This window comes from Tenrec ecaudatus, chromosome 4 (genome assembly GCF_050624435.1).
Source record: "Tenrec ecaudatus isolate mTenEca1 chromosome 4, mTenEca1.hap1, whole genome shotgun sequence".
Taxonomy (NCBI): domain Eukaryota; kingdom Metazoa; phylum Chordata; class Mammalia; order Afrosoricida; family Tenrecidae; genus Tenrec; species Tenrec ecaudatus.
Genome location: NC_134533.1, coordinates 14527430 through 14599518, shown reverse-complemented (window position 1 = coordinate 14599518; position 72089 = coordinate 14527430). Strand labels below are relative to the sequence as shown.

At 39.5% G+C, this 72089-nt stretch overlaps 2 protein-coding genes across 3 annotated transcripts; both read left to right on the top strand.

Moving 5' to 3' along the window:
- The first annotated feature begins 29283 nt into the window (after positions 1–29283).
- Positions 29284–30231, top strand: LOC142446285 (olfactory receptor 5A1). The gene has a single exon (XM_075548051.1). The coding sequence runs from the start codon at positions 29284–29286 to the stop codon at positions 30229–30231; it is 948 nt and encodes a 315-aa protein (XP_075404166.1).
- Positions 30232–51872: 21641 nt separating this feature from the next.
- LOC142446284 (olfactory receptor 4D6) lies at positions 51873–54572 on the top strand. Of its 2 annotated transcripts, XM_075548049.1 has the most exons (2): positions 51920–52830; positions 54551–54572. In XM_075548049.1, exons 1-2 carry the CDS (start codon positions 51920–51922, stop codon positions 54570–54572), a joined length of 933 nt encoding a protein of 310 aa, XP_075404164.1. The 2 variants fall into 2 exon arrangements, with proteins under 2 accessions (XP_075404165.1, XP_075404164.1); XM_075548050.1 differs by lacking the exon at positions 54551–54572 and having other exon boundaries at positions 51873–52864.
- Positions 54573–72089: the final 17517 nt, after the last annotated feature.

Genomic DNA, 72089 nt, shown 5'->3' with positions numbered 1-72089 from the left:
GTTTCATTTACTAAGAAACAACTCAGTTTCAAGAGGGTAAATCCTAATGCCAACACATCTCTTAGATACACCCTAATATAAACAAGCATAAGCAGAATATAACGGAATGTCTGTTACAGGATTGCCAGAATAATACATATCCTAATACAGCATACGAGACATTGATGTGGTGAGACCATTTTTGTTTGCTAACCAACAAAACACCACTCTTGGTACAGCAGTCTTCTGCTTCCTCAAACAACATGTGCTTTCCAGCTTAAGTCCTCAGGTTACAAATGCATGCAGCCTACTTTTTAAAGTTTCCACTTAACTCTGTGTGATAAGTCTCATGTACTCTGGACACATAATCAGGAGGTCCCAGTTCTTGCAGAAGGACATCATGTTTAGCAACGTGTAAGGTCATTGTAAAATAACTCTCTATAAGATAGTCTAACACGCTGGCTTCAGCAATGTGCTCAAAGTAGAAGCAGTGAGTATGATGCAGGACTAGAAAGTGTTTTGTTTTCTTTTGCATGAGGCAGCTGTGGGTTGGAACCAACTCTATTGACCCTAACAAAAGTGTGGGAAAGGTTTAAGAACCAGGTGACCAAAGCTGCAGTTCAGGGAGAAGGACATGTCTGATCAGAGCACACGGGAGGAAATAAATGGAGAGGAAGAGATAGTGGAGCACATCCTGGCCCACCAAGCCTTGAGGATAATATTCCTGCTCAGAGCAGCCAATCCACAGAGAAGACCACATGGCCGGCCCCACTATGAAGCATGACATCGCTCATTGGAGACACAGTGTGGGAATTCTGCCTGATCTGATCCCGCCACACCGAGGCAAAACACTAAGGGCCTGCAACAGAACAGCAAGGGGAACAGAACAATGAAGTCCCCAGGGAATACCAAAAATAGACTTTGGGGCCAGGGCTTGTCACCTCATCAGACTCAACCAGAAAACACTCCTAAAGGCCAGCAAACAGTCCTTGAACTACAAGCTTTTCTTTCTTGTTGTGTTTTGGTGTTTTTTTTTCTCGTTGGCTTGTTTTTGTTGTTATTGTTCTTTTGTTGCTTGGTTTTGCTCTGTCTTGCTTTTGTGCATGTTATTATCTCTGCAGGTCTGTCTTCATAAGACAGGATGTATGAACAATCTGGAGGAGAAAACAATGGAACCAACAGTTCTGGTGGGACATGGGAGGGGGGAGGGGGGAAGAAGTGGTGTTAACAAACTCAGGGACGAGGAAACAGCAAGTGATGTAAATTAGTCGTGAGGAGGGTGTAGGAGGCCTGGTAGGGCATGGTCAAGGGTGATGTAACTGAGAGAAATTACTGATACTCAAATGAAGGCTGAGCATGATAATGGGACAAGAGGAAAGTAAAAGGAAATAGAGGAAAGAGCTAGGAGGCAAAGGGCATTTATAAAGCTCTAAATAAAGGCATGTACATATATAAATATATTTATATATGAGGATGGGGAAATAGATTTATGTGCATATATTTATAGGTTTAGTATTAAGGTAGTGGATTGACATTGAGTACTCCCTCAATTCAAGAATACTTTGTTCTATTGAACTGGCATTCCATGATGCTCACCTTCCCAACAAAATTCCCTGGGGACAAAGCAGGTGTATAAGCAAATGTGGTGAAGAAAGCTGATGGATCCCGGCTATCAAAAGATAACGCATCTAGGTTCTTAAAGATTTGAAGGTAAACAAGCAGCCATCTAGCTGAGAAGCAACAAAGCCCACATGGAAGAAGCATACCAGCCTGTGTGATCATGAGGTATCAAAGGGATATGGCATTGGGCATCAAAGAACAAAAAATCATATCACTGTGAATGAGAGGGAGAGTGTGGAGTGGGGACCCAAAGTCCATCTGTAGGCAACTGGACATCCCCTTATGGAAGGGTCACGGGGAAGAGACAAGCCAGTCAGGGTGCAGTGTAGCAACGATGAAACATACAACTTTCCTCTAGTTCTTAAATGCTTCCCTCACCACCACCACCACTGTCAGGATCTCAATTCTACCCTTCAAATCTGGCTAGACCAGAGGATGTACACTGGTACAGATAGGAACTGGAAACACAGGGAATCCAGGATGGATGATCCCTTACCGGGAAGGTTGAGGGAAGATGGGGTAGAAAGGGGGAACTAATTACAAAGATCTACATATAACCACCTCCCTGGGGAATGGAAACAGAAAAGGGGGTGAAGGGAGATGTCGGACTGTGTAAGATATGGAAAATAATAATTTATAAATTATCAAGGGTTCATGAGAGAGGGTGGAGCGAGGAGAGAAGGGAGAAAATGAGGAGCTGATATCAAGGGCTTAATGGAGAGCAAATGTTTTGAGAATGATTAGGGTAACAAACTTACAAATGCCCTTTATACAATTGATGTAGGTATGGATTGTGATAAGAGTTGTATGAGCCCCCAATAAAATGATTTTTTTAAAGGATACACATAAAAAGTGTTAAAGGGGAAAAAGAAGAACAATTAATTCTTATGACATGGCCCTGCTCGCTGCTTGTCATCGTGAAGATGTTGCTGAAGATATGGGTGCTATAGCAAAGTGTGATGAAGAATCTAGAGGGTGACTGGCTATCATATAGAACAGCATCTGAGGTCTTAAAGGCTTGTCTTCAAACAAGTAGCCATCTAAGTGAAGCGTCAGCTAAGTCCACATGTAAGAAGCATGCCAGGCTGTGTGATCCAAGGAATATAATCCAAATATCATCCAAATCTGAAGATGGAAATTATATCAGAGCTTAAATTGTGAACACCTGGTTTGCAGATGGCTATGGATGATAGTGGATGTCCAAAATACATGTCCACAAGTAGATTACACCCCTGATGAATCCCCTCTGATCACAGTTGAGGGCTGTGAATACCCTTATTCTCATACAGAGAGCAATTATGGCAGACATAGTTAGGTTAAACTATAATATCATTTGATCTCTCTTTTGACCCATTTTAAAGCTGTCTTAGTTTTGTTTTTTTTAAGGATAACTCTATGTGGATGAAGCCCCTGGAGAATGCCCTCTGACCATGAACCAGGGATGTGAATAGACTTGCCCTCATGCAGGATGCTTTGGAAAGTGGATTGTTGCAGGTGCCATTGTGTTAAACTTTAGCACCTTATCATTGATCTCCATTATTATCCATTTACATTTCTTCTAGTTTTTAATATTTTCTTTCTTTTCAGATGAGACTTTTTTTATGAGTGATTACATGGGACACAGAGAAGTCATGTTGTCTACAGCACATCAAAGAACACCTATTTACTTATGTATGGCCTTCCCAAGAGAGAGCACAGTTGAATAACATTTATCCCAGCTCTGTACTGCCAAATTAACAAACTTCCATTGAGTGGATTCTGACTCATTGGACCCTGTAGGGCAGAGAACTGCCCTTAGGGTTGCTGAGACTGTAAATATGGAGGAGAAAACCTCATCTTTCTCCCTCAGTGTAGCTGGTGGGTTGGTACTGCTGACTTGGCAGTTAGCAGCATAACTCATAACCAATTTTGCCACCAGGGCTCCACTGCCAATTTAAGGACACATCGAAAATGCCCGAGTTCTCCCATGAGGGTGCAGCCAAAATGTCAGCCAGAGATCAACCCGACATGTGTTACCTTGGGTAAAGTGAAAGGCTGTCTTAATAAGAGGGAGGTCAGCCTGAAAGAACAGAGTCAGAAGAAGACAATAGAAAAGAGCAAGACTTAAAAGCTACAGAGATATTGTTATGTACACAATTTTACAATAATGTTTAGAGTGAATACACAGATAGACATGCAGACTGAACAGGCGTGGGAGAGTGGAAGTATACCTACAACACCATATAGGTGCCACAATTGTTATTTCCACAGATGTATTTGCCTATGCTGTAAAAATATCATCAATTTGATGAAGCAAACATTGGGCAGAGGTGTGAAAACTTCTTAAACATAATCAAGTGCCCTGAATATTGCATCATTGGACATAGGGGCTCAGGAGACACCATGTTACGTCAATTGACATAACCTGGTCCACAAGTTGGCATAGCATCATCTACAAAGGTCATGTTCTATTCCTCCTTTGGTGACTTGCCATCGAAGGTGCGACCATTGGGTCCCCCGTCTAGAGAACAGAAGGATGAAGGCAATCAAATATGCATGGAAACAAGTAGTTCTGCAACGATGAGCCTAGAAAGCACAGCTTCTGCCTGTATATCACTGCCAACTACTCTGAAAGGGTCACATGAGAAGATCTTGGAGAAAAACATGAAACAAAATAAAAAATAAAGGCCAAGCTTACTAGTCAGGAGATACTAGTAGAACCCTGGACATTATGTCCCTTAACCAACTCTCAGGTCTGAGAATGAATTCAACCTCATAGTTCAATTTTCAGCCAAACAATTGACAAGTCTAATGTGAACAGCAACACTAGGGAAGTATGTGTACCTAAAAATAGTTATTTAAAGTCAAAAGTTCAGCATTTGCTGAGGACAAAGTTGAGAAGGACTGCAAAAGATGGTGGAAAGGAAACAGATACACAGAGAACTTGGATGATAATGTTTCATTCTAGGGGCAGCACTCAATGATATGAAACATAATGTATATGACTTGTTGAATGGAAATATGAGTTGTTCTGTAAATCTTCACCCAATCATATTTAAAATTTTAATAAGAAAAAGAGAAAACATGTAGTAGAATATATGAAGTCATCATATGAGTCTTTAAATGTTATTGTTTCATTTATACTAATACAATATAAAATATCATCAAAAGAAAACAAAGAATTATTATTCTATTGGCAAAACTGAACCAAGCAAAACAAAAACTTGAAAACACACAGATTCCAAACTGGGAAATAAGCGTTCAAATGCTGCTTCTGCCATTTTCTCAACATAGGCACTTACAAAGTTTTGTTTTGTTGTTTTTAATTTCTTACCTGTCACTTTTCTTATTTGTAAAATTGGTGAAATAATGGTCACGCCTGCCTTAAAGGGATTGGGTGATAATTAAATGAAATGTGAAGAAGGTGGCTTCAGCACAATCCCTAACAAACAGAAACAACTGGAGAAACATGATCTCATAACATTATTAACACTGTCTCTAGTACCCTGGCCAAGAGGTGTGTTTCCTTCTATCCAATTTTTTATAATGACTCGTTCGCATTGGGAAAAAGCTGAGGATTGTCTCTGTAGGATTTGGGGTGTTGTTCCCAACCTTGTCACTACCTGAGATGTCACAGGGGGCATGTCAGTTCACTTCTCCAGGCCTCAGTGAATCGAGCTCACTCTCCAGGGACCCCTCAAGGGCCAAATCTGTGCATCTGAAAGTTTAAGGAACTGATTCTCTGTTCTGAACCTTTTCCTCAAGGAGTAACATGTGTATATAAAGAAATTAATTTGTCTCAGGCAGATCAGGATTTTGAAAAGAAAACCAATTAAATGACAGAAATAGCATCTACAAGAAGGGATATCATTAGAGACTCTTAAGTCACATAGAATAAGCTGAATTTGAGGAAAGAGATTTAGCCATGGAAATAGTTGAAAAGAAAGGAAGTAAGTGATTTCCAAACTGGAATGTGAGCAAGAGAAGGCAAGGGAATTCTTTCATTTTCTTTTTTTTTTTTACTTAAAATATGTATTTATTCATTATTAATGATTTCATTGGTGGGCTCTTGTAAATCTTATAACAATCTATCATTCGATTGTATTAAGCACATTTGTACATATGTTGCCACCAACATTTCCAAAACATTTTTTTCTCCTTGAGCCCTTGGTATCAGGGAAATTCTTTTCAAGTGAAGGCTTATCATCCAATATTTGGGTGGGGAGTGGGGAAAGGAAACTAACTCGGGAGACCATGAGGGTGGAAACGTTAGGCCCAGCTACTCATACAAGACTTTTGATACCGAATTAAAATCTCCATCATCATGATATGCATTTTCCTGAGATAACAGAAGACTGACAAAACAAGATGGCAATAAATTTCATCATCCATGTCGCTGTGATCGAGTGATAATGACTGGCTCTCGAGTAAGATTGATTGATTTAAGATGAAAGAATAAAGTATCGATGTCTGCTTAGGCTGGAAAACACAAAATGGAAATATCCAATGTATTTGTCAAACCAAGATATTTTTTCACTTAATTGAGAAATTCAGATTTGCTTTTTGCATTTGAGGGTTTTTTTCGTATAAATACCACAAAAATAGCTTCTGTGAAGACAAAGGTTGTTACTCGCTGTAGCTATGATGAGAAAAATTACCCTGTCATTTCACTTCTACTCCGTTTATTCCCAGACCCCACCTTTTCACTTTTAATCTTCTTTCGTTTTGTTGGATTAGTCTTTTTAATGATGGTCTACCTTGTGCAACACCACTCTCCAACACTCATCTCTATAGTCAATACATGCTTAGTGTAGTCTTCTCTCTTGCTCGCTCTCAATATTTCACTGTATTTTAGGTAAAAAAATCGACATAGAAAATTAGGTTCCCACGTAATAATTTAATATAAGTTGCTTCATGACATTGATTACAGTGTTCACAGTGGGTCAGCATTCTCATTATTTCCATTCTTGTGGCTTCCTTTCCATACCTTGCCTTTCATTTTTGCTTTTCGGTAAATACTGATCATCTGGTTTCATATCATTGATTGTTTAAAGGAGCACCTGACTCGTGGGTGATATCGTTCACTTTACAAGCCAATCTATTATTCGCCTGAAAGAAGATCTCCAGTAGTTTCAGTGTCAAGTTCAAAGGATATCTGTAAAAAATAGAATGAAATGGGCCTCTTCTGGCTACACAATGGGGAATCAGGAGGAGAATTGCCATCATCTGTATCTGCTACCCTAGCTGATTTCTATGAGGAAGAGGTCAGGCATATCACCAACCTGCACGCTTGTTACCAATTTTGAAATCACCCCTCACGCTGTACTCAGTGGGGTTTCATAATGCATTGCAATGGCCATACAGAACTCAGACAATTCTCACGACTATGGGGTTTATTAGGAAAGTCAACAGATTACAATTTAGGTGAGAAATGTTCATGAACCAGCTTTCAATCAGGACAGACTCTTCTCTGCCATGGACACAGGCGGGACACACTCTGGCCCTCAGCTTCTTGGCCTAGCTTCTGCCTCACTCAGGTAATATTACAGAGTTATTTTAGAGCTGCCAATGAGTGCCCGGTGTGCATGCCTTTCCACTGTAAGTCTCAGTCAGAAGGCACTTGGTTCTGTGGGTCAGAAAGCTCTCCAAATTAAGTACCTGAAGACAGCCCACTCCACACCTCAGCCTCCTGCCTAAAGGTGCTCAGCTTTACTTACTCTGTAGACCGGAAACACCACAGCTCTGTCTCAAGTTCTGGTTCTTGTTCTGCTGCTACATCTCTTTTACCATTCCTCTGTAAATCAAAATTGACATGAAGGCAATGAATTTGATTTTTCTTTTTTCTTTGGTCTAGTTGCATCTCTGATGTCACCATTATCTCCTAGATCAAGGAGATTCAGCACACAGAGATTTTAGATAACACTCAACTCCTGGCTGTTCTCTCATACTGGTAGGGAACTCCCCACTTCCTGATTCTGTTATGGCTCATTTTATACCCAGCAAGACAACAATCACAGGCCTGTTAACAATCACTCACAGCTGAGTCTCTTACCCAGACCCATCAGGAAAAAGTCATTTGGTGGGAGTTACAAACACTGGGGCTAAAAGAGCCACATTAAATAATCCTTTGAACTGCAGAATGTTGGGCAATAATCTTTCTCAGGGGTTCCCAAAGACCAGTAGGTGTGGCCTTTGATGGAAATTTAAATTTTGTTTTACATTTTCTGCACTATATTGGGGTCTTTCTTCTGTGTGCCTGCCTAGAACGGTTGGTAGCTGGAGATCATCTCATCATTTCCATTCTGTTTGTGGTTCTTCTGAGCTCAGGTTAGAGGGTGCAGTGTTTCATGTGGGCTGGTAGTGCTGTAGACTAGATTCCTCTTTGAGTTTTTAGTTTTCTTCATTCTCTTTTTCTCCAGGCAAGTAGAGACCAGTAGCTGTAGGTTAGATAACTAGTTGCATGCATTCAAGATCTCATAAGCAATTCGCCAATATGGAGTGTAGCATAATCTTTACAAACTATTTTATGCCAATGGATATAGTTGTCCCATGAGGCTATGGTACCAACCAAACCAATTCCCGGAGTAATAGTGTACATGTATATGAATATGCCTTCCTATACACATATGAGGAAGCAGCGAACAGTTCATGAAGAAATGAAATGAAAAGATAATACAAGTTTTTCCATAAGCTTTTTAAGGCAACCTAATATATGCATACCTATCCACTACATTTTTGTTGTTATTAAGCATAACAATTTTAATAAAATTATGTTAACTGCTTTAAATCAAATGCCAGAGAAATGGCAGTAAAACAATATCTTGTTTCCCAAATTAGATACTGAAAAGTGATCTCTTTTTTTCTTCTTCTCATAACTAATAAAACCTAACACAATATAAATTCAAAGGTTTTTTTATCAAGTGTTTCTAACATATCCAAAACAAAGTGTATTTTCCTGTTTTAGAAGGGGTTTTGTTGTTGTTGCTGCTGCTGTTGTTTTTAATATTCATAACTAAATAAATTATTTAGGCCAGAAGCCATGAGTTCTAATTCCACTTTGGCCTGAGTTTCCATTCCCTTTCTACTGTGAGAAATTGGGTACTGAACTTCTTTGGCCTCATTTTCCTACACTGAAGCAAAACAGATGATCTGTAAGAGCACAAACAGCATAGTTACATCTAAGATAGCTATATAATTAAACCCATCATCTTGAATCTGAGGCATTGAACAAATGTCTGCTGACTTAGACGATGGAAAATTGCTGCCACCTGGTGGTAATATGCCTAAATTGTAGGGTAAGCTTTGAGAGGTGCCTCTCATGGACTAAAATGCACTTGAGACACCAGCATTGCAGTAGTGATCATGGTAGGAATAAAGGTAACAGCTGCAACATGATCAACAAAGGCTCTAAAGTTCATATCATACCCCTCCAAAAGAAAACCTCACTGCCATCCAAGCAAGACTGACTCTCAGCCATTCTAAAGGACAAGGTAGAACTGTCCCTTCTGAGTTTCTAAGGGAGTAAAAAGACCCTTCTTTCTCCTGCAGAGCTGATGGTAAGTCTTGGGTAAGTAGCCATTTTCAAAAGCAATGACCTCACATGAGATTAAAAATAGTCATCACCATACAAGTGGCCAAGAAACTACATGAAGCAATGCTTGAGACAATAAGCTGTTAGACTGAGATGTAAATTGAAAAAAACATTGAGATATCATCTCTCCCTAGCATTAAAGCAAAATTCAAAAGAACAACAAATTGTAGAGATAGTGTGAAGAGAGTGGAACTCTCTTACATTGATAAGGGGACTATAAAATGGTGCAGCCACTGTGGAAAATGGCATGGTGAAGTTTTAATACATTGAAAATAGAAACACTATATTATACAGAAGTCCCACGACTAGGTATGACTACTAGAGAAATAAGAGCCATGAAACAGCTATATGCACACTCATGTATATCACTGCATTACTCCCAAAAGCAAAATTTTGGAAACAGCCTAGGGACCTGTGGTAGTTGCATAATCTGGTATAAATTTGAGGGTTGAGAGTGAAGAGGTGGAGTCTACTCTGTCAATCGGGTCATAGTCAATGAGGCTTCTGTGGGGGCCTGGCCTTCCCCTATGGCTTCTGGGAATTCCGGCTTTTCCTCCTTGGAGGTGCGAGACACTCTCTCTGCTGACTCCCTTGAGGAATCCCTGAGGAGAAGCCACATGGACCCACCCTGATGCAGCCCTGGAAGCTGGAGCAGCTACGTGGAGATCCCTACCAGTGCCAGATCCAGAGACTTTCTACCCACTGGCCTGTGATTGTCCATGTGTTTTGTGAGTTTGAAAAGGACTTTATATATTGATATTGGGCATATGGGCTAATATCAGACTTATGGACTTGATCTGGACTGGCCTGGGATGTTTTCTCAATATTGAACTGCTCTTGTATATAAACCTCTTTCTTATACACACATGAGTTTCTATGGATTTGTTTCTTTAGTCTACCTGCCCTAACAAAGGGCCCGTCAACAGATGAATGTAAACTAATGTACATACAAACAATGGAATTCTACATCTTGAAGAATAACGATGAATCTGCAAATTACTTCATAACATGGATGAACCTGGGAACACTTTGTTGAATGAAATTAGTCAATCATAAAAGGAAAAATGTTGTATGAAACTGCTAAAAGTTAAGAAAAGATTTACACACAAGAAAAATGTTTTGAATGCTATCAGAGATGGGAGGTGAGAGGGTTAAATCATTTACTAGAGGGTATGCTCAAACTCATTGTCATCAAGTTCATTCAATTCACCCTATAGCATAGAACATAATTGCCCCTCTGGGTTTCTGAGGCTATAGATCTTTATGGGAGCAGAAAGCCTCATAGTTTTCCCCTCAGAGTGTCTGGTAGTTTCAAACTGCTGATCTTGCTGTTAGCATCCCAACACATAACCCACTACCACGAAGTAGACACATAATATCTCAGGTGAAAAACAAGAAATGGATACAAAGGGGGATGTCATTCCAAATTCTCAAGTCAAAGGAAGACACTGGGAAATACACAAAATTAAAGGCAATATATGATAGGCAAGACAAACAATCCTGAGGAGAAAACAATGGGACATGGGGTCAGAGAACCAGGAGGAGGAGTGGAGAGCCAACAAACTCAGGGTTAAGGGAAAAACAAGAGATCTAAAATTGATTAAAATGAGGGCATATAATACCTGATGGGGTTTGATCAAATGAAATGTATCCGAGAAGAATTACTGAGAGCTGAATGGAGGGTAAGCATGTTAGTGGGACAGGAGGAAGGTGAAAGGAAATAAAGGAAAGAAGTAGGAGGCAAAGGCTATTTATAGAGGTATAGATATAGACATGTATACATGTAAATATATTAATTTATAATGAAAGGGATAGGGGGCAGTGTATTTCTATATTAGGTATTAAGATAGCAGACAGACTTTGGACCTCTACTCAAGGCCTCCTTAAACAAGAACACTGCTCAAGTAACCTGGCAATCTTTGATACTCATCTTTCCAACCTGAATGCTGAAGACAAAATGGGTACATAAGCAATTGTGGTGAAAAAAAGCAGATGGTGCCTGGCTATCAAAAGATATAGTTTCCTTCTGATGAGACACACATCATTCCTCTAATTCCTCTTATTGCTTCCTCCCTCTGCACCTCCTCTGCACCCCATGACCAGTTCTATCTTATAAATTCAGCTAGACAAGAGTACTCATGTTGGTACAAACAAGAGCTTTCAATGCAAATGTATCCTCAGGAACAGTAGTATAAGTAGTGATAACTTTAGGGTAGAAGGATGGTGGGGCGGGATGGATGGGAGAAAGGGGGAACCCATCACAAGGCTGGATATATAGCCTGCCCACGCCCCAGGGGGAGAAATAACAGAAATGTGCATGAAGGGAGACAACAGACAGGATAAGACATGAAATAACAATAATCTATAATTGATCAAAGATTATCAGGAGTGGGAGGGTGGAGGAGAGAAGGGAAAAAAGAGGAACAGATACCAAGGGCTCAATTGGGAAAAAAAATGCTTTGGAAATGTTGGTGGCAACATATGTACAAGTGTGTTTAATACAATAGAATGATGTATTGTTATAAGATTTGTAAGAGGCCCCCAGTAAAATGATTAATAAAAATATAAATTTTTTATTAAAGGCAACAGAATGAACACTTTCACAGTCCTTCTATAAAAGTAATAGCAACTATCTACACACTAGCTGAACAGGTATGGGAAGGTGAATAAGACTATACCCATGAATATATATTTGAGTTTGACAAGAATATTCCTGCATACCAGGGAGCTTCCATAAGTATGTGAAGAAATCCCATTATCTTTTAGTTCCTCTTTTCCATGAACTTTTAGAAGCCCCTTCATGTATATCTATATATATATGTGCAGCAAACATATCCATAAATATAGGGGGTATACAGTGGACAATGTTATAAAACTTCTTAGCAATAATCAAATACTTTGAAGGATTGAGTGACCGGACCTGGAGTCTCAGGTGACACTTAGGCCAGTTAGTATAACATACTCCACTAAGACAATGTTTGCTTTGGTTAGTGATAACTGCATTCTTAAAAGCCCATGAGTGACCATGTAAGGTCAAACTATTGGTCCCTACTTGATATGAGTGGCATCAACCAAAGAGAACAATCAACCATGTGAGACCCAACGTGCAGCATCTGCCCAGGGATAAAATTGAGAAAACCAGAAGGAACATGGAAAAAGGGAGAATGAGACAATAAACAAATTGGAAGGGAGCTGTTCCATTGTGGGGGTTGAAATGAATGAAAAGAAACAAAGTGTACATGAATTGTTGAACAAAATGCTTCCCAGTCTTGCATGGTCCTCACAGTTGTTATGTTTGAGTTCATTGTTGCAGCCACTGAGTCAATTCATCTTCTTAAAGTTCTTCCTATTTTCCACTGACCCTCTGCTTTATCAAACATGAGATCCTTCTCCGAGAGCTGGTCTCTCTTGTCCAAAGTCTGTGACATGTGTGTGATCTTTGGCAGTGCATGGTACTTTTCTTTTTTTTTTGGGGGGGGGTGTCATATGGTATTTATATATTTTTTAATTTAATGAATCATTTTATTGGGGCTCATACAACTCTTATCACAATCCATACATACATCAATTGAGTAAAGCACCCATATACATTCGTTGCCCTCATCATTCTCAAAATTCGCTTTCCACTTGGGTTCCTGGAATCATCTCGTTGTCCTTTTTTTCCCCTCACCCTCCCTCCCAGCTCCCTCCTTCCCCATGAACCCTTAAGAGTTTATAAATTATTATTTTATCTTATCTTACGCTGCCCGGCGTCTCCCCTCACCCACTTTCCCATTAACCATCTCCCAGAGAGGAGGTTACACATAGATCCCCGAGATCGGTTCTCCCTTTCTACACCCCCTTCCCCCACGGTGTTGCCACTCTCACCGCTGGATTCCCTGTGTTTCCAGATCCCTACTGCACCGCTGTGCATCCTCTGGTCTAACCAGGTCCATAAGGCAGAATTGGGATCATGATAATTTGGGGGGGGGGGGTGTGAAGAAGTGTTCAAGAACTAGAGGAAGGTTTTGAGTTTCATTGTTGCTACACTGAACCCTGAGTGACTCATCTCCTCCCCACTACCCCTCTGCAAGGGATGTCCAGCTGTCTACACATGGGCATTGGGTCCCCATCACACACTCCCCTCATTCATGGGGATATGATATTTTTTCCCCTGCCTTTGTTGTTTGAAACCTGGTCCCCTAGGTCCTTCATGATCACACATGTTGGTGTGCTGCTTCCATGTGGGCTTTGTTGTTTCTGGGCTAGATAGCCGCTTGTTTACTTTCAAGTCTTTAAGTCTCTGGACGCTATATCTCTCAATAGCCGGGCACCATCAGCCTTCTTCACCACATTCGTCTACAGCGTTTATGTGAGGAAGGTGATCACACAATGATGGTTTTTGGTACTTGGTGTCTGCTACCTGGTCCGTTCAACACCTTGTACTCACTTAGGCTGTGTGCTTCTCTGTGGACTTTGTTGCTTCTGAGCTAGATGGCTGATTGTTTGCCTTCAAGCCTTTAAGACCCCAGATGCTATAGCTTTTTGATAGCCGGGCACCATCAGCTTTCTTCACCACATTTGCTTATACACACGTCTGTCTTCAGTGATAATGTCAGGAAGGTGGGTATCATGGAATGACTGTTTAGCTGGACAAGGTGCTATTGTATTGAGGAAGTGTGCATGAGGAGGCCCAATGTCCACCTGCTTCCCTACTACTGAACCTATAAATATATGCACCTAGGTCTATTGCCCCCATAATCATAAATATATTTACATATGTACATGTCTGTATTTAGGCTTTTATGTATGCCCTTTGCTTCCTACTCCTTTCCTCTATTTCCTTATGCTTTCCTCCTGTCCCACTACCATGTTCAGCCTTCATTCTGGTTTCAGTAATTCCTCTCAGTTACCTCACCCTTGGCCACTCCCTACCAGTCCTCCCTTCCCCTCCCTGGTACTGGTTTTGAATCACTCGCTTTTACCTTGTCCCTGTGTTGGCCAACACCTCCTCCCTTCCCCTACCCCCCACACTCTCATGTCCCTCTGAGATCATTGGTCCCATTTTTCTCTTCTATCATTGTTTGTCCAGCCTATCTTATCTAGGTGGACCTGCTGATATAGTAATATGTGCATACAAATGCAGATGGCTTTGACAGCACCCAAGTGGACACATAGAACATGGCATCGACAGCAGCAATACCGACATGCTGATAGACAAAAAAGCCACTGACATCCAAAATTTACAAGATAAAAAACAAAACAAAAAGCAGCAAAAAAGAAAAAAAAATTCTGTTAGTAGTTCGAGGTCTGTTTGTTGGCCTTTAGGAGTGTTTTCCAGATGAAACTTGTGTGGTGCCACGTCCTGGCCCCAAAGTCCATCCTTTATTTGCTCTGCTTCCCCCGCTGCTCCATTGCACGCCCCCAGTGTTTGCCCTAGTGTGTGGGGTCAGCTCAGTCGCACATCCCCCACTGTGTCTCAAATGCTGTCCTTTGTAGGGCCATGGGTCGGTGCAGGATGTCACATCTCGCAGTGTGGCCAGCTGTATGGTCCTCTCTGTATGATGGGCCCTTCGAGCTGGGCTATCGTCCTCTGAGCTTGGTGGGCTCAGGTGTACTCCACTCCGTTCTTCCTCCTTCCTTTGTTTCAGCTTCCTTCCAGACGATCTATTTTCATTTTCTGTGGTACTCCCTTCATTGTGGGGGTCGGGCTAATTCTGGATGGGCCAGCGTATGGTCCAGTGCATGGTACTTCTCATATTCTTCACCGACACTTTAATTCAAATGTACTAATTCCTCTTCAGTCTTGCTTATTCAATGTCCAACTTTCACGTGCACATGAAGTGACTGAAAATGCCCTGACTTGGGTCAGATTCATCATAGACAGGTTCATCTTAGTCCTCCAAGACATCCTTGCTTTTCAACACTTCCAAGAGGTCTTGTGCACAAAGGGTATTTATAGAGGTCTAAATACATGCATTTACATATGTAAATATATTTATATAGAGAGGTGGGGAAATAGATCTACATGCATATATTTATAGGTTTAGTATTAAGGCAGCAGATGGACATTGGACCTCCATTCAAGTACTTACTCAATACAAGAACACTTTGTTCTATTAAATTGGCATTCCATGATGCACACCTTCCCCACACAATCACTGAAGGCAAATCTGTGTGTAAAAAAATGTGGTGAAGAAAGCTGATGGTGCCAGGCTGTCAAAAGATATAGCATCGGATGTCTTAAAGGCTTGCAGGTAAACAAGCAGCCATCGAGCTCGGAAGCAACAAAGCTCACATGGAAGAAACACGCCAACCTGTGTGATTACGAGGTGTCAAAGGGACCAGGTATCAGTCATCAAAGAATAAAAAAATTGTATCAGTGGGTGTGCACCTTCCCTATATGATCACTGAAGACACATGTGTGCATAAGAAAATGTGGTGAAGAAAGCTGATGGTGCACGGCTATCAAAAGATATAGCATCTGGAGTCTTAAAAGCTTGAAGGTAAACAATCAGCCATCTAGCTCAGAAGCAACAAAGCCCACATGGAAGAAGCACACCAAGCTGTGTGACCACAAGGTGTCGAAGCGATCAGGGATGAGGCATCAAAGAACAAAGAATCATTTCATTGTAAATTAGGGTAAGTGCAGAGTGGAGACCCAAAGCCCATCTGTAGGGAACTGGACACCCCTTTACTGAAGGGTCGTGGGGAGGAAATGAGCCAATCAGGATGCAGGGTAGCAACCATGAAACATACAACTTTCCTCTAGTTCTTAAATACTTCCTCACCCCTCCACCCCACCCCTGCCACCACCACCACTATCATGATCCCAATTCTACCTTACAAATCTGGCTAAACCAGAGGATGTAAATTGGTACAGATAGGAACTGGAAACACAAGGAATCCAGGACAGATAATCCTTCAGAACCAGTGGTAAGAGTGGCGATCCTGGAGGTTGGAGGGAAGGTGGGGTAGAAAGGGGGAACAGATTACAAGGATCTACATATAACCTCTTCCCTGGGGTATGGACAACATAAAAGTGGGTGAAGGGAGACATCAGACACTGTAAGATATGGCAAAATAATAATAATTTATAAATTATCAAGGGTTCATGAGGGAGGGGATAACAGGGATGGAGGGGGGGAATGAGGAGCTGATACCAAGGGCTCAAGTAGAAAGCAAATGTTTTGAGAATGATGATGGCAACAAATGTACAAATGTGCTTGACACAATGGATGTACATATGGATTTTGAAAAGAATTGTACTATCCCCCAATAAAATAATATTTATAAATAAATAAATAAGGTCTTGCATCACACATCTGCCCAATGCAGTACTTCATTTGATTTCTTGACTGCTGCTTCCATGAACATTGATGGTCGATCTGATCAAAATCCTTGACAACTTCAATCTTTTCTCCATTTATCATTAAATTGTTTACTGGTCCCATTGTAAGAATTTTCATCAGCAAGTGCTTCAACTCTGCCTCACTCTCAGAAAGCTAATTTGTGTCATCTGTGTTCACAGATAATTAAAAAGTCTTCCTCCAAGCCTACTGCTGTATTCTTCTTCATGTATAGTCCACCTTCTCAGATTATTTGCTGAGCATACAGACTGAATAAATATGATGAAAGACAGAAGACCAAGCTCTACTGAAAGCATTAGTGAAAAACAAGGCTTGAGAAACTGACAAGATACAAATAAAATGTTTTAACAAGCTGAGGCAGTCCTGGAATTGCTCATTAAGAAATTAATGAGAAGACAATCATTGCCAAGAAATTTGGAAGACAATTCACTGGGAGAGATCCATATTTGTGCCCATTCCAAAGAAAGGTGACTCAACAGGATGCAGAAATTACTGAACTATATCATGCACTTAATAAATCATGCATTAAATATCTCATGCATGTAAAACTTTGCTGAAGATGATTCAAAAACTATTGCAGCAGTACATCAATAAGTATTTATGAGAAATTGAAGCTGGCTTCAGAAGAGGCAAGGTACAGTGATATTGATGCTGACGTCAGATGGATCTTGGCTGAAAGCTTAGAAGACCAGAAAGATGTTTACTTGTGTTTTGTTTGTTTTCTTCACTATGCAAAGGTATTCAACTCTATGGATCATAAGAAGCTATGAAGTAGCACCGAGAAGAATGGGAATTCAAGAACACTTCCTTGTGCTCCTGTAGAACTTGTACATGAACCCAGCTACAGTTAGTCAAACAGAACCGTGGAATACTACATCGTTTAAAATCAGTAAATAGCCTCTGAGACCTAAATGATTAAACTTGGAGTTGACTTTCAAGTTTTACCAACCCAGAACTTTTTTTAAAGTTCTGCTTTAGAACCTCTATAGTCTCTCTCTAGTTGTCTCATTATGTAGTGAGTTTAAAATTCCATGATTCTAGTTGTTTTCGGTAAGGTCTCCAGTGGAGTCACAAAGAGCCAAGCTATGCAATTGTTATTGTAGTCATCACTACCATAACAGTGAGGTGCAGCTGTCGTCTGACTCACCAGCGTTTGTCTTCAATAGGATCATTATTCCAAGCAACCAAGTTACGCTGGGAGCAGAGATTTTGCTTGTGTGTTTGGCGCATCTTTGGTAATGCAGGGAAAGGCACAAAACAATCATTAATGGGATGACTAAATAAATCCATAGTTTTCCCTTGAATTGTATATCGGTAATCTATCCAAGATGTTTCTCCCTCCATTTCTTTATCAAAATTTGTCAAGGAATTGGGATCAATTTACCTCTCCTTATTGTAGCTATTTAAAAGAGATCAAAGTTTATTGTTCTCACTTTAACAATCAAATTTTATGTTACTTTCTCTATTCCTGAATACATGAATTTTAGCTTGCTTTTTGGTGAGCATGTAGCCCAGTACACTTTTCTGTAGGTGATACTTAACGGAGTATACATTCTAAAGTGGGTGAAGGGAAACGTCGGTCAATGTAAGACATGAAATAATAAGAAGAATGTATAAATTATCAAGGGTTCATGAGGGATAGAGAGGGAGGGAGGGCAGAGGGAAAAGGAGAAGCTGATACCAAGGGCTCAAGTAGAAAGAAAATGTTTTGAAAATGATGATGGCAACAAATGTGCTTGACACAATGGATGGATGGATGGATGGATTGTGATAAGAGTTGTACAAGCCCCCAATAAAATGATTAAAAAGGAATATACATTCTACACTTTGATATTATTATATCACACTACATAAGATTTTTTTTAACTCACTGCCATCAATTCTGACTTATAGGACAGAATCGAATTGTCCTTTAGGGTTTCTGGCTGGCCCTTGAAATATCCTTATCAATCTGCATGTAAGTAAACAACCTCATCTTTTTCTGACATAAAAATTGAACTCAAAGACTCACTGATTTATAGCTGATTTCAACTCCTAGAGACCCTATAGGACAGGGTAGAATTACCCCTGCTGGTTTGCAAGAGGAGTTAAAAAGGACTAGAAAGTCTCATCTTCCTTCCTTAGAAGGGCAAGTGGTTGCAAGCTGTTTACCTTGTAGTTAGCAGCCCAGCACAGAATCCAATATAATGCCACAGAAAAGATCATTTATCTTTCCTGGAGAAATATAAGAATAGTAGATTCCTATAGAGTAGATCTATTAATTAAGGGGTCATAATTGATCCTATCAATTCATGTTTACTTGTTTTCTGAAAGACATGCATATGACAAACACTCATTTGCATAATTTGGTGCCACATAGTCAAAAGTTCAAATATTAGATCATTGCCTTACAAGTGAATTCGCTTCTAAGAATTTCTGCTATCTCCCCTTCCAAGAGGATTTATGGAGATTAGTTTGTTGGCACAGTGAAGAAGCTCTGAAGAATTAGGTGCTTGGAATACGGAGACACTTTTGCCAAATATGCAGGCCAGACTCCTTCTATTCTCCTGCTGACTGCCTATTGTGAGCCAACTTTCAAATGTCTTGCAGTCAGCATACCTCAGGAAGCCTGCAGGCACCCTTCTTTCTTCTTCCCCATGCCTCTCACAACATGCTCCCAAGAAGAGCATCCATTCAGGCTGGCCCTTGAGATAACCATATGCAAAGCTACTATAGGACTCATACTTTGTTGTAGTTGTTAGGTGCCTTGGAGTCTGGTCAACTCTTTGTGGTTCTATGTACAGTAGCATGAAACACTGCCCAGTCCTACCCTACACCATCTTCACGATGGTGCTATGTTTGAGTCCAGTGTTGCAGCCACTGTGTCTATCCATCTCTTTGAGCGTCTCCCTCTTGTTTGCTGTCCCTTCCTTAATAAGCATAATGTCTTTGTCCAAGGACTGATCATGCAAAGTATGTGAGATGAAGTCTCGCCATCCTTGCTTCTAAGGATTCACTTCTTCCAAGATATGCCTTTTTGTTCTCCTGGCAGTCCAAAACACTTTCAATACCTGCCACCGACATCTTAATTGAAATGCACTGCTTCTTCTCCAGCTTTTCTCATTCCATGTCCAACTTTCATATGCATACGAGGCCATCGAAAATACCATGGCTCAAATCAGGCACACATTAGTCCTCAAAATGACATCCTTGGTCTTTAACACATAAAAGAGATCTTGTGCGGCAGATTTGCCCAATGCAAAACATCATTTGATTTCTTGATTGCTGTCTCCGTGAGCATTATTTGTGGATACAAGTGAGATACAATCTTGGACATCAATCTTTCCTTTACTAGATATCATCGTGGTATCTATTGATTCAATAGCGAGGATTTTTATTTTCTTTGCATTCAGTTGCAATCCACACTGAAGGCATATGCTTCGTTGTTCCCCTCGCATTCCACAAGCAAGGTTGTGTCATCTGCATATCCCAGGTTGCTAATAACCCTCCAATCCTGATCCCGAGTTCTTCTTCCTATAACCCAGATGGACTCGAGCTCTATAATCAGAAAAATAATAGTAGAGGGATCTTGCCATTCATGGTCTTACTGTGTTAAAGCCTAACTTTCCAAATGTTAACCAATCAGGATTTCCTTAGAAGTTCCTACCCTGTATGTCAGCTCTGAGAATATTACCTTTCACTGCAATATTTGGTGGAACTTTACAAGGCCCTTCCCAAACATGGATTTATTTTTCCTTTGATTAAATCTTTACTTTTTAACAAAAGCCTCACTTTGTTCTCTGAAAACACACAGAAAAATGTCTAGTATGATGCTTGGCAAATAGTAGGAGCTCAATACGATGGCGTTCCCATTCATTTAACATATTTCAGATTATTCAGGCTCTGTGATGGTACAGGAGAGGGACAGTAAAACGTACATGGACAATCTTGATTTTGTATCGTGTCCGGTGTGTACTATCATCTACTAAGTTAGCTCTGAATGTGCTACCAGAGGAGATCTTAGACAGCCTTGGGGAATCTGAGGGTCTGACCATGGGGATGGAGTTTAATAAGCTTTGCCTTTGGAATGTTTCTGTAAGGATGTGCTCTCCCCATCCCCAGAGAGCAATTAACAACAAAGCTGTGAAGTTTGGACGACACACTCCTTTCTCTTAAAAAAAAAAGAAGAAGAAGAAAGGAATAAATAACCCTCAAGGGCAAATATCATGAAACATCCCCAAGGAGAGAGAAAAACATCCCTCCCAAATCCACTCCCAATCCTGGCCTTGAAACACACTTCCAAAATGACCTCAAATACAGAGCTTGGAAGACAAAAGAAGAGATTCTTGAGAATCGCAACCTCTCTCCTTTTCTGCATTCCTCCCTACATTCCTCTGCACACAAACACGCCTTCTGTGCCCTAAGTTGATACTTTGTTCCTCAGTGAGCAAAATATCTTCAAGCTTATTCTGCAAACTTAATAGCACTTTCAGAATTGGAAGCAACTGCTGACGCCTGAAGAGACTTTTACCAAAGCAGGAAAATTTAAGACTAGCATCAACTAAGAGACAGGAAGAAGAGGAGGAAGGGGGTGAGTGCAGTCATTCATCCTTTATTTGTCTTTAGATCCATATTCATCTCACTGCATAGAACATCCTGAATCTCCGTGCTCAGGAATATGACCAGTGTTCTTTGACTTTTAATTTTTTGCCAACTATCTCTGAATCCTATCTGCTTTTCCTCAAATTCACTCCCCTTCCTATCATCTTTCTTCTCCTTTAAAGCATTTATTGAAATATTCTTGACCCTTCACACTAGGAAAAGAATCAAGAGAGAATGAAATTGCTGAGAACTGATATACTTTTGAATGCAACCCCAATTACTAAGTAGTCTGAAAACGTTTCTGGAAGAGCTGTAATCAGAACTGAATGTACATAGCCAATATTTCAATCAGTGGAGAGATTGCTAATCTCTACAACCTTTCTTCAGTTTTTCATTGATACAAAAAAATTGTTCCATTTGAACTTCAATTCTTGGAATAAAGACTTGGACTCTTAAATTACTACCTTAATTGACAAAGACTCTAAATTTCATCAATCATTTGTATTGGGGTGGGAGGCTTCATAACACAGGGTGAGCAGCAGAGGCTCTGTGCAGTTAAGAACAGAGCATAGATAATGGGGATGGGGAATGACAGAAAATGTCACTAACTACACAATTTGGCTGAAGTCACCTTCGTCATTATTCCATTTTTTCCTCTATTGACAATTACATCAATTAAACTCAAACTAAACAGATTTGGCTTACAACACTTAACACTTTCTTGTAGGTTGTTGGAAGATGAATGGAATTATAGGTCAAATCTACCAATTTCCATAAATTAGTGTTTTCTATGTACAAGGAATTGTGCTTGGTTTTGTATGTTTATTGTATAATAAGAAGTGTAGAAAGAGGAGATAAGTTCTCTCAATAATATGCTTGTCTTGGTCTCTGCACCTTCAGACTTTTGTTCCTAAAACTCAAAGAACATTGAAAAGAAACACAATTTGCGTCCCTTGAGGATGTCAAAACTGCAGTGCGGCACGGTATACGCTGACGCATACAGAATTCTTTGGGGAAGAGTTAGAGAGATGGAAGACTCATCAAATGAATTGGATAAGCCTTGATGGAAGATATGCCAAGATACAATAGTTTCACGCTTTAATATATTTGTTTAATAAAAGTTTTTATTAATTTGTGGCAATACTTTATGCTTTACCTCTGTATGTCCTGTTAAGTCACCAGGTCATAAGTGTCCCCGGTTAGAACTGTTTTGAATCCTCAATAAATCTCTTTACTTTAAAAAGAGAAGTATAGTCAGAATACTGCTCAGAAGTAATGATGGCAAGGTTTGTCTCACTTACTTTGGACATGCTGTCAGGCAGGCAGGTCCCTAAAGAAGGACATCATGCTTAAGCAAATAGAGAGGCAGTAAAAACGAGTCAGGCCTTCATTAAGATAGATTGACGAGATGCTGCAGCAATAGAGTCAAGCGTAGCAATGATGGTGAGGCTGGCACAGGATGGGGCACGGTTTTGTCTTGTTGTACATGAAGTCAATAGCACCTAACAACAGCATAGCCTTCAAGGCTAATATTGACCACAAAGATGCAGCTCATGTACCTACCAATAGATTGATGTTATTGAGTTTCTCAGACTCTTTTCAGCATTATAAAATAGGTGTAGTGTTGATTGTACTTGTGTGGTTGTACTGAATTCAGACTCTGGGAGCAAGCTAAGCTTCCACACATTTTATGCAAAACTGAAGATTTCCTTTCTCATAGGAAACTCATTACCAGCAGAGTTTGGTTTAGTTAATTAAAGATATCCTTAATGGCCTAGAATAAGATTCTGAGTATCCATGTATGGGGATAAAGATATGTTTTTATATCAGTTTGTCTAGCTTCATTTTCTGTTTCTTGGATTAGAAAAGTTCATTCTTAAAAAAATTTTTTTCTCGCGATGCCAACATACAAAACAGGCTTTCAATTAAGCCATCAACTCCAATCACTGAAGCCCTCAGCCTCACTTCTAACCACTTCTTACACTCCTGCACACCCCTTCAGTGCATCTCTTCTATCTGCATTTAGCACACTTCAACCTACATGCACATAAGGAGGATGTGGTTCGAAAACAGGGCTTCATTCAATAAGGAATTATATAAGAAATATTGTTGCTGGTATTAGTTGCTACCAAGCTGACTTCAACTCATGGCACACTTCTGAAGAACAGAGTGAAATGTCGCCCAGTGCTTTGTCATACTCCCGATCATTGGTACATTTCAGACCAGTGTGACAGCCATTGCATCACTTCATCTCATTGACAGCTTCCCTCACCCTTTCTTTACCTCCGTTGACCCAACATGATGCCCTTCTCCAGAGTTCAGTCCCTCCCAAAGTCTTAGAAGGGATTTGATGCGCCTTGATAGAATGAGAGAAAAGTGTAAAAACAACCTCACAGTCATAAAAAGACCAGTCTTGCAAATGTCATGTTTTACCTTTCAGTGAAGTTTCTATTCCTGTCCTCTGCCCAGTTCTTGATTCGGTTGTTTTTTTCTTATTGAGGTGTGGAATTTTTCTATAAATTTTAGAAATTAGTTCTTTGCCATATATGTTATTGCAAAAAAATGTTTTCCCTGTCTGTGGATTCTTTTTTAAGTATTTTTTAAATCTTTAGATTCACATGGTTTCTCATTTTTAAGAGGCCCCAAATGTTTGGACATTTTTAGTTATTTTTGGTAATGTGTTTATGTCAGTTATTAGGGACCCTAAGTTTGTCATTTAAAAAGAAGCTTTGATGGTGCTGTCAGGTGCTGGTTGGACAGCTAACTGCAAGCTCTACAGGAGAACAATGAGGCTGTCTGCTCCAGTAATGATGTACAACGTCTCAGAAATGGCATAAAGACTTGCAAGGAGTTGGAATGGGCTCAAGCATAGGAGCAATTGAGAGGATGGTGCAGGTCCGGGCAGTGTTTCATTTTGTTGTGCACAGAGATCGCTATGGGTCGGACCCCGTTCAATGTCATCTAACAACCACAGGAGCTGTAATTTCTCAGTAGTGTATTTTAACTTTATGCCTATTTTTCATTGATTACCTTTAGAGTTTTAAATGTAGGCCTTTGGTTCATCTGAGTTGGTGTTTGAATATGGTGTGGGGTATGGGTCCTATTTCATTCTTCAACAAATGGATATCCACTTTTGCCAGCACTATTTGTCAAAAATACCATTTCTTCCACATTTCATGTGTTTGGGCTTTTTGACAGAAATAGGCTATCCATAATATCTGAGATCATAATTTTGTTCCATTGGGCTTATCTGTCTGTTGTTATATCGGTACCAGACTGTATTGACTACTGTGGCTGCTTAGGACTTGAATTTTGCAAAGTGAGAGACACTTATTTTGTTATTTACTCATGCTTTGCTGAACCAAGATCGCTTTCCTTTCCAAATAAAGTTGGTGGTTCATTTTTCCATCTCTTTAAAGAATGCTGCTGGGGTCTGGAGTGGGATTGCATTGTACCTGTAGGTTGCCATCTTCACAATGCTATATTCCTCCATTTATGTAGGTCTCTTTCTGTTTCTTTTAGTGATGTTTTGTAGTGTTCTCTGTACAGGTGGTTCGGCACAATCCCAACTGTTTTAAGTGGTATTGTTTTCCTGATTTCTGCTTCAGAGTTCTCTGTTAGTGTAAAGAAATCTAGCTGATTTTTTTAAATGTTTTGCACCATAGCACTTTGCTAAATCTTTCCATGAGTTCCAGTAACTTTCTTGGTGAGTCTTTGGAATTTTCTATAGGACCATATCCTCTGCAAAGAGAGTTGTACTTCTGTTTTGCCAATTTGGATGCACTTGATTTCACTTTTGCCTTTCAGCTCTAAGAATTCCAGAATAAAATTGAATATAATGAAGGGCCTCTTCGTCTGGTTCCCATTCACAAGGAAGATTTTTAGGCTCCGTTGAGACTAGTACTAACCAGTTGGTTGTGGAGACATGCCATTAATCATATTGAGGAGAGTTTTCACTTCTATTTCTATTTTATCAAGCATTTTTTATCAAGAACGGGCATTGGATTTTGTCAAATGGCTTTTGTTGTGGGACACTGCTTTTGCTGTGTCCCAAAGGTTTGGTGTGCTATGTATTCATTCTCATTTGAATCAGGAAATCATCTTTTCCTTTTTTTTCTTATCCTCTCCAGTAGATTTTAAGCAGGTGTTTGTTTCATTTCCTTGTGCTTGAGCTTTTCTGCTTTCTCCTTCTATTTTTGATTTCTAATTGTATAGCACTGTGATCTGAGAAGATGCTTTGTAGTATTTTGAAAACTTTAAATGCATTGAAACTTGCTTTGTGGTTCAGCTTATGGTCTGCTCTGGAAAATGCTTCATGTGCACTCAGAAAGAATGTCTATTGTGCTCCTGTTGGATGGAATGTTCTGGAGATACCAACTAGGTCAAGTTGGTTGCTTGTATTGTTTACTTCTGTGTTTTTGTTGAGTTTCTTTCCATTGTTCTGTTCCTCATTAAAATAAGAATATTAAATCCCCCCATTGTTGTTGTGAAGTTGTCTATCCCTTAATTCTCTTAAGTTTGATTTATGTGTTTTGAAGCTCTCCCATTGAATGTATAGATGTGTACTGAGGTTCCGGCCTCATGTTTATTGACATTTGTATCATCATTATCCCCTTCATTGTCTCTAATGTTGTATTTTACCTAAAGTCTACTTTATCATAAATTAGTACTGACATTCCTGATCTTTTCCAATTACCATTAACGTGCTAAATTTTATTCACCCTTTGGTTTTCAGTTGATTCCTGTCTTTGTGTTTCAGGTGTATCTCTTGAAGACAACATCTTGATGGGTCATGCTTTCATATCTCTTCTTATAGTCTCTGTCTCTTGGTTGGTGCATTTAATCCTTTTATATTCATGCAATTATTAATAGGTGTGAATTTAGGGTTGTTACTTTGCTGTTTCTGTGCTTTTTTGTTGTTTTTGTTGTTTTGTTTGCTTTTGCTTTGCTTGCTTCTTTGTTACACATAATTTTCTGTGCAGAGTTCATTTTGTTTGCGGACTTTGTCATTTTTCTCCATTCCTGCTGCTTTAGGTTTTACTAAAATTTTTATTTTTTATTTTAATGACAAGGTTTATTTTCTTTGAGGTTATCCTATAACTTATCAATATTCTTTCCAAGTTTTGAGCAGTTTGTTCTATATTAAAATCTACTTGACTTCCTGTCCATTTGAAAATTCTGTAGTTATATTATCCCTCTTTTTACTCTGTAATTGTCTTCATCTATAAATTGGTAACCTTGGTTCCCCATTAAGAAATCATCCTGGTACAGTAGGTTTTGAATCATGCTGCTAACTGAAAGGTTGGCCATTTGAACCCACAAGTCACTGCGCAGTAGAAAGATAGGCCTATCTCCTATAAAGATTTATAGCCTCAGAAACACTAGGATGAAATTCTACTCTTTCCTCTCAGTTCACTATGATGCAGAATTAACTAGATGGCTGATAGCTGGTTGTGGTTGTTGTTGTTTGAAGAAGGCTTCTCTCCTTACAAGATTATAGGTTTATTTTGTGTTTGGATATTTCTATATCTGGATGACTTCTTGGGGGGTGGTCTTGTGTATGTTATTCTTGTCTACCAGTGTTGGTTTTCAAATATTAAAAACTCTTTTTATTCTTTCTAGAAGATTGTGTGTTTTGGGGGGGTTGTTTGTTTGTTTTTTATAAATCCCGTTAATTTCTGTTTATCTGGAATGTCATTCTAGCCTTCTTGCCTGCCTGATTTCTACTGCAAAACCAGAGTTTAGTTTTATTGGTACTCTTTTGCAGATGATTTTTCCTTTCTTTTCTTTCTTTTTGAGCTGCTTTCAGGATTCTTTGATGCTGGAAGAATAATTAGGATACGTCTGGGTGGTTTTATTTGGGGTCCTATCCTATTTGGGGTTTGTTCTCTTCTTGATTGAATATCATTTGGTCTTTCATGATTTTAGGCAAATTTTCTTCCAAAAACTCTTTGACAATTTCCTCTGTGCTTATTTATTTTTTTTTCTTTTTTAATTTTAACAATTTATTAGGGGCTCATACAACTCTTACCACAATCCATACATATACATACATCAATTGTATAAAGCACATCCATACATTCCCTGCCTCAATCATTCTCAAGGCATTTGCTCTCCACTTAAGCCCCTTGCATCAGGTCCTCTTTTTTTTTCTCCGTCCCTCCCCATTCCCCCCTCCCTCATGTGCCCTTGGTAATTTATACATCGTTGTTTTGTCATATCTTGCCCTATCCGGAGTCTCCCTTCCCCCCTTCTCTGCTGTCCCTCTCCCAGGGAAGAGGTCACATGTGGATCCTTGTAATCAGTTCCCTCTTTCCAACCCACTCACCCTCCACTCTCCCAGCATCGTCCCTCACACCCTTGGTCCTGAAGGTATCATCCACCCTGGATTCCCTGTACCTCCAACCCTCATATGTACCAGTGTACAGCCTCTGTCCTATCCAGGCCTGCAAGGTAGAATTCGGATCATGGTAGTTGGGGGTAGGAAGCATCCAGGATCTAGGGGAAAGCTGTGTTCTTCATCGGTACTACCTCGCACCCTAATTAACCCATCTCCTCTCCTAAACACCTCTATGAGGGGATCTCCATTGGCCGACACTTGGGCCTTGGGTCTCCACTCTGCACTTCCCCCTTCATTTAATATGGTATATATATACATATACACATATATACACATACATACACACACTTATATCGTTGTTGTGTTTTTTTTTGCATGATGCCTTTTACCTGGTCCCTTGGCACCTCGTGATCGCACTGGCCGGTGTGCTTCTTCCATGTGGGCTTTTTTGCTTCTGAGCTTGATGGCCGCTTGTTCACCTTCAGTGCTTATTTATTTATTTGGTCCTCAGCAAGTCTATATCAAAAGGACTTCTTAACAATAAAATACCTTAGAGAATTCACTGAAGACAAATTTGAAATTGGAACCAAAAAAGTATATATAGGTCTAAATTTTGACAATTGATAGTATTTATGTACATATCTGGCCTCATTGCTTATTTTGTTTTTACTCTGAGAAGCCCTGGTGATGTAGTGGTTATGAGTTGGGCTGAAACCCACAAGGTTGACAGTTCAAAGCCATCAGCAGCTCCTTTGGAAAAAGGAGCTTTCTACTCCCAACTGTTACAGTCTTGGAAACTCACAGGGCAGTTCTACCTTATCCTATAGAGTTGCTATGTGTTGGCATCAACTCAGTGTCAGTGAATGAATTCTGATTAATCATAGCTGAGCCTAGTCTTGATATTGGTCCCCATTTTAATACTGAAACTATAGTCGAGTATTTTAATGGTTATTTAATGGCATAAACTGACTTATCTGGGGCACACAAACAGTCCTAAGTAATACCATTCATTTGGGCACTTGGTATGTGACAGGCACTTTACACATTTTCCTTTTTTTCATTCTTAAAATAAATCTGTGAAGTTTAGAAGGTAAGAAAAATAAAGCAAGAAACATGACATAATTACTAAGTGAAGATCCAGGTTGATCGGAAGGAGGCTGAATCCGAAGTTTAAGTTCGTATCAACTATTTTATATTGCCTAAGTATTTACACCAATGACCAAAATTGACTTTTTAGAGAGAGAACAAAGAGAGATAGAATCAATCATGCCATAAAGTTAGAACCGTGTGTAATATTTTGCATCTCCTCATACACCCTGAAGTTATTTGTTGACATCGTTTGTTGTGTGATGTTGCTGTTGTCGCTAGGTGACATCGACCCAGTTGGGAGTTTTAGCAGCCCTATGTATAACTGAACCAAAGACTGACCAGGCCTAGTACCATCCCTACAATAGTTGCCTAAGTTTTAACCCACTGATTCAGCCACTGTATGATTCATCTCACTGATCGTTATACTCTTTTTCACTGGCCCTCTCCTTTGCTGAACTTGATGTCCTTATCTGGGGACTGGCTCTTCCTGAAGAAAATTTCACCATCCCTGATTGCAAGAAGCATTCTGGCTGTACTTTTTCCTAAAAAAGATTTTTCCTTTCTTCTAGTACTTCATCAGCACCAGCGCCAGTAGTTCTTCTTCAGTTTTTTGTATTAGGCTATGGAAATATCAGGCTTTGGAAAAGACCCCTGCTTGAGTCCAGTGCACCTCAAAGTGACATCTTCGACATCTGTAACATGAATCATTATTGTTATTCTAGGTCTGCGTGCTGTCCTTCTGACCCTTCGGAAACATGTCCAGAGCCAAAGCCTTAAACAGCTCATCAGTGACCACGTTCATCCTTCTGGGATTTGCAGACCATCCAAAACTTCAGGCCCTGCTCTTTGTGACCTTCCTGGGCATCTATTTCATCACTTTGACTTGGAATATGACGCTGATCATTTTGATCAAAACTGACACCCATCTGCACACCCCCATGTACTTCTTCCTCAGCAATTTGTCCTTCATTGATATCTGCTACTCTTCTTCGGTAGCTCCCAAGATGCTCATTGACTTCTTCCAAGAACCGAAGACCATATCATTTGTGGGCTGTGCTGCTCAGTTTTTTGTCTTTGTTGGCCTGGGTCTAACTGAATGCTTCCTCCTGACTGCTATGGCATACGATCGATATGCAGCCATTTCCAACCCCCTGCTCTACACTGCCATCATGTCCCCAGGCCTCTGTACCCGAATGGTGGTTGGAGCATATGTGGGTGGTTTCCTGAGTTCCCTCATGCAGGCCACCTCCATATTCCGGCTCCACTTCTGTGGACCCAACATCATCAACCATTTCTTCTGTGACCTCCCGCCAGTCCTGGCACTTTCTTGCTCTGATGTTTTTCTAAGTCAAGTGGTAAATTTCCTCGTAGTGGCCCTTGCTGGGGGGACATCATTTCTCATCCTTCTTATCTCCTACAGCTATATCGTAGCAGCTGTCTTGAAAATCCACTCAGTAGAAGGCCGATGGAAAGCTTTCAATACCTGTGCCTCACACCTGATGGTAGTGACTCTCTTGTTTGGGACCGCCCTTTTCATGTACCTGCGACCCAGCTCCAGCTACTCCCTTGGCAGGGACAAGGTAGTATCTGTGTTCTACTCTTTGGTAATCCCCATGCTGAACCCTCTCATATACAGCTTGAGGAACAAAGAGATCAAACAGGCCCTGTGGAAAGCGTTGGAGAAGAAAAAAATGTTTTCCTAGATCTTAAGTGAAAAATATATCCTAATTGCCAGAGACTAAATGATGCATGGCATCCACCTCCACCTCCATCGTAGACAAGGGGGACATTCCTTGTTGCTATATTTCAATGAAGGCTGCTCAACCACGTGGTTTTCACCATTCCTGGTGGCCACCTGACTGTGGCCTAAGGATTGCTAACAAGGAGAAAAGATTTCTGCTGCAAAAAGTTCTCTCCTGGATGACCTGTCATAGCAATGTCATTGTTGTTTGCCAGTGAATTGACTGCAACGCATGATGACGCTTGTACAACATAAGCAAATGCTGCCACTGCTTCACCATCTTCATCTTCATCGATACACTCAAGTCCAGTATTTTGGCCACTGTGTATTTTTAAGATCTTCCAAGCTATGGTATCAACTCTAAGCACTATATTGGAAAATATTCTGTCCATAAGGTTTTCTTCTACTAATATTTGGCAGATCACTAGTCTTTCTTTCCATTCTGTCTTAGTCTGTAAGCTCAGTTGGAAACTGCTGGTATTTAAAATGCAGGTTACGTGGCTTTCAGTATCATCGCTACAAAGGAGCCACATTACATGAAACGACAGATGGTAGTGGATAATTATAACCAACTTTTATTTAGGCACTTCAGATGTACTAGGCAAAATAGGTATTTGATCAAATACTTTGATATGCATTATACTAGCCCTATATTACTAATTAGGAATAAAGTGTCAGTAAGGAAATCTGACTTGTCACAGGATGCACAAAAGCAAGGGACAGGACTAAGAGATGGACAAAGATTTACCTGACCCAGAGCTCCATCAAATTTTGCACTACCCATTCAACAACAAACAACACGGAAGTCATACAAGTGTATAAATATTTTCACGATCATTTGGCAGAGTCCCAGGGGATACAGAGTATATAAAGCAAGCCTCTTGCCATTGCGTTGAATCTGGCTCATGGAGACCCCATAAGCACTGGAATAGAACTGTAATGCACAAGGAATTCAATGGCTATAATCTTTGGGGAGCGGATGACAAAGTCTGTCTTCCAAGGTGTGTCTGAGTAGATCCAAACCACCAGCTTTCAGTGAGCAGAGTCTTGCCACTCAGGAGCTCCATGTTATGTACACAAACACACAATGTCATTGAGTGGATTTTAACTCATTGACACCCTCTGGCATAGAGTAGCACTATGCCAGCCCTACCGGGTTTCTAAGAAAATATTTTTTCTCTTTTATTAACAGTTTTACTGGCATATAATTCACCTATCATACAGTTCAATACTTTGATCACATCGAGATGAATTTCATATTCATCACCACAGTCAGTTTTAGAACATTTTCGTTGTTCTTTTATTCATTATTATTAACTCCTCATTCTCCCCACTCCCCAACCTCCCCTCCCATATCCCCCAAACCAAAAAACCAAACTCATTGCCATCATGTCAACACTGACTCATAGCGACCCGCTGTGGGTTTCCAAGACTGTAACTTTACTGGAGTAGTAAGCCCAGTCTTTCTCCCATGGAGCCACTGCTGGTTTCAAACTGGTAACCATGTGAATCACAAACCAGTGGGTAACCACTACACTACCAGAGCTCCTAGACCAGTTACTGTCTCTATAGATTTACCTATCCTGAGTTTCATATATGGAAAAACGTTTTCTAAGAAAAGCTAGCAACAATAACAAAGTAAAACAGATAAAAACCCTCAACTGAAAAGAAAGCAGAAACATTAAAAACTAGACTTAATTTAAATGCATCAGAAGGGACATCAAATGATGGGGTGCTAAATTTTAATGCAGCTGCATCTGCAACACTTCACTTTCCGATGCATTCAGCACGATTACAAGACTATTCACATCCCTGGTCCATGGTGAGAGGGGAGTCCCCAGGGGCTTAATCCACATATATTTCCCCTTCACTTTTTTTTAACTGAAATAACTTTTAAACGGGTCAAAGGGGAGATCAAATGATATTGCATTTTGATCTAACTACATCAACATTATCTACCTTACAATGGTCTCTGCCTGATAACACAGTTATTCACGTCCATCAACTAGGATTGGAGGGCAGTCACTAGCGCAGCACTTCTCAACCTGTGGGTCACGACCTCTTAGGGGGGTCGAGTGACCCCTTCACAGGGGTCTCCCAATTCATAACAGTAGCAAAATTACAGTTATAAAGTAGCAATGAAGATAATTTTATGGTTGGGGGTCACCGCATGAGGAACTGAATCTAGGGTCACGGCATGAGGAAGATTGAGAACCACTGTCCTGGAGGCTTAATCCGTGTGTGGACACTGCAAATGGACATGGGACTTCTACCGTCATCAGAGCCTTCTGAAAACCAAGTGTTCCTAATGTAATCTCTGACAGAATTCCCTCCTTTATATTTGAATTATATTATTTACATTCCGTAGATCACACAGGCTGGTATATTTCTTCCAGGTGGACTTAGCTGATGCTTCACTTAGATGGCGGCTTGTTTGAAAACAAGCCTTTAAGATTCCAGAGGCTATTCTTTGTGATAGCCGGGTATTATTTCTTTCTACTGTCTACTGTTATAGCACCCAAATCTTCAGTGATTCAAGACAATAATTTTTTATGGAAGCAGACTGCCAGGTCTTTCATCCACATCAGTAAGTTAGCATTCAGTCAGCAGCCAAGTACTTTCACAACTGTGTCACCAGCTCTATAGTATCTATGTTATTGCTGTTGCTAGATGCTTTGACATGGTTCTAATAGAAATCCTCTGGACGACTGAACAAGACACTGCCTGGTCTTGGACTATTCTCACAATCTGGTCTATATTTGATCCCATTTTTTCCATCAACCCATTTCATTGAGGGTCTTCATTTTTTTCTGACCCTCTGCTTGACTAACCATGATGTCCTTATCCAAAAATTGGTCCCTCACAATAAGATGCCCAAGGCATGTGGGATGAAGTCTTGCAGTCCTCATTACTAAAAAACATTCTTTTTTTTTAATGGTTTATATTCTCTTTGGGAGTTTATTTTTGTTTTCTCTCTTAATTCATTTTATTGGGGACTCATAGAACTCTTATCACAATCCATACATCCATCCATTGTGTCACGTACATTTGTACATTTGTTGCCATCATCATTCTCAAAACATTTTTCTTTCTACTTTGAGCCCTTGGTATCAGCTCCTCATTTCCCCCTCCCTCCCCCAGCCTTCCTCATTTATGAAACCCTTGATAATTTATTATTTCGTCTTCTCTTACACTGTCCGATATCTCCCTTCATCAACTTTTCTTTTGTCCATCCCCCAGGGAGGGAACTATATGTAGAGCCTTGAGATCAGTTCCCCCTTTCTAACACACCTTCCCCTTACCCTCCTGGTATCGCTACTCTCATTATTGGTCCTGAGGGGTTTATCTGTCCTAGATTCTGTGTTTCCCTTTCTTATCTGTACCAGTGTACATCCTCTGGTCTAGCCAGATTTGTAAGGTAGAATTGGGATCATGATAGGAGCGGGGGAATCTTAAAGAACAAGAGGAAAGTTGTGTTTCATCGTTGCTATACTGCACCCTGACTGGCTCGTCTCCTCCACACGACCCTTCTCTAAGGAAATGTCCAGTTGCCTACAGATGGGCTTTGGATCTACAATCCACTCTCCCCCTCATTCACAATGATATGTTTTTTTGTTTTTTGATACCTGATCCCATTGACACCTCGTGGTCACATAGACTGGTGTTTTCTTCCACGTGGGCTTTGTTGCTTCTCAGCTAGATGGATACTTGTTTATCTCCAAGCCTTTAAGACCCCAGATGTTACATCTTTTGATAGCCGGCACCATCAGCTTTCTTCACCACATTTGCTTTTGCACCCACTTTGTTTTTAGCAATCCTGTCGGGAATGTGAGCAATAGGGAATGCCAGTTTAATAGAAAAAAGTGTTCTTGCATTGAGGGAGTACTTGAGTAGAGGCCCAATGTCCATCTGCTACTTTAATACTAAGCCTATTAATATATGCACATAGATATATTTCCCCATCATCATATGTAAATATATTTCCATATGTACATGCCTGTATTTAGACCTCTATAAATGCCCTTTGCCTCCTACTTCTTTCCTTTATTTCGCTAAGGAAGATTCTGGCTGTACTTCTTCCAACATTGATTTCTTCTCTTTTCAGGCAGTCCATCATATAATTAATAATATTCATCAATTCTTATTCATTCCCTGGCTTTTCAATGCAAATGAGATGATTGAAAATACTTGACTGGAGTCAGATGTATCTTATTCCTCGAAGTGACAGCTTTGCTTCTTAACACTCTCGCAGCAGATTTTCCAGGTGCGATATATTGTTTGGATTGAGGAACCAAGTGAAATGAAACCCGTGTCAACTGCAATCCTTTTTTCTTTTGTTGGTCTTTTTAAGGGCATTTTGTGTTCTTTATGCTGAGATGTAGTTCATCTGAAGGCAGCAGTGGCTGACCTTCATCAGTGAATGCTTCGTGTCCTCTTCACACTCTGCCGGCTAAGTGGTATCATGTGCATATCACAGGTTGTTAATGCGTCTTCCTCAGATCCTGATGTCATGTTCAACTCCATACAGTCTAACTGCCCAGGATATTAATCCAGCATGCACATTGAAAAGGATACAACCCTTACATGTATTTTTCTGATTATGAATCACAGACTATTGCTTTATTCTCTTCAAACAACTGCCTCCTAGTTTGTGAACAGGTTCTGCATGGGCGCAATTAAGTCTTCTGGAATTCTGTTCTTTGCTGTGTCATCCATAGTTTGATAGGATCTACCCAGCAAATTGGAAAATTGGAAGATGTCAAAATAGAATATTGGAACATAAATATCCTAGATATTAGCACGCTATGGGTATTGGTTATTTTGAATTGGATTATCATTTAGTGTGCTATATTGGAAATGACAAGACGATTAGGAATTGTATTACATTCAAAAATAACATTTAATATCCATTTAGAAGTACACACTGTCAGTGATAGTATACAAATGCCTACCAAGAAGACCAGTTAATATAACTATTGTTCAAATTTATACACAAACCACGAATGCCAAAAACGAATAAAATATTCTTGCCAGCTTTTACTGTCTGAAAAAATGAACAAACATGCAATCAAGATGTATTAATAACCAGTAGTCATTGGAATAGGGAAGTTAGAAGCCAAAAAGGATTAGTAGTTGAAAAATATTACTTGGGTGACAGATAAAACAGTGACTATGTCATGTTAGAATTTTGCAAGATCAATGACTTATTTATTACAAATCTCTTTGTCAACCACATAAATGGCTACTATACACATAGACCTTGCCAGGTGGACTACATAGGAATCAAATCAACTACACCTGTGCAAAAGACCATTGAGAGACTCAATATTAATCATCAGGACAAGGCCGGGGCTGCAAACCAACAGTTTTTAAAGTATAAATTCAAGTTGAAGCTAAAGAAAATGACAAGTCCACAAGAGCCAACATACAACCTTGAGTATATGCCACTTACTTTAACTTAGAAACAATCTCAAAAACAGATTTAATACACTGAACATGAATCCAAAACCAAAATACCAAGCCAACTGTGGAGTGAACTGGGAGTTAGGCATTGGGCTGCTAATAACAGAGACGATGGTTGAAATCCAGCAGCTGTTCCAGGGGCTCCCTGTGAGTGGAAATTGACTCATTGGCTGTAGGATTTGTTTGTTGTTTGTTTTTCTGTTCGCTTGTTTATTTTTACAGGTATGTATAGTTAAGGTACATTAAAAGAACAAGATTCCATGTTACTTAAAATATTTCCTTTTAAACTAATAGTCTTTTTAATCCTAATAAACAAAAAGTCTTTTTAGGATTTCTCTGTTGAATTTTTCTCATGATTAATGAATAATCTGCTAAGTAAATACTGAGAAAACATCTGTTGCCAATCATCCCTACTTCAGCTACGTAAGTAGAGGGAAATTCAGTCCAACATAATTACATTAGTACTGTTGTGCTCCCAGTCCATATCTCCTGGTAATTTCACCAATTTAGCCCTTAGCACCAATTAAATAAATCAGCCTCTCATTCATGTTTTCTTCTTTGTGAATCTATTGATTCCTAAGCTCTTTGTTTCTTCACCTGAGTGAACTATACTGAATATTCTTATTCATAATCTATGGTAAACTTTATTAAATATCTGTACATAAAACAACCTGAATAAAAAATATTCTGTGCATGAAACAAAATGAGTAAAAGGCAGTGGGTGTATGGATAATTGTTCTAAGATCCACTTTAGATAACTAAATTGGTTATTCTTGTTTTAATAAATATCATAAAATTCTAATCTTACCCTTCCTTCCTATGTTCTTTTTTATCCTACACACAGAACTTGTATTCATAAAGAGTTCACACTCAATTCTTGTCACCATCCACCCACTACCCCTCTCCCCATGGCTGAGGACCTGAAGTGGTAGCTTCAGAAAATTACCTATATATTTATGGATTTTAGTGATGGAATCCTTTAAGCTTTCTCTTAAAGAAAATTAAGAAGCCAGTGATTTTTGCATGCTGCTTATTCAAGATAGCTTTCCTGTCTTACTGCTTCCCTTTCCAGCCAATATACGCACCTGATGCAATTCTCTGAAACTTAGAGACTTTGAAATGAGCTTATGATTTTTTTAAGTCCAACACACTCTGTCTCTAACTTATCTTTCCAGTCTTGTCTTCCACCTATCTCAACCTCCATGTCTGAATTGTCTACAACACATTCCCAAACTTGGGTCAAGTTTGCAGTATTCAATCATGTTATGACTCCAATTATTCCTATCCTTCCAAACACTGTTTTCCTCCACCCTCATTGTCTTTGTCCAAATCATACTTTCCTTTTAATACTCAGCAAATGCACTCAACTCATATAGCCTTCCATCAGGAAGCATTGTAAACACAGTGCCGCAAAACAGCAATAGCATAGCATCCCCACAGCAGGGTGTGCAAATGCAGAAGACACAGTGCTAACACTGTCTCCCACTGGAGGATCTAAGCACTCCCTGGGAAAGGCCTATGAGCATGTCAAAGATTACAGCAATTGCTAACTCAAATATTCATTTGTTTAAAAGTCATATAAACAATTTTATCACATTCATTCAATAGGGCATTTTTCCACGGCTTCCAAAAATTCTTTCTCTGCTGCTGTGGGCATAGGTGGCTTTATTCCACGCTGTCTTGTCAGAACCATGGCCAAATTCCATGGATCTCCAGCTGGTTTTGTACTTGAAGAAGAAAGTAGAGCGCCTTTCCCTGCAGAGCTGTTTCCATCCATGCAGCTGGTAAGCTAATCAGACTCCTTTAATAATAATAAGATCGGGCTCAGCTAAGAGCTGGAATGAGATTGAGAAGCAAGGGTTTATGTCAGGATCTCTCAGCCACCAAATTGCCATAGGCATGCTAGCAGTCTTGTGATTCAGGCAGCATGATTTTATTCACATTTCATTTCCTTGTCCTCCCAAATTCTAAATAAGAGTGCATTTTAGCCTGTGTGTCTGCATTCCTCATGTGGTAACTCGGACTCAGCTCGATCCAGGACCAAGTGCTCTCCAGCTCCAAGCCTGGATCCTCTTTACCATCATCTCAGGGCGGTATGTCAAAGAATCTCATTAGTCCTTCAGGTAGGGCACACGCAACAGTGTTGTCCAACGTGGTCATTTCTGCTAATAAATCCCTTGCTCGTTACTTCATGGCTCCTGGCTCCATTCTCCCACACACTCACTGGCACCTAGATTTAAAACTATTTGTATATGCAGTGGATTTTGTTTTTATTTCATGGTTCACATAACAGTAATTTCTTCATATCTGAGAAGCGCAATCCTGTCTCTAGAGTTCTTGCTCAGCAACTCCATACCCCTCCATATGATATTTTTACTATAATCTTTACTGAAGTAGATCAGTATGTTCATTGTAATACATTGTACCATTGTGGCAATCTACTCTAGGGTATTTTGTAAAAGGCAGAACCATAGAGCTAATGACAGCGCACAGGCAGCCAGGGGCTTGGATCAAGGAAGGGATGAATAGAAATATCGGGCGTCTCTATTATAGTTGAGTTATCTATGTGGTATTGTAATAGTGGTTCCATGATATTATGCATTTCTCGAAACCTATAGAACTGTGCATCACTAAGAATAAACCTTAATAATAATGCATCACTCCTGGTTCATTACGGGAACACATGTACCAGACCAAGGTAAGATGGTAATAATAACAGAGAAAGCCGAGGGAAGTGAGCTCTTCAATTACTCTGTAAATCTAAAACTGTTCTAAAAATAAAGTCTTGAGTTTTAAAATAAAGAATAAAAGGAAAATTAAACGGTAAGATCATTTTATGAAAAAACATACAAACTTTATCTTATAGAATCTCACTTTCAAAAATATTTTAAATGAAACAAATCAAAGTTTATAAGCAAATTTTGTAAGGTTTATATTGCCTTACACTGTTTATTTTGCACTTTTTACTGTGAGTTAGATGAAAGCTTGTGGATCATCGGGTTACATTCAATCATTCATGCATATTTTGTTACCCCTTATCTATCACAAACCTCTCAATGCAGCAACATTGAGCTGAATGTTATAGTGAAACAAAAAACAGTGACTCTCATGTATGTATAAGGAAGAACCATATAGGAAAAGGGAGTTTATATCAGGAAAGAAGCCCAGTGCAGCCCAACTCAAGTCCCTGGGCCCGCTGCTAGACAGAGGCCACTTTAGACTCACCTAGCTGGCAGCCAGTGAAACTAGGAAACTAGCCAATTCACCTGGAAGGTGAATAGGAAAACTGGGGGATCACAAACCAGTGGCTACATAGTCGGGTGGATCCAAAGTCCAAACGAACATGGCAAGATGCTGACATCGCTGACATATCCCAGGGACAAGCGGCCACATAGCAACCCCAGAGCCAGACATAGAATCCAAGCAAGCAGGAAGTCAAAGAGGCACAAGACTGTCTTTTCATAAGAGCCCCCACTCCCAAGGAGGCATCATCAGGCTGTGACTTGGTGGATAGGTTGGGTTCAGGGATGGGATTACACAAATTTAACCACCAGTGTGCTGACCTCATAACCATTTTAAGTATAAAAAAAGCATACCGAAAGGTAGTTTATTGCTTCATATACTTAATACTTAAATAAGAACAATTAAATAGGTATACAAAACATTCTAAGAAAGAATTTTAAATATTAATGAAAATATTAAATCATACCTGATAATAAACAATTAAACTGTTATTAAATATAGTCCCATATTGCTTCCTGATTGGCATCCTCACTTGCAATAGGCTCCTGTTTATGCCAGCATCCTTGGGTGTGTGATCTACCCTTTGCTGTCTGTCTTACAGTAGGAGCAGGATTCCATTCCTCTTGAGGCAAGTCAATCAGATAACAGTCCTTGTGTTTGATCTATCAGAAAGAGGTGACTGCTCTGAATATATTATGCTCCTCTTTGAAAACTCATTTCCAATTGTTCTGATACTATGTTAGGCTCTTTGAACACTTTCAGGACTTGCATAATTCACTCATGATAGCTCATGGGAACAGGGCACAACATAAAGCTGAAATAAATGACCATATGTCACCTTCTGGTTGTTTGGAACTTTTTCTCTTTACAGTATATGTTACTGAAGTCACAAATGCAAGGGTGTGTGTAGCATTTCATCAAACATATAATAATAATTAATAATTTACCAGGGATCCATGAAGGTGGGAGGGTGGGGGAGGGAGTGATAAAAGAGGAACTGATACCAAGGGCTCAAGCAGAAAGAAAATGTTTTCAAAATGATGATGGCAACATATGACAAATGTGCTTGATACAATTGCTGTATGGATTGTTATAGAGCTGTAAGAGCCCTCAATAAAATGATTTCTTCATTTTTAAAAGTTGGAACTTTATGAAATGACAAATGAATATTACAAACATGGTTTCTTCTAATTTTTTTAATTGGGGGCTCTTACAGCTCTTATCACAATCCATACATATACCCATTGTGTCAAACATCTGTACATATGTTGTCATCATCTTTTTCAAAACATTTTCTTTCTACTTGAGCCCCTGGCATCAGTTCCTCACTTTCCCCCTCCCTTTCTCATGTCCCTTTGATAATTTATCAGTTTTTTCATGTCTTACACCAACCACTGTCTCATTTCACCCACTTTTCTGCTGTCAATCCCCCTGGGATGGGAGCCATATGTCGATCCTTGTGATCACTTCTCCCTTACTAACCACCCCCCTTACCCTCCTCGTATCACTGCACCCCCCTTATTGGTCCTGAGGGGTTTATCTGTTCTGGATCCCCTGTGTCTGAGAGCTCTTATCTCTACCAGTATGCATGTTCTGGTCTAGCCAGATTTTTAAGGCTTGAAAATAAACAAACGGCCATCTAGCTGAAAAGCAACAAAGCCCATATGGAAGAAGCACACCAGCCTGTGTGACCATGAGGTGTCAAGGGGATCAGGTATTGGGCACAAAGACCCAAAACAAAACAAACAAAAAGCATATCAAACACAAATGAGGGGGGAGGACAGTGTGGACACCCAAAGCCCATCGGTAGTCAATTGGACACCTTCTAATTTTTTTATACCTATGAATGGAATGAACATTACTATGGCACTTAGAATACTCTGTTGCATAGAAGAACATTTTTAAAAACAAAAGAATATAAATTTGTGGTTTCCATATTGGGTAGTTATCTACCAATTCACCTTAGAAGGACCCTAATTACAAGTGAAATTTTAACAATTAATTCAACAAACTTGGTAAAAAAAATAAGCAATTGGTTCTGTTAAACTGGTGCTAATCAGATAAATTCCATCACTGGTTGGATCTACCCCTTCTTTCTTTTTAGAAAAAAACATTTTTGCTTATTTTTAAATACTTTTATTGAGGGCTCTTACATCTAACACAATCCATACAATCCTCCAATGTGTCTAGCACATTTGCACATATGCCGCCATCATCATTTTCAAAAGCATTCTCTTGCTACTTGCACCCCTGATATCCACTCCCCATTTTCCACCCCTTCTTTCACGCAGATGCAAGTTTACATAAAAGCTAACCATCACAATTTTTTCTGCTTCCTCCCTGTGTTTCCTATTTCCATTTCACCTTCTTTCTTAACAATCTGAAATTTGTCCATGAGTAAATTCTGTTCGTTTGATCTTAAATGATCTTAACACAGAGGTAAATTCACTTAAAGACCTGAAGGATGACTAAGGGCCATAGTCTAAAGTTTTTAATTTTCATGAGTTCCAATCATTTTCTATTTTTCTATTTAGGATTATGTTACTACATTAGAAAATTCGTTGTTGAGGCTAGGCCTGACAGAGTAGCCCTGGCTTGTTATTCTAAGAGGTTTAGTTTGCAAATCAGACACTTTAGCCCAGTTTGAATTTGTTTGTGTGTGTGGTGTGAGACATAGTTCCTTTTTCATTTCTTCTGCATTGGGAAATCCAATTTTCCTAGCATAATTTACTGAAGTCTCTTCTTTCCCCACTGGATAGACTTAAAACCCTTGCCCCAAAAAAAGGAGGTGGCATTATATGTGGGGCCACTAATATTTTTAATATTTTCTTAGAAATTAAAAACTCTAGTTTATTCATTGTGCTCATAATACTCCTGTAATCCAGGCATTGTTTATGAACATATCAATAGACAGAGGCTTACACCAAGTCTTTGATGATATTGTTATTGAGGTCAGCTAGATTGGGCTCCTTGTCTAGGTGCCCCTATTATTATGAACAGGATTCCAGATTAGGTCTTATTAGAAGGTGAGGATGGAGAAAATCCAAATATGTCCATATGTGTGTGAGAATTCCCTTCCCTTCTCATGTTTCCAAGGGAGGGACTTGCACATCAGAGACACCCCTAGTTTTGCAGATTCCTTTGTAGATTCCTCAGGCTCTCCTGTGCATGGTTTCATCACCTCCTCATTAGATGTTTTATCATATTGGATGAATATGTGTGTATGTGAGAGAGAGAGGAGGGAAAAATCATGCCTCCATGTTGCTGAGTAACTTTTTAATAACTCCCATTGCGTCTACAACTGTCAGCTTTTTTGAGTGAAAATTGCATTTCCTACAAAGATTCAACACTATTCCCTGTGCAGGTCATTATATTAGCCTTCTAAATGAGTGCCTATGGAAGCAGTGTAGACTGTGCCTGTGAGCTGTGGAAATGGGGAACCTGGAAGTTTGACCTTTCTAGCTGAAAAGGTAGGTGATGGCATTTCAAAGGAACCTGAGGATTTGCAACCCTAGCTCAGGATGTATAGATACTTATGATTATTTCAATAGTCTTCAGTCCCTGAACAGTAAAATATACATTTGTAATTTTTAACTATATGTAATTTTGGAGCGATTGATTTACTCATAAGATGCCCTGCTTCTACCATAAAATATTAATCTTGTCAAGACACATTAGTTTGAAAATATTATTCAGTTGTTTTTATCTCATCTCCATTTGTTCTTTTTTTCTCCTTTTCCTCTTCCTCCTCCTCTTCAAAAGTTTGGCTTAAGTCTACCACCATTCTTTTGAAGATAGTATTCCAACCGCTACAAACCATTTCCCTCCATAATAGTTTGGAATGCACATAAGCCATCTACTAACGTGTTTTATTCTCCTATGCTGGGTTGAAAATTATACTAGAATTGTAGTTTGTGTTGGTGATGGGTCAACTCAACTCACAGCCATAAAGTCCATTGTGACTTGCAGAATGTGGCCTGTAGACTTGGAAAGACTTTGAAACTGTGCAATTATTACTGATGATCCGTTGTGTAACCACGAAGCATTACCCCTTTCTGTTTGCTGTAGTGGAACTGAATGACAGTGGGACAAGAAACCATTTTGAATACATTTAAATTAGGAAAATTTAACAATTATTTTTAAATATCATTCCTTGAACATTTACTGTTCAACACATAGGAAAATAAATGAGACTCCGTTTTCCTCTGAAAATAGATGAAAAGTTTGTTGGGAATAGGGGAAAATATCCCCAGTAGCAAAGTCTATTCAGACTCTGACAATCCTACAGGACAAAACAGAACTTCTTCCCAGGGCTTCTAAGGCTGTAAATCTTTGTAGAAGCAGAGTGGTTGGTGAAGTCAAATCCTCAAGCTTTCAGTTAATCACTGAATGATTTGGGAAGCATGATTGCATAACGATATTAGCATACAATATTAATATTGGTCATTTATAATAACTTCCGTTGAAATTTAAAGTGTATTCTCATATCTATGAAATCATGTCACTAACTTAGCAACAGAAAATGAATGTGAGATAAAGGGGAAATTGTTGAATGAAGCTGAAGATAGAGCAAATGTTCATAAACAACTTGAGAAGCATATGTCCATTCATTTATTTTTTTAATTGCTGAATGCCTGGTATGTATCAAATACAGTTCTAGAAGTTGTATATACAGTGGTGATAAACAAAGTCCCTGCTTTTAAAGAGATCGCATTAAGGCAAAGAGGCAGAATAGACACATAATACTAGGCAATAAAACTGCTGCATTATCCCAAGTAATTCCACATGAATCCTTTGAAATAAGCTTATACTCTCTCATTTCATGAATGAAGAATCAGAGTCACAAAGTAGCATACTCAGCTTCGCAGAGCCACGATGTAAAATTTTGGACTCTGACTTCAAAGACTAACTTTAAAAACTGCCTCTATATAGCAAAACGCTGAGGTTACAACATAGAAGTGCACCATTCCATCTTCCCTTGACATTGTGTCTGATAGACTAGATCCTTCTAGCTGGTTGGTCAGAACTGATAGCAGGACATTAATTCCAAATAGCAACACTAAGTAACTTCAAGGTTCCGTTTCCAGAATGGCATAGTGGTTACTCATTGGGCTGCTAATCAAAAGGTGAACAGTTTGTAACCACTACCTACTCCACAAGAGAAAGACAAGGCTTTCTATTCTTGTGAGCGTACAGTCTCAGAAACACACATGGGGTAGTCCTACCCGTGCCCTATAGGGTTACTATGAATCAAAATCGGCTCAATGGCAGTGAATTTGGTTCAACTTGACCATTCCCAGTCTCCCTAATGGATGCCTCAAGCCATTGGCTCACAGAACCACAACATACCAAGATGATCACTAGACCTATCTCCCTCATATACCTCTTACCTTGATTAGTTAGCTTCACTACAACAATCTTACAGAACATCTGTTCAGTATATGCTTTATACCATATCGTACACTTGTAGTATATAGTATACTTTGACATCTATATTGTATATTTCTTTTTCTTAAATACCTCAAGATTCCTTATCCCTCAAACCTAAAAGTGCTTTGAGTGGCTTTAAAGAAAATTAAATAAAAGAGGAGGAAAAGTAGCGTTGAAATCAATTTGGAGTGTTTAGAGACAAACAAGTTCATCCCAAACTAAATAAATAAATTTTGACACATATTTCCAGAATGACCCCAGAAAGCTTGTCCCCATATAAACGTCTACTATCTACATTTGAAACTTTCTCTCTGCCCATATCCACGGCAATAATATTTTCAAACCTTTTCGACGAGAAAAAGCCTATTCTGTGGGATGAAAAGTAATTCCTCTTCATAGTTTTCATTTGTATTTTGTTGATTATGTAATTGAACATCCCTTATCATCGGGCTAACCAACTGTATTTATCTATGAATCACAGCCCATTTTTATTTAAAATTATTTTTGTCATTGATTTATATGATCTTCATACATATCAAAATATTAAATCTTTTTGTATTATGAAACAGCTTCAAAAAAGTTCATGGAAAAATGAAATTAAAAGATAATGGAATTTTTCCATTGACTTTTTGAAACCCTTGTATATTTTATTGGGATTTCAAAATAACTTTTAATTTGTTGTTAGATTTTTACTTATTTATAAGATGGGAAAAATGAAGGCTCTATATTCATATTTAATCAAACTGATCATCTTTGACTCAATGCTTAAGAAAATTGTTTTCCCCAATATGTATAAAAATAATTACTAAAATTTTGTTCAATTATCATGGTTTTACATTTACCTTATTAAGCTTACAATATCCTCAATCTACCATCCTCATGAGAAGCTAAAAAAGTTCTATCATATATTTCTGCTCTATAATCTACCTACAACATAAATTAAATATGGAAAAGCAATTATAATGAGACTGCTTCTTTACACCATCATAACCATGAATTAAAACTGGATAACAAAAATATTGTTTGACCTGGAAATTCCATTTCAGGATTTTTGTTTTTAAAAATTTACATATTCACATAAACTTGCATTTACAAGCTGTTGAGTAAAGCATTGCTTGAAAATAGAAATTAGGGACCAGTTAGGTAAACTGAATAGGTCAGCTATGACTTTTGAGCTTACTCACACCTTGGACACTTAACAAGCCTCCCTCTCAATGCCTCCCACCCACCTCTGGTTTACATCCTCTTCTCAATATCTCTCTCCCAAGACTGCTCTGCTCTCTTGGCCAGTGCCTCGTTCCTATCTACCCTCCATGACCAATGACTCCTTCTCTCCCTACTTAATCCCCATGTACCTATAAAAGCCTGTATCTACCATAGTAATTATTGTATTCTTCATCACATTCCACAAACGGCTAGGAAGATCTTAGAACCAAAAACCATTCAGCAAAACAAAATATACACATGAAACTGTAAAGAGACTACATGTGAAAAAAATGTTGGTTGGAAATTAAGCTACCCATATGGTTTTGAATCTTTGGAAGTAAAAACAGAGACACAACCAGTTATGTATCCTTCATTTTCTAAGAAGAGGACTGGTTTCCCAGGGGAGGCCTCTCTTGCCCTTGGCTCCAGGACAAATGTTTCCCTTGAGATTCCATACAGAGCAATGGTTCTCAACCTTTCTAATGCTGCGACCCTTTAATACAGCTCCTCGTGGTGTGGTGACCCCGCCCCCAACCATAAAATTATTTTTGGTGCTTCTTCATAACTGTCATTTTGCTACTCTTGTTAATTGGACAACCCCTGTGAAAGGGTCATTTGGCCCCCAAAGGGGTCGTGACCCACATATTGAGAACCTCTGATATAGGGGGAACCGAATAGAATCCATTCTCAACACAACCGTAAGAGATATTTTTTCCTCTACATTCCTTTGATAGAAGGAAATCTCACAATTCTAAATATATTATACCATTTACATAACTCCCTGCTGTTTGTTAGGAGTCCGTGAAAAATTCTAGAATACCAATTTTAGGTAATGTGTTACTGCATGCCAGCATAAAGTAGAATTCCTACTGAATCATAATGTTAGAATTCTTAAAGAGGTAATATGCTTTTCCACAGCAGTGAAATTATTCTATATAATATTGAAAAGTTAAGGGATCTAGAAGGGTTAACACAGAAGAGTCTTAATGAAGAGTCAAATTGTATCAACTCCTCAAAGAAACCCTTAAGATACATTCAACCTTGGCAGAATGAAAAAAATAAATATCCAGAAATAAGTTCTCAATGGAATGTTTTATTATGTAATTTCAAGGAAAGTACTCTAGCATTCATTCACCTAGCCAACTCTCTTCTTTTATCCTATTTTCTTGAGCTATAATTTCATCACTTCAGTATCAGTTTTCTATTATTTAAAAAAATAAAACTATATATATTTAAAGCAATAAGTCTGGCAAAATGACTATGTCTGTTAAAAATCTATAAGCAATCATAATCTTATAATAGTCGTTAAAGATAAAGATTCGAGAAAATGGTGTCAAAATCGTTTTTAAAGTCATATATTGGAATATTTGATTGATGGAATTATGACAGTTTTATTCAATGAAATTTTCTGTATATTCATTGTTTTCTACTATAGAAAGTGAGTAGAGAAAATGTGAATATTTTCTGTTTAAAGGTGAAAATTAAAACAGCTAGACACAACAAATTGCAGTCATAAACTTTATTAAATGACTGTATTTCTCTGACAGACCAAAGGGATAAGAAATAACAAAATTCAAAAGTAAAACATAATTTAAAATAATTTTGGTGTTGTATTGGTGTTACCCATTAGGCTGCTAACGGCAAGATCAGAAGTTTGAAGACACTAGCAGCTCCATAGGAGAAAGATAAGGCTTTCTACTCCCACAAAGAGTTACAGGCTTAGAACCCCATGGGTCAGTTCTACCCTATCTTAGAGAGTTTCTATGGGTCAGAATTGACTTGAAAGCAGTAAGTGGGAACGATTCCGGTTTTTAGAGGTAGGAAGACAAACTTTCCCCCAAAGCTTTTATAAAATACAACATTAAAGACCAGATCAGTAAACAAGTAGTTGTCCAGTGGATTCCAAGTTCCAATTTCTCTTTCTGGGTTAGATATTTAACAAATAATCAAATGAATAGCCATATCTTTACTTATGGAAAGTGTTCATTTTCTTTATTCTGTTTTATTTTACTGGACATTTTATTGTAAAGTGAGTGAAGGTTCACAGAGCAGATCATTAGTTTTACATTCGATGATTCCTACAGCTTTTTGCTTTAACTTATCTTCTGCAGGCCTCTCAGGGTAGCATCACTTTTTCCTAACCCATTAGTGGTCTAAGTTTTGGTGACCTCGTCTATTTGAATCTTCTAAAATTATCTGTTATATTAAAATCTTTGGGTTATAAAGATATTCTGATTGTAAAATGTTTTGTCTTCTGGTGGCCAGATAGTTGAATTCAAAATAGTTATTTTGAAATAACAATACTAGAAAATTATTGGATTTCAAGTCAGTACTTCTTAAAACCTTCTGTATTTTGTCAATTTACATTCTAACTCTAGAAAAGTAAATGTCATTCTATGTTCACCCTAATATAAGAAGAGTTGGTTAAGTCATTCCTGAAGTCCTATGAAGTTCTAATGGCCAATTGTCTGTGAAATTTTCATATGTTCTGAACAGTAATTGCATCCCTATGTATAAGCAGTCTCTGTGGGCCCAGGAAAAGGTCCAGAGTGCCCAGAATCCCAGAAGGACTGGTTATAAGAGCTGGGTTCTTCTCTTCCATTAAGGGAAGAGGCCAAGTGGAGGATCAAGTAGACAGGCTATTTAAATAACTATTTAAGCAAAACCAAAAACAAAAACAAATAACAAACAAACCTACTATATCGAGTCAATTCCAACTCAAGCAGAGAGCAGAGCTACTCAGTCCATCAGGTTTTCTAGGCTATAATCATTACAGAAACAGTTCATCAGTTTACTCAGCTGACCCACATGGGGTCAAAGGTCAAAGGGCCAACCACTTCAACCCATCAGGTTTCTCACTTAGGTCTTGCCTACTCAATAATTCCAATAAGCTACTACATGGTCAGGGTTGTGTCCTCTTGCCATACTTATCCCACCTATCTGCTGAGCAAACCACTAGAGAAGCTGGACCGTGTGAAGAAGAATGTGAAATCGGGCCTTGAGGAAGGCGTATTAACCACTTGATATTTCCAGATGACACAACCTTGCTGAAAGTGAGGAGGATTGGAAGCACTTGCTGATCAAGATCAAGGATGGCAGCCTTCGGTATGGACTACAATTCATTGTAAAGAAAACTAAAATGCTCAGAACTGGACCAGTAGGCGGCATCACGATACATGGAGAAAAGATTGAATTTGACAAGGCTTTCATCTTACTTGGATACACAAGTCATGCTCATAGAAGCAGCAGTCAAGAGATGAAATGACAGAGTGCATGTGGGTAAATCTGCTGCACAAGACCTCTTTAAAGTGTTGAAAAACAAAGCTGTTACTTGAGAGCTAAGGTGTGCCTGACCCAAGAGCTGGTGCTTTCGAATGCCTCATATGTGTGTGAAAGTTGGATACTGACTAAGGAAGACTGAAGAACTGCTGCATTTGAATGTGGTGCTGGCAAAGAATACTGAACGCACCAGGGGCCGCCAAAAGAACCAGCCGACCTGTGTGATAAGAAGTACTGTGAGGATGCTCTTTAGAAGCAAGAACGGTGGGACTTCCGCTTACATATTCGGAACATGTTATCATGAGAGACCAGTTCCTGGGAAAGGGCATCATGCCTGGTAAAGCAGACGGGCAGCAAGAAGAAGACCCTCACCCATGAATTGACACGGTGGCTGCAACAATGGGCTCAGGACCAGGAGGCATTTCATTCTGCTGTGCAGAGCATCTCTTTGAGTCGGAACGACTCAGCAGCACCTAACAACGACTACCTAGTCAAGGTAAATACCTGTGCTTCTGTCTTCTTGGTTTGCCGATCGCTAACGCTGCAATTATGCAGCTGCAACCGGTCATCAATAGCTCTAAGCTTCAGTTCCCCCGCATATAAAATAAAAATAATCATTAACACTCTATAGACCACACGGAAACATTATAAGGATCAAACCAAAATGAGATATTGCAGATAAAAGTCTTTGGTAACGTAGGAAGCTCTGTAGACATTTGGAAAAGTTACTTTTATGGATGACAGGGTATGCCCAAAACCCATCTGCAGGATCCCCCACATAGATTAAGCCTCGGGTGAATCCCTTCTGACCCTCTTCTTTGGGTGTGACCAGCCGTGATATCAGACAGAGAGCATTGTAAAGTCAATTATGGGAGGTGTAGTTAGGTTATAATGTAATACTTTCTCATTCGATCTCCCTTTTGATTCACTTTAAAGTTGTTTCACTTTTTAATATTTTCTGTTTTCTTTACATTTGAGGTGTTTTATTTATTTACTCACTTATTTTGAGCTGTTTCTATGCTTTGTCTAGTCGCTGTTGTTGGTTTTTTTGTTTGCTTGCTGTTTCTTACTTATATCATTTTCTGGATACAAAATCCAGGGTTGATAGATCTATAGAGAAGTCGATAGGGGCAGAGTGAATAAGGGGAGGGAGTATGCGCCAACAACAATGAATTTGAGAAGAAAATGTTTTGACATTAATTCTGCTGGTGATTGCACAAGTCTTCTTAACGTCACTGAATGAGTAAATTGTATGATATGTGAAGTTCATACCAATAAAACTTTTTTAAAAAGAAAGAAATAGTTACTCTTACAAGACAAAAAAATAAATAAATCTCTAAATAAACCACAATGCATTCCTTTACTCTAGTCAAACTAAGAACCTATCTTTTGGTGTGATGCTTTTTCCTATCAACCCAGGGTACTTCGACAGGAAAGAATTGTCAAAGTAAAGAATTTCCATTACACAAAATCAAAGCCTAGATTTTTCTGAGCAGTCATAATCATTTTTTATTTCTTAATAAATCACTTTATTAGGGCTCTTACAGCTCTTATCACAATCCATACATCAATTGTATCAAGCACATGTTTACATATGTTGCCATTATCATTTGCAAAGCATTTTCATTCTACTTGAGCCCTTGGTATCAGCTCGTTTCCCCCTTTCCCCGTCCTCCCTTCTGAACCCTTGATAATTTATAAATTATTGTTGTTATTATTATTCATTTGAGTGTATTACACTGAGAGCTGTCTCCCTTCACCCACTTTTCTGTTGTCTTCCCCCTGGGAGGGGGTTATATATAGATCATTGTGATCCGTTCCCCCTTTATCCCTCCATCTTCCCTTTACCCTCCTGATATCGCTACTCTCATTATTTGTCCTGAGGGGTTTATCTGTTCTGGATTCCCTGTGTTTCTAGCTTTTATCTGTACCAGTGTGCATACTTTGGTCTAGCCAGATTTGTAAAGTAGAATTGGGGTCTTGATAGTGGGTGGGGGAGGAAACATTAAAGAAATGGAGGAAAGTTGTATGTTTCGTTGATGCTATACTGCACCCTTACTGGCTCGTCTCTTCTTTGTGACCCTTCTGAAAGGGGTGTCCAATTGTTTGCTGATGGACTTTGGGTCTCCACTCCATGCTCCCCCTCATTCACATTAATATAATTTTTTATTCTGGGTCTTTGATGCCTGATACCTGATCCTATCAACACCTCTTGATCACACAGGCTGGTGTGCTTCTTCCATGTGGGCTTTGTTGCTTTTCAGCTAGATGGCCACTTGTTTATCTTTAAGCCTTTAAGACCCAAGACGCTATATCTTTTAATAGCCAGGCACCATCAGCTTTCCTCACCACATCTGTTTATGCACCCATTTTGACTTCAGTGATAGTGTCAGGAAGGTGAGCATGATAGAATATCAGGTTATTAGAAGAAAATGTTGTTGCATTGAGGGAGTACTTGAGTAGAGGTTCAATGTCCATCTGCTACTTAACATATAAATACTTAATACTTAACATATAAATAGATGTGCATAGACCTATATCCATATCATCATATATTAATATATTTACATATGTACATGTCTATATTTATACCTCTATAAATGTCATTTGCTTCCTAGTCCTTTCTTCCATTTACTTTCCTCCTGTACCACTATCATGTTCAACCTTCATTTGGCTCTCAGTAATTTCTCTCGGGTACATTGCATTGATAAAACCCCACCAGGCATTCTTCACCCCCTTCATCATCAATTTTAGATCTCTTGTTGTTCTCTTGTCCCTGGGTTTGTTGGCTTCCCCCTCGCTTTCCCCATCCTCCCCTCCCACCTTGTCCCCCAGAACCATCAGTCCTGTTGTTTTCTCCTCAGGGTTGTTTATCTTGCTTACCTTATATGGATCGACAAGTCATGATCATCTTAATGATTTAAAAGCCTTATGGCAGTGTACAAAAAGATGCTGCTACATCAGGATATGATATGCCTAACCTTGATATCTCTTCTCCCAAGGCAAACTAGAAGAAAGTCTTCCCAACCATGGACCAGGGCAACCACACCCATGTGAAAGAGTTTGTCTTCCTGGAACTCACTCGCTTTCGGGAGCTGGAGTGTTTCTTGTTTGTGGTCTTCTTACCTGTGTATGTAACAACCGTGTTGGGCAATGTCCTCATTGTGGTCACTGTCACCTGTGAGTCTCGCCTCCACACCCCTATGTACTTTCTCCTGCGGAATAAATCCATTCTGGACATTGTTTTTTCATCCATCACTGTCCCCAAATTTCTCATGGATCTTTTATCCACAAAGAAGACCATTTCCTACAATGGTTGCATGACGCAGATCTTTTTCTTTCACTTTGCTGGTGGTGCGGATATATTTTTCCTCTCTGTGATGGCCTATGACAGATATCTGGCAATTTCCAAACCCCTCCACTATGTGTCCATTATGAGGAGAGAGGTATGGTTGACCTTGGTGGTGGCTTCCTGGGTGGGGGGTGGTCTTCATTCAATTGTCCAGATAATACTGATGCTTCCACTCCCCTTCTGTGGCCCCAACATTCTGGATGCCTTCTACTGTGATGTGCCCCAGGTGCTGAAACTGGCCTGCACTGACACCTTTACTCTTGAGCTGCTTATGATCTCTAACAATGGACTAGTGACCCTTTTGTGGTTCCTCCTGCTCCTGGGGTCCTACACTGTTATTCTGGTGATGCTGCGATCTCACTCTGGAGAGGGACGGAACAAGGCCCTCTCCACCTGTACTTCCCACATTATGGTTGTTACCCTCCACTTTGTTCCATGTGTTTACATCTACTGCCGCCCCTTCATTACACTACCCATGGACACAGCCATCTCCATCAATAACACGGTCATCACGCCCATGCTGAACCCCATGATCTACACACTGAGGAACCAAGAGATGAAGTCAGCCATGAGGAGACTACAAAGGCGGCTTCACTCTTCTGAGAGCAATAAATTAGGGTGAAGGAATCAGGCTGAGACTGGAAATGCATATTCTTAGACTTCGAGCCTAATGATAAGAGAAACCTGATTCTTTTCTCCTCAGTGATCTGTATACACTCAGAACCACGTAACTCCAAGGTTGTCGGTTACTAGCGATGCTACAGTCAACCCCAACTCATAGAAATTCCACACACACGGAAACGCTTCCTAATCCTGTTCCCATGAGAGACCAAAGATCAGACTATTGTGATTTGGGAAATAGAACACCAAGCCTCCCTGCCTTCTTTGTCTTAACCTGACTTTTCTTTCATTATATTTTATCTTCAGGAGTAAAGCGGATTCTCTCTGTGCTGACTCTTATGTTCGAATGCTACTGAAACTCCATGTGACTGAAATTACACACTTCATATCACCAAGTAAAGTACTTAAAACAATGTGCTTCGTTTATAAAGACAACCCATGCTCTGACGTTCATAACACTCTCTACTCTTCCCGCTACTGAGTAGTTTGACAATTCATTGTAATGGTCACACAGAACTCAAAGCCAATGCTCGTGATTATCAGATTTATTAAGGAAGTTATTAGGTTACAGTGTAGATGGGGAATGCTTAGCATGCAGATGTTCAGTCAAGACCTGTTACAAAGTTCATTCAGGGATACCAATAAATCTCCAAAGGACGTGCCCCTCTGCTTTAAGCCTCAACCTGAAAGCATTCAACCCAAGCTGAAGCCTGCCTGTTGTGTCTGAAGTGTTTGCTTCCTACAATATCTTTGAGGCACTTGTCAACAGTTATAGAACGCACATAGTAAAGTGCTGCCCAAAGGCAATGAACAAACTATGGCTTTGAACTTCTTTTAATTAACAAGTAAGCCATTTGGTACTAATTTTTCCCCATCATAATGAATCTTTTCTTGTACATTCACAGGTTTGGGGCTGGTGATGGGGGGTGGAGGGAAGGTTGGGTTCTTGTGGGGAAGGGCTGTTTTCTGAGTTTGGGTTTTTGTTTTTTTTCAGATCTCAAAATAAGTCAGTGATGCAATTAGAGTAGATCTTTCATCCCCACTTGATTAGGAATTAAACGAAACACCGAGAAACCAAGGGATTTCCTGAAGCTCACATGTTGTGTTGCTCAGGCCCATAGCAACCCTGTGCAAAACAGAACGAAACTGCACAGTCCTGTGCCATCCTCACAAGTGTTCCTATAGCCAAGTTCATTGATGCAGCCACTGTGTTGATTGATTTCGTTAGCGTCCTCTTTTCTGCCACCCTTCCACTTTACCAAACATAATGCCCTTCTCCAGGGACTGATCTCTCTGACAATATGTCCAAAGTATGTAAGATGAAGTCTAGCCATCCTTGCCTCTAAGGAGCATGCTGGCCTTACTTCTTCCAAGACAGAGCGGTTTGTCCTTTGAGCATCCCATGGTGCTTTGACATAGGACACTGATCTCTCTCTCTCTCTCTCTCTCTCTCTCTCTCTCTCTCTCTCTCTCTCTCTCTATCTATCTATCTATCTATCTATCTCTTTCTCTCTCTCTCAGACACACACACACATATTACATCCAAATAAATTCTGCCTCACAGAGACCCTATAGCACAATCTTGTACATTGGTTGAGTGTACGGGCTCTGAAAATAACCCTTTCAGTTCAAATATTATTTCTACCACTACTCTCTGTCTGATCTCAGACAAGTCATCCAGCTTGAGTTTCCTTATCTGTAAGCAATGATAATAATACTCACATCATGGGTGTTTGCAAAGCTAAATGAGTTAATGGATGGGAAAGAAGCCTGCTAGTTTGTTATAGTTACACTGCTCTTTCGAAGAGCTTGTAAGGAAACAGCGAGAGCCAGATCTGACCTCCTCTGGCTGCCCAAACGAGAAAGAGAATGCAAGGGCTCACCAGCCCAAGGCAAAGTGCCCTCCATTCTTCTCTTCTGGTGTCAGCCTTCCCAAGACACTCTGCTTCTCCAGGGGGCTCCATAACTCGTTGCAAATGCCGCACAGAACTCACAAACAACACTCAGGATTATAGGGAGGGGTTATTAGGGAAGCTAACAGTTAACAAAATGTTTAAGACTCAGTGTTTTGTCTGGAGTACCTCTTCTGAGACATAGTGTCTGGCATACGTCTCTCTGGTCCCTGAACTCCCAGCCACATGGTCCCTTGGCCTCTGTCTTGTGCCATGGGATGGAAGCTTGCCACTCTGCATCTTGGTCTTGGTGCTGCCCTATGATCTGCTCCATGGTCATGGTGCCCCTGGTGCCTCTTTCACTTCACACAGAAATATTGCAGGGGCTCTTCTGTTGGCTTTTCTATCTTGATAGTCACAGATTCTCTCTCTTCCTGATTCTAAGATGGCGCACTAATACATCCAGGGAATTCAGAGTGACAATTCCCCTTTATCAGTGTTTCATACAAAGTCAGATCTGTTCTGATTTCACTGCATCAAAATGACTGAACCAGTTGCTACCATTTTGAGGTTCAGTTTTTTCATAGATAATTTATTCACCTCTTATATTCTATTGTAATATTATTCTGCATGAGCAGTATTATCTGTGGGACACCAGTCCTGTTGGGTAATTGCAATTTAGGGACATGAACATGGATTCTATATGTATAGAATCCCACCCAATCATTTGGTGAGAATTACAAAAACATGAATGGGAAGCCATACCAAATAATTTCACTTCACAAAAATGTGGAATTCAGACATGCCCACAATATAACAACCGGTATCGAAATAATCCTCTTTCTATTCAGAACTGCAAACCAGACTACTGCCATTGAGTCAATGCTGGCTTCTAGTGACACCCTGTGAGTTTCTAAGACTGTAACTGTTTATAGGAGTAGAAAGCCCAGTCTTTCACCCAAAGAACTGGTGGTGGTTTTGAACTGCTGACCATCAGGATTTCAACCCAGCCCATAAGCGCTACACCACCAGGGATTCTTCTTTGTATTCAAAGTCCGCTTTATATAGTGCAGCACTTTCCAATGTGTGTCCAACAGGAAAAACATTTCATAAGAAACAATAAGTAAGAAAGACAGTGACGGTGACACTTGGAAAGCCAGGTGAAAGACAGCTCTCATTTTAGAGACTGATATCTACACCTTCCCTTGTTACAGGCACTGAGCAAACCTGCAAGTAACAGCTCCTTTACCTGGATCAGCAAGAGCCCTAGTGGCGCGCTGGTTTTGGAAACTCAGAAGGGTCACTATGAGTCAGTATCGACTCAGTGGCAATGATTTTTATTGGTTTGGTTTTCTCGATAGCATAGAATGTTTATGTCTCTAAATAACAATTACCCAACAGGACTGATGTCCCACAGATATTACTGATCATATAGAATAATATTTATTACCACAGACTATAAGAGGTGAAGAAATTATCTAGGGGAAAAAACTGAACTTCAAAATGGTAGCAACTGGTTAAGTCATGTTTGGTGCAGTGAAATCAGAACAGATCTGACTTCGTAAAATGTGGGTGTTGCAGAAAGGTAACAGTTCCAGAGAAAATCATAGGTCATAGTCCTGGACAGGAAGACTTGAAAGAGGTGTGGATAACTGTTTCAGGAGCCTGATACGGGAGACTGGAGTGTTATCCTGACACCTGAGAGTAACACACATTGGAAGTGATGCAGTTTGCTGTCAGCTTTAAGTTGGGCACTGCTGTTTCTGACGCGGCCAGTACAGAGATTTGTTTGCTAAGCCACCTACATGCCGCTCTTCTTTCATGGGAGGGAGATCTAGGTTTTAACAGGACATCTACCTGCAGTTTTATTCATTCTGATTATTGTTCTGGTATACCCACATTGGAAAATGTTGATTCCTTCAGCTTCATATCATCAACCATGAGTGAACTTGGAACAGATAGTTCAAAGTCCTAAAATGAGCCAAAAAAGTTCTTTTGGGTACTTAACATTCAAAGGATCAAGGTAAAATATCATTAGTGTGCAATAGAAATTCTGGTTGAACTTTTTGCATTTTAGGCCAGTGATTCTTTCAGAAACAAGGAAAAGACATTTTGGGGAGCATATTTTATCCTTTTACAGATGAAAAAGAGAAAGAGACAGTAATTTCCATTTCTTTCTTCCATTACATTCCTCTCTCTCAAAAGGCTCTCTTACTCATCTGTGCACACCCTCAGTCCTGGAGCGCTGTCTCATGTAGTTCAAATGTCACCTCCTTCTTTCAAGGTTGCTTTGACTCTCTTCATTGTCCTTCCACTGAAAAGCCACAACAATCTCTTGGAACTTGATGTAACTGGGTTATGCTCCCAAATGCCACTAGACTACGTTTCTTGGCGTCAATAAGTAACTACTTCACACTTACCCATTTTGCACTCTACACCAATATTGTTTGCTGTTGTTTCGTGCATACAACAATATGAAGCACTTCCTGGTCCTTCATCGCCATCACAAGTGCTGTTATATTTGAATCCATTGGTGGACTCACTGTGTCAATCCATCTCCTTGAGAGTCCTCCTCGTTTTCACTGATCCTCTACTTTGCTGGAGCCCTGATGTCACAGTGTGTTACATGTGAAGCTGCTAAACGCAAAGTCCATGATTCAAAAGCACCAGCTGCTCATGAGAGAGAGAAGGAGTTTTCTACCCCTATAAAGATTTACTGTCTCAGAAACCCACAGGTGCAGTTCTACTCTGTCCTATGGCCCGTCGTTGTGAGTCTGAGTCATCTCTATGGCAGAGGGATTTTGAGGTCTACTTTACCAAGCATAATGGCCTTTTCCAGAAGTTGGTCTCTCCTGATAACATGTCCACAGTAAGTAAGACAAAAATCTCACAATACTCCCTTTTAAGTAGTATTCGAGCTGTACTTCCTCCAAGACAGACTTGATGGTTCTTCTGGCTTTTCATATTCCCCAAATCCACAATTCAAATTCACCCATTCTTCTATGGTACTCCTTATTCATGTCCAATTTCATATGCATATCAGGTAACTGAAAATACCATGACATGGATGAGGTGGACCTTATTGCTCAATGTGACGTCTTTGCTCTTTAACACTTTTTTTTTAAGTCACGTGCAATGGATTTGCCCAATGAAAGACATCATTTGATTTCTTGACTGCTTCATCCATGAGATTTGATTGTGGATCTAAGCAAAATTAAATCCTTGACAACTTCAATCTTCTGTTTATCATGATGTTGCCTATTGGGCCAGTTGTGAGGATCTGTGTTTTCTTTACACTGAGTTGCAATCCATACTGAAGGGTGTAAACTGGTCTTCATCCACAAGTACTTGAAAGCTTCCTTACTCTCAGTAAGAAAATTTGTCATCTGCATATCATGGGTTGTTAATAAGCTTCATTCCAATCCTGATAGCATATTCTTCTTCATATCCTACCTCTTGAAATGGTTGAACATCAACTAACTCTTTTTGAATATTACTGCATATACGTTTTTCTTTTTTCTTCCTCCCAGCTACTTATTACAAACCTAGTCTTATTACATACAAAGGAAACATTTTGTTTTCTAGGTATTTTGTGTGGAGTAGGGGGAACTGTCCGAATTGCAATGTTCAACATTACAAAGGTCAAAATCTAGTTATTATTAATACAAACAAGGAACACATTTTAAATTTCACATTCACTGCCTTCCATCTTCGTTTGACGCTTACCCATAGAATACTCCATATTACAACTCAAGGCTTGAATTTTCTCTTTAGTCTTTCAGCTTGAAATCTACTTTTTGGCTTCATAACTCCAGATCTTTGAACAATTCATTATAATGCTGTACTTTGTCGTCTCGAGTTGACCTTTGGGGTTTTTCTATTCAGCTCTTGGAAAAAGCCATTCCCTTCCATTCGCTCTCTCACTGCCATCGAGTCATTGCTGAGTCAAAGCCACCTTGCTGTGGGTTTACGACACTTTTTTTAAAATTAATAAATCTTTTTATTGGGGTTCATACAACTCTTATCACAATCCATACATACATCAATTGAGCAAAACACCCTTATACATTCGTTGCACTCATCATTCTCAAAATTCACCTTCCACTTGAGTTCCTGGAATCAGCTCGGTTTCCTTTTTTTTCCCCTCCCTCTCCCTCCCCACTCCCCACTCCCCCCTGGGCCCTTAATAGTTTATAAATAATTATTTTATCTTGTCTTACACTGCAGGAATGGAAAACCAAGTTTTTCTCCCACGTAGCTGCTGGTGATTTTGAACTCTTGACCATGCCAATCACAGCCCAACATGTAATCACTATAGCACCAGGGTTCCATTTGATTTAGGTACCCTTTATTCAAGAGCAAATTTCAGAGTCTTTTCTGACATCCTAGTTGGTCTCTGCTTTCCTTCCTGACCTTTTAATGGCCTTTTGCTCTCTTTATGTTTGGTGGTTTTGATTTCGGTTCACAGCTCATCCTAGCTCCAATTATTAAAGTTCCGTGTGAAAAATTTCTTGAGATTCCAGATGGAATGTACTTTTGTGAACTTGCTTTAATTTTTTTCGACTTCAACCTGAACTTGAGCAATTGATAGTCTCTTCCACAGTCAGTGCCTAATCTTGTTTTGTCAAATAATACTGAACTTCTCCAGCATCTCGTCCCACAGATAAAGTCAATTTGATTCCTGTGTATTCCATTTGGTGATACCCATGCGTAGGTTTGCCACTTATAATGTTGAAAAAGAGATTTTCAATGAAAAAGTTGTTGGGCTTGCAAAATTCTATCATACAATATCCAATTTCATTTCTGTCACTACCAGCCTATTTTCCAACCACTGTTCTTTCCTCTTCGTGTCCAAATTTTCTATTCCAATAATTATTGATGCATATTAATGGCGAGTTTGGTAAATTCCAGACCAATGACATTGGTGATGCTCTTTGATTGCTTCACCACGAACTATAGTGGTTTGTACATAAATGTGACTGCTCCTTTAATAAACGTCCTTGTAGTGATGTAGATATGATCCTATCCCACATGGCACTGTGCTTCAGGACAGGGCTTTAAATGCTCTGTTTGATGGTGAATGTGAGGCCATTCTGTTCAGATATGTCTTCATGGCATAGTAAACAGCATGATGGTCTGACTCACCATGGTCAATGCCAGTGCAGTGCAGCTCACGAAAAACTAGAGTATCAATATTTATGCTTCCATTTTATTTTTAATGACTTCCAAATGACTAGGTTCATACTTCAGGCATTTCATATTCTAATTATTAACAGATTTATTCAACTGTTTCTTCTCATTTTTATGTTGGAAGATCTGCGCTCTCAACAGCATAGCCAAGATGAATCCCAGCACCAGAGCGCACATTTCCATCTAGATCATGGTTCTCTCAAGAGGCAGGACACTGGCCAGAGTCAGGGGGTCCCTGGTGGAAGAACAGAACATCTCTAGGGCTGCCCAGTTGGCTAGGAAGAAGGAAGTGGGGTGTAGCAGGGTCTGGAGAACGCTGTCTAATACATAGGGTTGCGGAGCAAACAATAGAACGATGAGGAGAGGAAGATGTTGCCGCTGATGCTGACCAGGCACACCATCAGGAAAGCCCCAAAGGTCAGCGCCTGCACCTCATCAAGTGTGGAGAAGGGGTGAAAACGCAAGTAATTCACTCCAGCCGGGTTTCCATCTTCCATATGCTCAAAGCGTGTGGCCTGCTACTGGCACAGGCACTGCCCCTTAGATCAGATACGTGTGAGGGTGTAGACGCCACTACTGTATAATCCATACAGTTCTAACCTTCACACCCCCTGGACCACCTCAACTGATTCAGCTAGTCACTGATCACAAGAAACTTTTGTTGCAACTGTCCAGAAATAGTTTACTACCAAAATCTTAAACAATAATATCCTCTTCCCAGACCACAAACCCCTCCTCCCAGTGTTCTCCTTCCTTCAATACTCAGTTATCAATATATCTGTGGCTTTAGATAGTCTTCTTTCCAATGCCTGCTCTGCCAGTAAACACTGCATGACCTTATAAAACTTGCTGAAATTTTCGGACTCGATCTCTTTGTCTCTTAATGGAAGATGGCAATAGAACACAAATCTTAAGAGTTGCTGTGAGAAGTAAATGTGTCTGGCATCTCATAAAGACTCCATAACTGTTGTCAATAACCATTCATGTTAAATGATTCCTTCTCTTCAATACCACCTTTACTCCCCAAGACACCAAGCAAAAGCCAAATTCATTACTCTTGGGAAGGCCCCAACTCATTGTGACCTGGCAGGACAAAGTAAAACTATCCTGTAGGTTTTCCAATGCTGTGCTCTTCTCAAAGCAGACTGTGGTGGTTACATCATTTCATGTCAACCTGAAGATATATAGAGGTGTAGGGGTGATATTCATCCTGTCCATCAGGTCACAGCCTGATGGTGCCTCCTTGTGGGCATGGCCTTCCCATAAGAAGGACCCTGGGAACCTCCCCGTTCCTCTCTGCCTTCACCTTCCTGCTGGCTGACCCTGGTTGATACCAGAGCCCTGGAGATTGTCCACTGCCAATGGAGCCACCGAGTTTGGACCCACTATGATCTTCATGCATTCGGCATCATTGCATGTTGTTGGGAACCGGACATAATCAGCCTGACAAGACCGACTCCATGCTGTCTGCCCGGCAGGGCTAAAGCCACTTCACCTCAACCTTATCTTATCCTGACACACACCAGATGGCCCACCCTTGTCTGCTCCAGCACCAGACATTCCAACCGTAGATTTGTGTCTCCCTACCTTGTGTGCTCTACACCCCCTCCCTTCCTTTTTTTAACCTTCCCTTGGAATTCTTTTGTTTGCCTCACCCTTTAAAAAGAGGCTTGTGTAGCAATAAAGAGAGACCTTGACAAGAATCTGCTTGGTCTCGCTCCTCTCTCTCCTCTCTCTCGCCCGTTTCTCTTTCAGGCTGGGTCCCCCTCGGTAACCTCTCGAATAACTGAGTCCCGCTGGTTCGGGGCAGCATGTGTCTGCGTGAGTCTGAAGAGGACCTTATGGACTAGTATCAGACTTATGGACTTGAGTTGGACTGGGCTGGGATGTTTCCTCAAAATATAAGTACTTCTTGATATAAAGCGCTCTCTTACACGTACGTGAGTGTCACTGGATTTGTTTCTCTGGTCAACCCAGCCTAACACACAAACTGTCACATCTTTCTCCCATAGAATGACTAGTGGGTTTTTGGTTAACAACTTAGTGTTTAACTATTTTGGCACCCAGGATACTTTTGAAGCTTCTGACCCTAAAATACCATTCTTCAGGTTTTACACTTTGTTCCAGCCAATATAGACCTATTGTGCATCTTTTTCATTTAACTTTCCCCATTTCTTGCACTATCTTTGGCAACTTAACCTATGATAAATGGTGGTGCTATAATAGCTGCTATCAAATTAGACCATGACTCATAGCAACCTATGCACAGTATAAAATGGTACCCAGTTGTGCCAACATGGCCAATGAACACATGTGGGATTAATTGAAGGGCAGAAAGATAAATGTCTCAGTGAACCTCGCCTTTCTTGTCTCGTGTGTGGCTGTCTTAGCTTATTCTCTGCCTCAATTTGCAAGCTACACTACCTGTGGGACACCTAACCCATGGACTGTATCACTGTAGTTTGAGATTCCTTCAAAACCTGCTTCACCACACTCCAGGAGTATACATCTCTTGAGCTGGGGGCTGTCAGACCCTGTCACCTGGCTGACTGTTGGTGACCTGCCTAGCTGTTTGCTGTCTGTGGCTGGATAGCCAGAATTGCTCTACAGAGGACTACTCAGAGGCCCTCAAGACTTGAAGGACTGCCAGTGTATTAGCTGTCTCACGGAAGTGAGTTGCACTGAGCCTTTTGTACTACGTTATAGATTAATTACTTATGATATATATATATATAATCATAAGTGTCCTGGTTTTGTTTCTCTAGAGAACCCTAACAGAGATGCTAACCAGTTTTGGCAGAACCTTTACACTAAGAAAAGCTAGAAAGAAAGACCTGTCGTTTTACTGATGAAAATCAGCCAATGAAGACCCTAAAGATCAAATGGTTGGAATACAAATGCTCCCATGGATGGTGGAATGCCAGGTATTGCATTGCTGCACTCTATGTAGTAGAGTCACCATGAATCAGAGCTTACTCCCTAGAACCTAAAAAGAGAAACCATAGGGTTTTAGTGGAAGGCATTCTATTTTTAGAAGCATTTAGAGCATATAAAAATATTACAGTTGGGAATCCACTCTTGCCTTTCCAGGCTTCATGGAAGGCACTGAAGAATGAATTGAAATTACTTTTGATTTCCAATTCCAAGTTTGCTCCTCCTCAGGAGCCTAAAAGGGACACGACAGTGAACTTAGGCTGCAGCTAAAAGTTTTCTTCTTTTATCCATTTTACAGGCTCTTGCATCTACCCAATTCATTACCATTTGAAGGTCAAATTGGTCAACTCTGAGTCGCTGCTTACCCAACAAATGATGCTGCACCCTCTCTGTTGGGTCTCTTTCATGGCACCAGCACTGACTCTCTCTCTTTGGTCCCCATCCACAGTGAGATCCTCTCTTTCTCCATAAACACCTTTGCATACTTCTCTGCTTTCATCTACCACCGGGTACAGTTGACATGCATTCATCTATGGACTTGTATTACTAAGACTATGATTTACCAGGCACTGGGTGTCTAACTTGGAAGCAAAGCAGATAACACTTTATTACCTGGGTACCCTAACAAACAAACCACACACTTCTTTTGCAAAGGATGGAAAACAATGCTGTCTCCCTACTCTCACACAACCTAAGAACTGTCACAGTTCGAGAGAGAAAGGTTTACCCCTCTTCTCTCCGCCTCAGCGATAGAGTGTATTTTTTGAAGATTCATTTTCCTTAGTATCTTAGACTAAATATTGTCACAACCTTAGCTCCAGAAGACTAAACTAATCCAGTTCACATGTAACTGGAAATTTATGCACCAGGAAGCCCCTGATGGGGCCAGGAATAACCATTTTCAATAGGGTACATTGGTCCACCCCCCTTCATCTGTACCACCCAGCAGCTCAATCACCTGATCTTCCATTTACTCTCCGACGTTCTGCTCAGAGAGACCAGGCACCACATCCTTCACTGAGGTTGAATAAAGCCCAAGGTGGGAACTACTTCTTAATATCACAGAAGTCATGGAGTCTGAGTCTCACAGACACTACCCATCACTGATGGAAACCCACATCTATGTCCTGGTAATCCTTCCATGCTGCCTCTTCACAAGGGAAGAACGTAAGACTCTGAGACTTATAGATCGAGAATTCTAGGTTATCTCTCAATGTTCACTTCTCCTTGTCTCATTTCTAGAAAATTCCCTACCTTTTTTGATTCCATAAATCCTCAATAAGCTAACCTAGTCTTCCAATTCACCAGTCATAGTAGGTCAATGTGTCAGCACAAACAAAGGTTGTTTCAGAGCACAGCATTCAAAACTGGATCAATTAATTGCTAATAGAAGTTATATTTTAATGATTGCATGAATTTTGATTCTCTAAGGTTAGGGTAGTTCGACAAAACAGTCTTAGTTCATCCAAGTAGAAGTTAAATGAATAAATCTAATTAAACTTTACGAAGTCTTTGCAATTCAGTCAAGGTTCTTCTGTTTAATCCAGCCAATGCTGTTAATATTTATACAAATTATACCCCCCCTCCTCCAAAAAGGTGGGATCACCCCAACTCATTACTCTGTGGCTGCTTTATGCCAACACTATGATGGGAAAATCATACTGGTCAAGAGTAAGATTTTCCATCCAAAAGTTGTAATTACTACAAATAAGTTGTACAACAGTAAAAAGTTGGATTGGCAAAGGATATGTGCTAGATACATTTAAAACAACAAAAGTATCTTCTGAAACTGATTAAACATGTAAATTGTGGACTATGAATAAGGAAGACCTAAGAAGAATTGAGTTATAGTTATGGAAAAGTATACTGAATGAACAAGTCGGTTTTGTCAGAAGCACAGCCAGGATGCTCCTGAGAAGCAAGAATGGTGAGACTTAGTCACACGTACTTTGGACAAGTTATTTACAGGAGGGAGCAGGCCATGGAGAAGGACATCATGCTCAGGGAACTAGAACGTCTGCACAAAAGAAAAGGCCCTGTAAGAGATGGATTAAAGCAGTGACTGCAAGAATGGGCTCAAACACAGCAACAGTCGTGAAGATGGTCCAGAGATGAGATGAACAGTGTTTCCACTATTGTACATGGGATTACTATGGACTGGCACCTAACAAAGGCATCAAAAAACACCACGCAAGAGTTGGCTCCTTGGCTTGGAGATTTAGAGTCATGATTTCATGGAACATCCCAGTTAATTGGTCTAAGAATATTCTACCTCCTAGTTCCTTAAGTACTTGGGTATTAAAAGCTTGTAAAAAGTCATTTCTACACAATAATTGATAGCTATTCACTTGAGCGACATAGGAAGCAAGAGAGAAAGGCCTAGAAGGAGCATATGGAATGCATTGTGTTTTGCCTCCATGAACAGTTGTCTCCTTTACCAAGAAACCAGAAGAACTCTAGTGTCCAGTTACCACTACTGAACACAGTGATCAGAGAAAACATAGAAGAATCCTGATCAACTGTGGGAAATGCAGCACAGAATTTCAAATCACTATGGAATCTAGTTTCTAGCGCTATGGCGCATGCACGAACCCTGAAACTATTGCCCTGAGAATATCTATAGTAACCCTTAATCCAAAAATATCCCCTAACTCATCTTAAAACTGAATAAAAACCTAGCTTAACTTATTTTTTAAGTCTCCTTTAAGCCTTATGATTCTTAAAGAACTATCTATATGGGATCTAATTGATAGCAGCAACTTGAAAGGTTAGATAAGAACATTAGAAAGTGGTGAGTTTATAGCAATGAGGAACAACTGAGAAAAGGAGGGTGAGAATATGGTTACACAACTGGGAAAACATAACCAATGTCCCTACGTTGGACATACAGACACTGTTTAATTGGTGTATGTCCTAAACAACAACAAATAAAAATATATATACAAGAAAAAGAGATAATAAAAATATAAGGTTTTTGTCAGTACCAAGTGCCCCTTCCACAAGGATTTGTTCTCAAGTGCCCTGGACCAGTGTCATTTCTCACAATTCTTGCCCATGGAAACTCATCATGACAATTTTAATGGTATGTTCCATGTCTAATTTCCACATCAGACATAAGGGGTGGGGGTCATAGCTGTATGATCACTGCCATGTCATCAGTATCTAGTACCATGCTTGATATACAATAAACGAAAATACTCATTTTGATTGATTGCTATCATTGATCCTTCTGAAGAAACCCAATCATCGAACCATTTGCAATCAGCTCTTGATTTATAATGTTCTTGATACAATTCCTGCAAAGGGCATAATACAAGTGCATTATATTAAATCCAGCATTTATGAAGTTCAGAGAAACTTCCTTTGGGGATTCTTCAGGCTCTCCTGTATAGTTTCATCACCTCCTCATTAAATGCCTTATCATATTGAATGGGTGTGAGAGAACGTGTGCATGTGTGCATATTGCTAAATAACATTTTAATAATTCCCATTGCATCTGCAACCATGACCTTCTCCGGTGAAAATTACATTTCCTGCAAATATCCAACACTATTCCCTGTGCCGGTTATTATATTCACCTTCTGAATGCGTATCCCTGGCAGCAATATAGACCGTGCCTGTGTTCTGTTGAAGAAGAGAGAGCCGTGAAGATGGGGCAACTGGCAGGCTCGCCTTTCTAACTTGAAAGGTAGGTGAGGCTATCTCAAGAACTTTAGAAAATAAAAGATTATTATTATTATTATTATTATTATTATTATTATTATTATTATTATTATTCCAGTATCATTCAGGCTTCAACCCTTCAAAGAAAATAATCCATTTACAATTCTTAAAGTACATGGCACTTTGAATTGATCGCTTTGGTCTTATTAAGGTTCCTTGCCTCTAAAGAAAAATATTAGCCTTTATGAAACACATTGAAAATAGGAGTTTTGTTTTCTAATTGAAGCTCATTCAATTCCATGATACTCCATGAACAGTTATTGAGCACCTACAAGGTACAGAAAAAGCAAAGGAGACAGGGCCTTTCTCTGAAAATATACTAAAAGTTACTTTGCACGTGTTGGATGGTATCCAGTGCTCTGCCGTCCACTCTGACAATGATCCGCCCTGCAAAACAGGCGAGAACAGTCTCAGGGATTCCAAGACTATAAATCTTCACGGAGCAGACTGCACATCCCCCTGAAAGTGGCTGCGGGGTTCAAGCCCTAGCTTTTCTGTACTAGTTTTACGTTATTAGTACCTTCCATTTATACGGTGCCTAGAAGTTTGCAATGTATTCGCATATGGTTTAAGTCTTGTAATTGACTCACAAGCAGAAAATGCTTTTGCTCGTAAAGGGGAAATTGTAGGATGGAGTAATGCCTTTTTGTGTAACTACTGCATATTATCCGCTGGGCAACCATATATCCATTCATTTATTCAAGAGTGATTGTTGGATGCAGTGCTAGAAGTACAAATCTAGCAATTGTATCAACAATGGTGATAAAGTGCCTGCCTTCGGGGCGTTTACATTAAGAGGAGGAGGTAGAAAGCGTAAGCACATAATAACAGGTAATAAAAAGTACTGCATTCATCCCAAGTACTTCCACGTGAATCCTTCAAAATAAGCCTATGCTTCCCCATCTCATGAACAATGAATCTGAAACTCATAAAGGTTCAAGAACTTGCTCAGCATCACCCACCAGGATAAAAAATTCTAGACTCTAGCTCAAAGATTTTGATCTTTTAAGAAAGCTGTCTCTAAATGCTATAATCCAATTCTGATTTAGAGGGTCCACTTTACAATCTTCACGTGACAATAGTGTCTGGTAGCCTAGATGCTGATTGGCCAGACAGAGAGAAAGAAATTAATTTGAAAGCGCTTCAAGTATCTGCTCCCAGAGACCAGGTTTGGCAATTCCCAGGCTCCCTACTGGATGCCTCAACCAATGCCTAATGGAATCACAATGTATCAAAATAACCATTAGACCTGTCTCCCTCATAGGCCTCTTACCTTAATTGGTCAGCTTCACTGCAACAAAGACAATTAGAAGAGGCACAACACCAAAACTCAATAGGAGGAAATTAATTGTGACTACGAATGCAAGTTCTTCTGATTTAAAAATGACACAATCTCCCCCAACCATAAAATTATTTTCGTTGCTACTTCATAACTGTCATTTTGCTACTGTTATGAATCATAATGTAAATAGTTGATATGCAGGATGTATATCATTGTTACAAATGGAACATAATTAAAGCATAGTGATTAATCACACAAAAATGACACAATTTAAAGTCATCTTTTTAAATTGAATGCAATAGAATGTCTTACCAAAGTAAATAGCATCCAACTCTAAATATCTATACAGCACCTCTGTTACTATTATGACAGAATCTTTCCAGACTGCTGCTGAGCCGGTAAACATTCTTCATCTCAAATAGCCTGTGATAAATTTAGTACTTTGACCCCACACTGACAAATAATCTTGCCAAATCTACAAATACAGTTCTGCATTACCAATGTAAATGGTTTCAAAATATTACTTTGTACTATCTAATCACAATATATTGAAACAATTGTCTATAGCAGATATTTACTTAAATTGCAGTTTTTTAAACTTAAACTCCCTGGAATGAACTTTGTACTTAACAATAAAAAGCACATAATTTATTGCCTCTTGAGTAAACATTTTTAAAGTAAAATTTTGGGGTCAAAAAATTTACACCAGATGTTTTGACACATTTTCCCAGAATCGCAGCAGAAAGCTTGTTCTCATATATATATATGCACACCGACTATTTAGGAAGGCTTCTCTTTTCCCATAATCATGCCAAAAGTAGATCTTTTCAACCTTTGTCATTCTACAAAATAAGAAGTGATATCTCATTGGAGTTTTCTTTTGTTGTTGTTGTGTGTATATATGTATATATATATATTATTTTAATCACTTTATTGGGGACTCTTACATCTCTTATCACAATCCATACATCAATTGTCTCAAGCACACTTGTACATATGTTGCCATCATCATTTTCAAAACATTTTCTTTCTATTTGAGTCCTTGGTACCAGCTCCTCTTTTTTCCCTCCCTCTCTCATGAACTCTTGATAAATTATATATTATTATTATTATTTTCATATCTTACACTATCCACTGTCTCCCTTCACACACATCTCTGTTATTCATCCCCCTGGTGGGGCAGTTAAACATGGATCATGGCGATCGGTTCCCCGACTCTCCTCCTTCTCCCCCCACCCCACCTTCCCTCTACTATCATGGTACCGCTACTCCCATTACTGTTCTTGGGGGGTTTATCTATCCTGGATTCTGTGTGTCGAAGGCTCTTATCTGTACCAATGAACATACTCCGGTCTAGCTGGGTTTGTTAGGTAGAACTTTGGTCATGATAGTGGGGGGAAAGGAGGAAGCATTAAAGAACTAGAGGAATGTTATGTGTTTTGTCAGTGCTATACTGCACCCTGCTCATTGCAGTTTTAATTGGTCTTTCTTTGATAGATAGTGTAATTGAATATTCTTTATTATGTGAACTAATCAACTGTATTTTTCTTTGAATCACAGCCCATTTTGTTTTAAATAGTTTGTGTCATTGATTTGTAAGAACTTTAAATCTTGCAAATGAGTCCTGGTGGTTCAACATGTTGAACCCTGCTTATTATTTCATGTCTACCAGCCACCACTGGGGAGAGATAGATGTGGCTATCTGCTCCTATAAAGATTTGCAATATCAGGAATCAACATGTGTTCAGCATTATTTAGAATCAACTCAATGGAAATGAGTTTGGTTTGGGTTTGGTATTAGTCAGAATCAACTTGACAGCAGTGATTTTGGGTTAGTGGGGCTTATAGATCAGAGTGTTGAAGCTTTTTTATTATAATTTTCATAGATATTTGTCAACACTTTTAAATTATTGTTAGTTCTTAAGTTATTTATAGTGCTTTGAAAATGTAGGGGTTCATTTTTTATTTAATCAAATATAATAACCTTTGATGGAATATATAAGAAAGTCTTATCTACCCCAAACTTTACAAATAATTACTAAAAATTTGTTCTGTCTTGTTTTATTATATATTTATATTATTAAGCTTGCAAAATCTTCTTCAGTCTTACACTGTTTCTTTACACTACCATAATCATATGTGAAAATTGGAAAATTAAAATACTGTTGAACTGGAATTTCCATTTCTAAGTATTTTTTAATTACACATTCACAGGAAGATGCAGTAATAAGATTCTGAGTGAAACATTGCTGGAAAATGAATATTAGAGCTCCACTAGATAACAAGATAAGAAACCTTTGTGGTGCTGTGGATCAGGCTGTGAGCTACAAGGTTGGTGGGTCAAACACACCAGCTGTCTTCTATGAAGCTGTCTTCTGTTGAGTCATAAAGCAATGGCAGTTTGTTTGATGTTTTGTTTTGTTTTACAGCTAATTTAAATAGGATAACTAATTGTTTGGGGAGTTAATCACACCCTGGACATTTTATAAGCCTCATTCTCAAAGCATCACACACCTTAGTTTCCATATTATCTCTCTCAATCCTTGACTCCCAGAACTGCTATGCTCTCATGGCTATTGCCCCATTCCAACCTAGCCTTCATGATCAATGGCTAATTCTCTGCCTACTTGACTCCTGTACACCTCTGAACACCTTCATTCTCATCACATGCCATAAAGGGTCATGGAAATTTTCCAACAACAACAAAGGAAACAAAAAATAATTTAAAACTGTGAATGAAAATTATAGATCTAGAAATTGGCTATATATATATGTGTGTATATATGTGTGTGTGTGTGTGTGTGTGTGCTTCAGAGTATTTTGAAAATGAAAACAAGGTGTGATCAGTTACATATCCTTTATTGTCTAGGACAGTGGTTCTCAACCTTCCTAATTCCGAGACCCTTTAATACAGTTCCTCATGTGTGGTGACTCCCCCAACCATAAATAAATTATTTTATATGCTACTTCAAAATTGTCATTTTGCTTCGGTTATGAGTCGAGCGACCGCTGTAAAAGGGTCGTTCAACCCCCAAAGGGGTCGTGACCCACAGGTTGAGAACCGCTGGGCAAGGAGGACGAATATTACTGGTTTCCCAGGAGGATTCCCTCTTGCGCTTGGCTGTAGCACAAATGTTTCCCTTGGGATTCCATATAGCGGGAAAGTGAATGGATTCTACTCTCACTACACCACTAAGATAAATGTTTTCCTTTGAAGGCCCCTTGATAAAAAGCAATAATCTATTTCCAAATATATGATACCATTCATATAACTTTCTACTGTTTGATATGTGTCAGCAAGAAAATTCCAAAACACCAGTCCTCAGCCCTGAGGTGCTAGGTGTCAACATATTAAAGTGGATTCCTAGTGGCTTTTTAGTAACAGAATCCTTAAAGAGATGATATACATTCTACAGAAAAGAATTTATTCCAACACAGATCATAGATCTAGGAAATTTAACAGAGAATGTTTTTTTAATTATTTTATTGGGGGTTCTTACAACTCTTAGAACAATCCATATATCTATTGTGTCAAGCACATTTGTACATATGGTACTAGCATCCCTTTCAAAACATTTTCTTTCTATTTGAGTCCTTAGTATCAGGTCTTCATTATTTTCCCTCTCTCCTCCACCCTCCTACCCTCATGAACCCTTGATAAATTATAAATTATTATTATTTTCATATCTTATACGATCTGCTGTATCCCTTCACCCATATTTCTGTTGTTCATCACCCTGGGTGGGAGGGGGTTATATGCCCATTATTGTGATCAGTTCCCCCTTTCTCCCACTACCTTCCCGCTACCTTCATGGTATCACTACTCTCATTATTGTTCCTGAGAGGTTTATCTGTCCTGGATTCCCTGTGTTGAGAGCTCTTATCTTTACCAGTGCACATGCTCTTGTCTAACAGGATTTGTAAGGTAGATCTGGGGTTATGATAGTGGGGGAAGGGAGAGCATTAAAGTAGCAAAATTACAGTTATGAAGTAGCAGTAAAAATAATTTTATGGTCGAGGAACTGTATTAAAGGGTCTTCACATTAGGAAGGTTGAGAATCACTGTACTAGAGAGAGACAGATAAAATATGGTCCACTCTGACAATGATTTTTTATTTCTATAACAGTTTTATTGACATATACTTGGCATACATATGATTCAATCGTTCCATCACATTAAGAAGACTTGTACAATCATCACCACA

Coding starts and splice junctions, on each gene's coding strand:
- LOC142446285 (XM_075548051.1), top strand. CDS start 29,284: ATGTCCAGAGCCAAAGCCTTAAACAGCTCATCAGTGACCACGTTCATC.
- LOC142446284 (XM_075548050.1), top strand. CDS start 51,920: ATGGACCAGGGCAACCACACCCATGTGAAAGAGTTTGTCTTCCTGGAA.